Source organism: Sitophilus oryzae, unplaced genomic scaffold (genome assembly GCF_002938485.1).
Source record: "Sitophilus oryzae breed Bouriz unplaced genomic scaffold, Soryzae_2.0 scaffold_818_pilon_pilon, whole genome shotgun sequence".
Taxonomy (NCBI): domain Eukaryota; kingdom Metazoa; phylum Arthropoda; class Insecta; order Coleoptera; family Curculionidae; genus Sitophilus; species Sitophilus oryzae.
In genome coordinates, this window is record NW_022147437.1 from 45870 (window position 1) to 117958 (window position 72089).

General features: G+C 32.6%; 1 protein-coding gene and 1 non-coding gene across 2 annotated transcripts; one reads left to right on the forward strand and one right to left on the reverse strand.

The window, feature by feature from the left end:
• Window positions 1-6657: 6657 nt before the first annotated feature.
• On the reverse strand, window positions 6658-6730 carry Trnar-ucg. Its single transcript has one exon. It is a non-coding gene; the product is annotated as a tRNA-Arg (tRNA).
• Window positions 6731-39100: 32370 nt separating this feature from the next.
• LOC115889662 (SOX domain-containing protein dichaete-like) lies at window positions 39101-40260 on the forward strand. Its single transcript, XM_030909719.1, has one exon. It carries the CDS (start codon window positions 39233-39235, stop codon window positions 39848-39850), a length of 618 nt encoding a protein of 205 aa, XP_030765579.1. The 5' UTR covers window positions 39101-39232; the 3' UTR covers window positions 39851-40260.
• Window positions 40261-72089: the final 31829 nt, after the last annotated feature.

A 72089-nucleotide genomic window follows, 5' to 3' on the forward strand; every position in this document is an offset into this window, starting at 1 on the left:
TATTACTATTAGTCCAACCTACAGCAATATCAAATAAAAATATAATGGTATTTAAAATAATTACAAAAGGCCCAGTTCTTAAAAAGTTTTAACATCCTGTAACTCTGCACTCTGCAAAACTATGCACTTCCATATCCAAGCCTATAGGAATGGAGTACTTATTTAAAACTTTTATAAGTTAATAATTTTACTTTTTTTATGGTTGCTATTAAACTTGGATCAAGCCAAAATTATAAAAACTTGCGTTTATTTCATCAAGGAAACCGAAATAGACAAAATATCAACAAACAACTTTTAATCGCCATTAAACGGCTTACTACTTAAGAGAAAAAAAAATCAGTGGCGTACATGCTTTATTTAGAAAAATATTCCGATGATAATCCATGTGCACATCCCTGTAAATATGTCGACACTTTTTTATCTTTAAAATATGTCGCATTTATGGTAACCATTATCCTCAAAATTTCATGAGGAGTACATAAAACTATTTCTGAATGAAGTGATAAAATACTGATTTACGTTATTCGTTAATTCAGATTTTTCGTTAATCCCGAAACACGGTGGCTACATTTTTTTAAATAGTAAAAATTTTAAATAAAAATTTGTTTATACAAGACTGTAAATTTGAGTCTCCTGCCCTTCAGTAGAGAATTTTAACTAATTATTATGTACTCACATTGGGTCGCTGAACGCTGAGAAAGTATATTTTATTAAAAATATACTTTTTCAGATGCTTCTTCATAATAATTATTATTAATTTAATAAGCTAAATATCCTTAAAAAATTTTTTTCTTTCAAAAAGTATTTTGTTATAAAAGTATTTATAAAAAGCGTATTTTATATCGTCCTATTGCTGCCAAAAGTCACTAACTAACATTTTTCCGAACAACCAAATTCAATCACTATGTTTTAAAGCGGAGAATCGATTGCAAAAGTCATTAACTACGATTTCTGGCTATTTATGTTTTATTTTAATACCGAATAGTTACTAACTATAACATCTTTATGCAATGCAATTCATCTTTAGACGCATTTTTCTCGGAAGTAATAAAAAGTAAGTTAGTGACTTTTGGCAGCAATGGGACGATATCTACTATTTCAAATACCTATTCCAAAATTATCTTGTATCTGATATCATAAAAAACTTTGATTGTAGTATCTCTGATTTCTACTATTACCAACCATAAAAAAAATATCATCGCTTTCAGGGTTGAGACTACGCATCATCCCTCTTGTCTTTTCACATTGTTCCGTTTCACTGTGTACGTATTCGCCAATCGGTAAGACAGGCGATGAAACGGATCGTTAGTTTACATTCTCGGGTATCATTGTGGCCTACGCGAACCATTAAAGGCCATTGTCGTTGGAACGGGACAAAAATCTTGCAGCGTTTTGTTAAGGGTTAATGATTAATTATTTTTTTAAGTTTGTAATCCTTTTTTAATCAATTTAAATTTCCTCCGATAGAAACCCGATTATAGTACAGGGGTATGGGGCGAATTTCGTCTCGGATGGCATCGAGAAGAAGCTATTAATAATATTTTAGACACAATACAAATTCATGTCCTATCACATAGTGGTGTTATTTATCAAAATATATTTTTTTTAAATTTAACCCATGTAGCATTTTTAGACACAAAATCGTAACAAAATCTCTGCTGAGAAACATTGCGAACATTTCGTCACATTTTTGATACATATGTTTCGTAACATAAAACGCTTTTTGTTTCGAAACATTTTACCAAAATATGGTGTCGCTTCATAAGCTATAACAATAAAGATCTTAGTGTCACAAATTTTTCGAAACTTTTAAGAAACAAATGTAGCTCACATTTACAGATTTCGTACCTGTTTTGTGCCTGAAAAGTTTCTAAAATGTATTTGATATTCTATCAAATATGAGAACATAACCTTCCTTTATTGTTTGAATTTTGTTCTGCAGTTTTTGCATTTAAGCATTCTTCAAGTTTTTATAGTACTATAATTAAAAAAGCAGAAGGAAACACATATAGTGAGTACAAATACAGATATTTTTCTTATGCGATTTTATAATAATTTATTATACGCGTTACAGAGATTTATTATTTTTTGTTTTAATTGTGTTATAATAAGTAAATAAAAATGTTTTAATTATTTTGACCAGAAGTTTTGATTGGCGTTGTTGACACCTGTCATCGACACCTGTCAACCAAACCAAACTAGTCACCTGACTAGTTCGAAATTTCTACACAGATAGCGCTAAATCGAAATATTTTTGAAATAAGGTTTCCATTCGAAACACCAGTTTCTGTCTTTTTAGATACAAATATGATATAATGTAGATGGTTTCTGTCCGACTCCATGTCAATTTTATAAAATAATGAAGATATAAAAATGCTTTCAGAACTACTAAAATATCTGAGTTACTGACTGAAAAGCGAAGTTCCTTTTCATGAGCTTATTAAAATTCGTTTACCCCATGGTCACCTCAATTGCTATTCATAGCGAAAACCAAGCTGTTTTTATTTACCCCCAATGTGATATTATATATATATATATATATATATATATATATATATATATATATATATATATATATATATATATATATATATATATATATATATATATACATCACAAGTCGGTTCAGAACGTTCTACGGCGTTTTCCGACACCTAACCTCCACTCTTGTCTATTTAGCCAGAGATCATCAGGTATTTCTCTATTTTCTAGTTCTTTATCCACACCCTCCCTTCAGCTTCGTCGCGGCCTTCCTCTTTTATTTCTGCCTCGAGGTGTCCACAGTAAAATTTGTTTTGGTATTCTGTGGTCGGGCATTCGTTGCACATGACCAAACCATATGAGTTGTTTTGTTCTTATGTCGTCCACAATTGTGTGTTCTCCTCCCATAATCTCCCTTACTCTGTTGTTGGTTTTTTGTTCTCTTTTCGATTTTCTAAAACAATCCTAACTTCAACAAAAATTATCATGTTTTTTATGTATATTTTCACATACCAAGCTGAAAAGGAACCGCCATCCATAGGAAAACTTATAATTTTCTTTTATACCTTATCTAGATAATTTTTAAATAAAGTTTGCAAAAATCGTTTTCAGTTACCTCATATCATTGACCTTATAGCTTTCACTGTTTTGTCTTTGCTTATCAGGTTTGCCGTCAATTTTCTCGAACGTTCTACTCGTTTATCCAACAAGAGCCTACATGATAGTGATAGTTATATCTCTCAATTTAATTAACAAGTAAATTTTATTTTCTGTAATTTTTGGAATGTTGTCTGTCGAAATTTTTAGTTGATTTTATAATTATATTTGTACAACTTTATCTGCATTTTAAATAGTATTTTTCAACTTTTCTTTAAACTAGAAGTTAGCGGCACTCAAGTATTTACTAAAGAGAATATCAGTTCCATATTAAAAATAAATAGTTAATTCTTAAATATGGAATACTAAATTGTTTGATCTAGTTTTAGAAATCTAATAACTAAGCGTTTAAATTAAAATGTTTTCACAATTAATTTATTGTGTGTATTCATTAATCTCCCCTTTCTCTTTTTATGCTTACTTACTTTACTTGTTTAAAATCATTCTTAAAAAACGTTATCTAACAAAACTTATTGTGAGCTATTATAAACAAACAAACGCATATTGTTGCTATGAAAAAAAACCTCTCAGATATACAAAATTAACAATAGCATAAATTAACATACAGCTTTTGATATGAAACGAATGTGTGTGAATATCTTGAAAACGGCTTCGTAATTCGCTTTAATAAATGATGCCGAAAAAAATGGTCAGGTATTATTGTAATGGTTTGATTGACTATTGAACGAAGTCCGCGGTATAACAGATGTCTGAAATGACTGATGATTCTTATCAATTAGATTAATGTGTTGTAGGTATAAGCTTGCCAAGATGGCGTATTTGGGTGGAGTTTGTTTTATTGTTATTACTTTAATTTTAGATATATCTACACTCATATAAAAAAAAACAAAGGAAACATTTTTCATCCAATTTAAAGTGTTTTTTTTTTATTTCTAGCCTATTTTCATGATTTTTTTAGCAAACTGTATATAAATATACTAAGTGACATTGAAAATAGAACACCCACTAAATATTATATAATTTTAATGAATGTTTGTAAGCATGTTTATTATTGTATGGATAAGAAATGATTATAATTTGAACGCCGTCAACACACTAGTTTTTCTGCTATACATGTTTTTGTTAAAATTCCAGTCATCCAATATAGACTCGGCTTTCGCATAGTTTGTTACTTATTCTGCTACAGAGTAGTTTCAGGTGTTTTTCTGAGTTTATTATAATGCCTAGAATACGTAGACGTGCCAATTTTAGACAATTCAGTGATTTTGATAGCGGTCGGATTGTAGGTTTGCGGGAGGCAGGATTATCATTTCGAGAGATTGCTGATAGGGTTCATAGAAGTGTTTGCACTGTTGCCAATTGTTGTAGAGCTTACTTTCAACATCACCGTGAACATCGTGCCAGAGGTACAGGGCGTCTAAGATTAACCACTGAGGGTCAAGATCGCCGTTTAAGGCAATTAGCTGTCAGAGACCGTTCGATCACTTCCCGAGCAATTGCTAACCAATGGTTTACGGAACACGGAAGACTCATCACGATGCGAACTGTTTACCGACGAATACGGCCTTTTGGGCTGTTTTCTTTTCGGCCTCATTGGGTTTTACCATTGACCTCTGAACATCGACGACAACGTCTAGAGTGGTGGAGAGCCCGACAAGAATGGGGCGCAGAATGGAATACTATCGTTTTTAGTGATGAGTCGCGATTCTGTTTGGGAATGCACAACGGTTAGGCGCGAGTGAGAAGATACGGTGGAGAAAGGAGGAATCCAGAGTTTTTCATGGAGAGGCACGTACACCAAGTTGTAGGAGTTATGGTTTGGGGAGCAATCGCATATGGTAGCAGGTCACCTCTAGTATTTGTTCGAGGTAATATGACAGCCCAACGCTATATTGAGGAAATTGTGGAAGCTCATCTCTTACCATACTTACGAACACCCCACAATCCTATATTTCAACAAGATAATGCCCGTCCCCATGTTGCTAGATTAACTGTGAACCACTTACATAATGCGCAAGTTAATCTCCTACCCTGGCTACTAAAATCTCCAGATCTCTCACCAATTGAACATGTATGGGATATCATGGGTAGGAGACTGACAAACTTACCGCATCCTCCTCAGACACTAGAAGCTCTTCGGCATGAGATAGTTAGCATGGGATGAAATACCGCAAGAAGACATAAATGATCTGATTAGTTCCATGCCCAGACGGCTCAACGAATGTATAGAACATCGAGGTGGTCCAACACATTATTAACAAGGACAAGGTAACGAGCCAATATTTTCACTCCAAATTTTGATCATCTACGCCTTTTGTCAACCTACATTCATGTACAAAAGATTATTAAAATTAAACAATTTTTAGTGGGTGTTCTATTTTCAATGTCACTTAGTATATATCAATTTAACTCGTAAACTCAGTTAACCGAAGGGTTGTTTTTAACTTAACTTTGAAACATCCTGTGTAATAATTTCTTAGGCAAATTTTCCAAAAATATTATTTTTTGGTTTTTGACCATGTCTTGAAACCTTTTTGTTTTGACCTTTTTGAAACATATTTTGGTTAATTTTTAAAGCAAACTTGCCACCAATAATTTGCAAATTTTTCAATTACCATTATTTTTTGATATTATTTTTTAATACATATAACGAGGTGTATTTGGTTGGTGACTATTGTCGTAATATGATATTGACGCTACATTAGATACTCTAGCTGAACTAAATTTTAAAAAAATCGAAAGTATACTAAATTTCAAAAAGGATAAAGATACAGTCTTGGTTTTAATAAATATTAGTAACACTATCAAAACTAATGATATTAAAGAAATATAACTGTATAATAACCAAGTATACAAAAAAATTGATAAAAAATAATCTAATATTTTGAATTGCTTCTCTTAGCTGCTATAACTGCCCGTAGACGTCGCGTTTGTTCATACTGTCAATGAGACTGCAAATATCATATTGTGTTATATTTTCCCATTTCTCTTTAATGACCAAGCGAAGTTCATTTAATAAAGCTGGTGCCACTTCGCAACCTCTAAGCCCCTGCCAAGCATCCCAAACGGATTCTATAGGATTCAGATCTGTCGAACATGTTGGCCAGTTCATAGTAGCCACATCGTCATCGTTCTTAAAAATTAACCAATGCATCTGTTAATATGAGCCAAAAAACCAAATGCTCAGAAAGTATAATTCTGACTGAAAAATAATATTTTAGTAAAATTTGCAAGCGAAATCGTTGCACCGGTTGTTTTAAAGTTACGGTAAAAAACAACCCTTTGATTAACCCTATATAATATATTTATATACAGTTTGCTAAAAGAAATCATGAAAATAGCGCTAAGAATTAAAAACAAATAACACTTTAAATTCGACAAAAAATTTTTCCCTTATGTTTTTTTTTGCCTCTGAATATAGTTTCAAAATAATTATGCAATTTTTTTTATAGAAATTGGTATATTATTCCAAAAATATACTGCATAGGCATAGATAGATAAGAGATATAAATATAAAAGATAATATAAAAGAAAATAGAAATAATAAAAAAAGTTAAACGACCGTGACAGGACTCGAACCTGCAATCTTCGGATCCGAAGTCCGACGCCTTATCCATTAGGCCACACGGTCTCGCCCTTAAAACCCTCCCTTCAACCCTTTTACCGACGAGGAAAGCTGAAATCACATTTAAATTATATTCTTTTAGACACTCGTTCATCATTGGTTATTAAAATTACAATGGCAATCTCTCTACTAAATGGACAATTTTTTAAAATACTCTATGATTGAAGAAAATCCATTCTCCATATACGTACCTAATTACTACTGTTCTCCATACCACTATTCTCCACATATCTACACAATATAATAGCATTCTTCATCTCCAAGTCTTTTTAAGTAGAAATTAATAAAAAATACATGTCGAATGTTTTTCAAAAGTGAGCAAATGTGACAAATTATTGATGGCTAAAAAGACCTGTTTAGGACAAAATTTTAAATTTTGAATTACTTATTTGATGTAATGATAAAATTGAACTCGAAAACCTCGAGTTAAATCTCATAGTTTGAATTTTTCAATTTTGTAGTGATAAATAAAATTGTATACATATGTTTATTACTACATTGAAAAAAGCATACTTTTAGTGTGCTCTGTCAAGGAGATAATATAAAAAGACCATCCAACCCGTCAATTTTTCTTTTCTAAAAAAATGTTTTTAATTCAAAAATACTTTTTCATATTTTTTTCTAATTCTTTTCTTTTGTGCGTTTGACTACTGACAAACAGCATTATAACTGTTACTTGAATCAGTGTTAATTTCAGTACCTAGGAAGAGGGATGGTGTTTTGGAGAGATACAAAAATCATTCAGACAAAATGGTGAATGCGTTAAATTTTTTGAATTGCATGAAAACTACTGAAATTTTGCTGGATTCAACATATTGACAAAGTTTACAGAATTATTTTTAATTCAGACTCTGATTCAATATTAAATCTGGAAATTTTATTTTGGAAAACTTTACCGGGTGCGTCTCAAAAGTGGCTCACCCCTATAACTTTTTTATTTTTTCAGTTAAAAAAACGAGATTTGGTATGTTAGTATATGACATAAATTAGGATTGCTTGACATATTCAATTTTTTTCGGTCACTTCCTGTTTCACCGGAAATGACTACATCTTTTGATTTTTAAATGGCACTCTTGGTATTTTTTTACTTTATTCGAAAGAAAATAACACTCTGAATAGAATGACATATCATATGCCAACTTTTGACATTTTCGCATATGGTGTATTTGAAATTATAACTTGCGGTTCGTAACGAAAATTTGACTCGAAATACCAAGTGTGTACTATCAAATTATTCGTAAAAAATGCTTTTTTCAAATATGCTAATGAGCCACCATCGTTCAATTTGAAAAAATTGAGATATGATTAAAAATACGATTTGACCATTTTCTAACTGGCCAGGACCAGACACTAAAAACATTAGACGATCAAGTCTACTTTTCCAAGGCTCCTTGATTAAGAATTAATGTTTTTAACATAGCACTCTAGATTAAGTTTTAAAATACAATTTTTTATTAAGCGAAAATGTCAAAAGTTGACATATGATATGTCATTCTATTCAGAATGTCATTTTCTATCGAATAAAAAGTTTTACAAATCAAAAGTAGTAGTTTTAGTCACTTCCGGTGAAACAGGAAGTGATCAAAAACAATTTAATAGTCAGTCAATCGTAATATATGTCATATACTAACATACCAAATCTCGTTTTTTCTTATCTCAAGAAATAAGACAGTTATTGGGGTGAGTCACTTTTGAGACGCACCCGGTATATCTTTTAGAAACCTTGCCAAACCAAACCTTGCGCAACTTATATCAGTCGTTTTTTTTGTTGTTTGTTATTACCTAACTGAATAGTTAGCCTAGCATTTTTGCAATTCGCATAGCCCTACAAGTACCTTCTATCTAATAACCCTTTATGGTGGCACTGAGGATACTATTCCTCCTTTGATATGACGCTTAATTTACATCCCTTCGTTCTTATTCTTCGTTTTCCCTTTCCCACAGTTCTTTTCTATTCTTCTTTCGACCGGATATCAGAACCGAACGTCCGTTTTAATTTGTCATCGAACGATAACGGGCCAATAAAAGTATAATTCCCATTTCTGGAGAAATAAAGTGACCGGTGACGATAAATGGCCAAGGGTGCCGCCCTATCGTAGTGCCGCTAATACCGGCTCCGGAATGGGGAGGCGCTGTCGCTCGCCGGCCACTCTTTAGCGCACTTCCGGAACCGGCCGGAAACATTAGCCGGTCGCCGTTTTGAGGTTATGTTTGGCCATTAATCATATTTCTTTTGGAGATACTTTTTCCCATTCAGAGGCGTACAATTTCTTTCGTTTCCCTGGTAAACCACTAAAATGGTGTAACTGGAATGAAAATCATTTATGAAATGCTGTATATAGGAATAACCTAACCTAATGTACCTGAAACTATTTCTTCTTCTACTCTTTCGATATTAGTCGATCTGTTAGTTTTAAGATTGCCTTGGTATGAATTCTTGCAGGTGGACTGCCAAGTGCTTTTCCATTTTTTAAAGGCTTCCCAAGCTGTGTCTTACCCACCGGTTTTCCTTCCATATTTAATCTCTTTTCTTCCATGTGTTTTTACGTGTTCGAACCATTGTCTTTTTTTCCACCCCATTATTTCGTCTTTAATTCACATAATTGTGTGACATCTGTGTTCCTAATTTGGACTCTTCTAGTCTTTCAAAGAAACATGAAACTACGGTTGAATTTCAAAATATATGACAAAAGGCAGATTTATCAATATTTTCATAATTTGCCTGTGTATGATGGACCGAATTTAGTCAGGTTAGTTAAAAGTTCTAAATAAAGTACTAAAAAAAATTATCGCATATTTTCTAAAAAAAACATTAATTTGAAAAACAAGACACTTTAAATTCCCTGATTTACAGTTTGAAATAGTTTGGGCACTGTGAAGGGAAATTCCTAGGGAAATTCGAAAAAATAAGCCTACGCGTTGACTTTTAATTTTTAGACGGCCGACTATTTGATTGCATGTGAGCGCGGCTCCATAGGAGTATATTAGTTACAAATATGCAACTAAATAGTTAGCCGATTAAAAATTGCCTGTCGGCGTATAGCCTAAGGCTACGCAATGCAATAAAATATTGGGCCTATCGGCTCCATAAAAATGTATTGTTTTAACTTTTGCAACTAAATAGTCGGCCAACTAAAAATTACATATCAGTGCAAATAATTATCCTAAAAAACTCACAAGAGAAAGGTAGAAAACTGCTTGCTTCATTTAGAAATGCGTAATAATTACTTTTATTTTAAATATGCCATAATTGTTTTGAGTAGTGTATATATGTTACGGTTAAAGTCCGATGTCCGGTTAATGTCGACATTAACATGTTAATGTTTGGGTTAGGATATGTTTTTGGTTGCTTTGTTGTGTGTTATTCTCGAGATTAACCGGGTAATGTCGACATTAACCGGACATCGTACCTTAACCGTAACATATATACCATCTCTTAATATTTTAATAAATATTTTATTACGAGGATAAATTTTAACTAAATTAGACGTTATAAATATATACAATATGTCCCCGAATTTACTTTACAAGAGGAAACAGTTTTTTATTATTGACGTTTTGATAAAAATACATTCTTATGTAAAACTGCATGGAAATTTGGAAAGGTTTTCAATTCATAAAACACGAAAATACAGTTTGACACCGTTTGAATACAGTTGAAACGCGTTTCTATGGCAATATAGATTCGATTCACGTTTGATTTCGTTCTTTGATAGGTTGTTATTGATAGAATTTTAATTAGTCATATTTTTTGCTGTTAATGTTAAAGAACCACAAAATTTATTTAGCTCAATGCTACGGGAAGAGTGACAATAATTATTGGAAAATGTGATACTTTAATAACAGCAAAAATATGACGTTAATCAAAATTAATAATAACGATTTATCAAAGAATGAAATCATAATTATATTTCCATAGATACGCGTTTTATTTTCAAGAACTTTAAACAAATCAACCATATTTTCCTGCTTTTTTTTAATTTTCTCTAAAACGGTATGGAAATTTCGAAAAGTATAAATTGGATTAACCATTTAGAACAAGCCAAAATTTTTATGAAAAATTAATTTTTCTCAAAATGTTAATAATAAAAAAGTATTTCCTCTTGTAAAGACAATCCGGAGACATACTGTATAATTGATATAAGCAAAACCGTTAACGACAGTGTTAATTTAAAAACATGATATTAGTTCAGAAAAAAATTATGTGATAGCACCCCTAAACAACAATCATAAAACCTTTTCATCCACACGACACGCTACTGTCTTACAAAGACACAAATGGCCATTGTCGTCAAGACTATTATTGATATTCTCCGCGGCATTTTCAGTATTTTATGCGCCCCTCCCACCGGTCGTAATAAATGATATTTGTTGGCACGCTACGCGGGCACATGTTTCTTTCCGGCGTTTTGTGGATTCTTCGCCGGGCTAAACTTTCGCTCATAATGCGTCGCTTTGTCGTCCCGAATTGCGTTATTTATGGAATTGTTTGGTCGAGTCAAAGCCTTTTATGCAGAGACGTCGCATTACTTTGACGTAGTATTGTTGGAGAAGTAGGGAGAACTTGGAGTAGTGGCGGTATTCTTCTCTCGAGATTAACAACCTTTAAACATACGAATTTATATTTAAAGGCCTTACAAATAGCAGGAAAACAAATAAATATTCTATATGCGTCTCAAAAGTTTCCAAATCATGTTTGCTGAGCATATGGTCCATTTTCTGGTCTAGCAGATGTGGACTCGTGTTCGCCATGATTTTCGCAGAAGATTAGTGATATCATGGAATCTGCTCTGAAGAAGCTAACGGAATGGGCAAAAAGGAATGGTTTGGGCATCAACCCAGACAAAACCGAACTCATTCTGTTTACAAGAAAATAAAAGATACCCAAGTTCACGCTACCAAAGCTGGAAGAGAACACACTTGTACTTGCTATAGAAACAAAATATTTGGGTATCATTCTGAACTCGAAGCTTTCTTGGAAAAGGAACATGGAGGAAAAGATGTTAAAGGGACTAAATGCATTTTATGCATGTATAAGAAACTGTTTGGAACATGATGGGGTCTGCAACCGTACATTATACACTGGATGTATAAAACTATAGTTAGACCAATCGCCTATGGAGCGCTAGGATGGTGGGAAGCGGTACTTAAAGAGACTAGTAGAAAAAGCCCCACAAAAGTACAGCAATTAGCAGCTCTCGGTACAACTGCAGCAAGAAACAACACAGCGCAAGCTGCGCTAGAAATAATTCTAAACTTGCAATCAATCGACTGGCTCATGAAGGATCTGGCCGCTAAGGGTACCTTAAGATTTAGGGAATCCAATCTGTGAAACCAGACCAACTACGGTCATTCCAGGATATTGCCAGTGATAGGGAAAATCATGGTCACAAGGGTAACGAAGAGGAAGGTGAAATGACCAAGCAAGGCTCATCAATGCCATTCATAGACCCAGAACCCTTCTGCGGCGTTATTTAAGTTATCGGCTGAATCTTTCTTTAGTGGTTACAAGTACAGCTTCGGTTTTTTCTGGTGCCAACAGGAAATTTCAGTATTGTAACTAATTTGCTACCCGTTAAAGGCCAGTGTTTGCCATGTTTGTCAATGCTTCCTCGGTTTTAGCAATCACTACAATCGCAACATCATCAGCAAATCCAATTAACCTTATTGCCTTCTGGCAATTTCGTCTCTAGTAGGTCATCATATAGCACGTTCCATAACGTAGGCTCAAGTACCGATCCCTGCGGAACACCGCTGTTGATTTCAGTTGCTGTTTTTCTTGTTATTTTCTTCCAGGATTATTTTCCTTTCAAAGAAATACGATGCTACTATGTTTAGTACATCTGCTTTCACACCTCTTTTATTTAAAGTATTTAGAATAATTTGCCATGAGACACTATTAAATGTGTTCTGCACATCAAGTGTGATTACCGTGCATAACCTTCTGTTCTGAGGTGCATACTCATGAACTGTTTTAGCTATGTCGATTACTTTTGTTATAGGATCTACTGGCTATTTGCTCTGTGGAAAACCATATTGTCTACTAGATAGATTTCCTGTTTTTTCCAGCCCTTTATTTAGACTGTTCAAGATAAGGTGCTCGTATACTAATTTTTATATTATTGAATATAAACTGAAGGATTAAATTTTGATTGCATTAGATAACTAATCGTTTTGGTGTTAGGATGCGATGCATCCTAGTCAATACTCATTCATAATAGCATGTCCCTCACTGTCCACTGCTGGACATAGGCCACCTCTAAGTTTCTCCATGTCTGGTTCTGGGCCGTCATTATTTATTACAAAATAAAAATTATTTAATTTTTATATTATTTTTGTAACCGTAATAAAAGACGGAGAATAATTGGAAACGTTGTTAAAGGAAAGTAAACAGTTTAACTTAATTAACTTATTTCATGAAGTAAAATGTATGATGCTATTGAACGAAATGGAATCTTTCCCTGTGCCTATTTCATAATATGTATCCTATTTTCTACCACTTTCTTTTTTAAAGCTATTACACCTAATGACTCTCAAACACAACCCTAGCCCTTGAGGGCATTGCGTGTGAGAAACGCATACATCACACCAACAAACCAGTAATACAACCGCAGGAAACACCCCCGTTTTCGTTACAATTTATTAACAAACCCCCCAAACGTTACTTGCAAGTCAGGCCCGAAGGTGCGCTAACCCTGCCAAGACACCCTGATAGTCGGACCCGCTTTGTGTGGCCCTCCCACCGGACTAATTGCACTCCCCGCGGTCATAGCAGTACCGCCCATGTGTCAGCGGCAACACGTGTAATTTGGGTGTCAAAACGGAGGCTAAGGACGGGCGTGTCAGGTTTCGTGGTGGCGGTCCTGTGAGAGAACATTCGGTTTAATAGACAATTTATTCTACTTCCTTTCTAGCGTGGTGTTTGATGGGATAAAGAAGGAAAAATAGCGGATGAGATGAGTCATGATTAAACAATTCAAATAAGGTAACCGCATGAAATATACTCATTAGATTATATTACTAATTATACTTTGGTATTGTATTACTAGTTATACTTGTAATGATATATAAATCAACCTCAGAGTTTCCAAGTGGCAAAGGAGTACGACAGGGAAACGCGATATCCCCAAAGCGGTTTACACCAACACTAGAAGAAATCTTCCATCAACTGGACTGGAAGGATTAAAAATAGATGGAGAATATCCTAACCACCTGACATAGTCCTAATTGCCAATAGTCCTAAAGAACTACAACCGCAAATAAACTAACTCAATACAGCCAGCAATAAAGTAGGTCTCGAAGTGAATTTAGCAAAAACTAAAGTAACGTACATCGAACTAGTAGACAGAAAAGACATTTTAATAAATAACACACTGGAAATAGTAGAAGAGTATATATATTTCAGACAACTAATACACAGCTCGGGATCTCTACCTACTACCAGAAATCAGCAGAAGAATTAAGTTAGCATGGAGTACTTATGGAAGAAACTCAATCATATTCAAATCTAGAATGCCACTTTATCTAAAGAAGAAAACATTTGACCAATGTGTACTGCCAGTCATGACCCAACCTGGACAATTAAAGCCGACATTATAAGAAAACTGCAGATCGCACAACGCTCAATGGAACGAAATATACTGGGAATATCCAAAAAGCCGTAAAAGAATAGAATGGATACGACAAAAGACCCAGGTAATAAATGTAATCCAAAGAATCAAATCCCTCAAGTGGCAATGTCACCTGGCAAGAAGGACAGACAACAGATGGACCACACATTAATTAATTACAGCTTGGTACCCACGATGAATTAAGAGACCTAGAAGAAAACCAAACCTGAGATGGAACCATGATATTAGGAAATTAACAGAGATGGGGATAAGTTGGGCCCGCATAGCCAACAATAGACAACAAGGCGCCCAACTACAAAGAGAGTATCCAAATATGTGAGAGAGGCTACACCATAATTGGAAATGGTTGAATAAGCTGGAAATGATGATGGTGATGATGATGAAGAAGATATTTTGTATAATAAATCGTATTATTTACCATGGTATAAATAATACCAATCTACACATAGTATTTTTAGAGGCTGGCCAGGTTGTCATAGGAATTTTAATCTAAACTATATAAACCCACCGTGTCTGGGCGTATTTTGATTCGTCGCTGAACAAACTTATTTGCACTCAGACAAATAATCGAATTCTCAGACAATTAATCGACATTTTACCCCTAAATAGCGGTGACAGCATTTCAGACGAGAAAATTGTTATGAATAATTCAAAAGTAAAACACTTGCTTACAATTGTCAGAGGAAAATGGAGCTAAGTAGGCAACATTATCTACACTAAGAGCAACATCTACAAACGAGCAATACAGACATTTTTGATTAAATACATATTTCTTGTTTAATGTGCCTCAATATTCAAGAACGAGTTACATGCTATTTTCTTTTTGATAACATTTGTTCGTGTATATTTTTTATTTTTCTATAAATAATATATGATTGACGACTTAAATAGACTAATAATTTTTTATGTTTTTAACGCCAACTTAGTAATCTGGATTTTCCGATAATTTAGATCGGCCTTGTTTTAATTAATCTGGAATAGCGAATCTTCATTGTAAAACATTTATGAATAAGTTTGGTCCGTTCGCTACACATTCTTTGGGAATACTTACAAAATAAATTTTGAATGCTATTCGACTTCAATATTTTTCCACACCGAATAATTCACCCATCGTGACAAAGCCAGTCCATTTCCTGGACGATATAAGTACACAAAAGGAACGAGGCGTAGAAGAAGATACACACAACCAACCGCAAAGTAAACACGGAAAACTCGATAGCGATTGTGCGGACCGATTTGACAACAAATTTGCAAAAGGAATAGAAAAGATTTCAATATGGTTATATGTTGTGAATATTTGTGAATGTTGAATGAACTCCACCGATTTGCCATTATGATAAAAATTAACACAATTTAAATTTAATTCTGCGTTCTCGATGTTCGGCCAACTTTATCCCTCGAAAATGGACCTGGACTTCTCTCTGAGGACGAATGGATGATTGGCTTCTCGAAAATAATTTTTCTCAGTCTTTCACTAAAATTAGGACTTTTTTTAAATCAATGCATATGATATATCACTATAGGTATAGAAAGGTGTCGTTAGTGTATAATATGTTACGGCCAAAACCTGTATATTGGACAATACTAACGCATGATCGAAAAAACGGCATCAGTGATGGCTATGAAATGAAGATCGCTCTCATTTTATATGGGAAATGTCATCGATCGTCATTTCCCAGCCAACGGGACACCGTTATAATTATCCAATTAGACCGAATAGGGTTTGTAACTTGGAAAGCATATGTTGCATTTCGAAAATAAACCGATTAATACTAGAATTTTTCAACGAGGCGACGCTTGGATAAAACAATACAATGATCGTTCATTTGCCTTCAGAAGCTAGAGGTGCCAACATGAGTGATTTAGAAGAACGTTCTTGTTTTAAAAACGATTTAACCAAATGTTCTGCTATTTAGTGTCGCGTAAATTGTGCCTAGGGAGACACCTTGAAACGGCTTAGATATCAGATTATGAAATTAATGTCAAGGCGCATTTTAAGACGTTGTCACAAGTCTAAAAATATTAACGTAATCATTGTAAATCTTGATATATCTTATACTCTACATTTTCGAATTTGTCTCCTTTTGCACGCCCAAGAGCGAATTAAAGTATTATTGCCCATCCTTTAAAATAATATGCTCTGTTAAATTAGGTATTGATACCGTCGAAATAAACAAATTTACCAAAAATACAGTAACTGTATTTTTATAAGATTAATCCCAAATATATATATATATATATATATATATATATATATATATATATATATATACCGTCGAAATAAAATACAATATTTATATACCGGATGCGTCTCAAAAGTGGCTCACCCCTATAACTTTTTTATTTTTTTACATAAAAAAAACGAGATTTTGTGTGTTAGTAATGACATAAACTGGAATTGACTGACTCATTTGTTGTTTTGTTCACTTCCTGTTTCACCGGAAATGAACTTTTGATTTTAAATGGCACCCCCGGTATATTTTTAATTTATTCGATAGAAAATAAATGATATTCCGAATAGAATGACGTATCATATATCAACTTTTGACATAAAAAATCGTCTTTATTAAAAATTGTATTTTAAATTTCAATCGAGAGTGCCATGGCTATGTTAAAAACACTAATGCTTAATCAAGGAGCCTTGGAAAATAGTTTTGATCATCTAATGTTTTTAAGGTCTTGTCCTGGCCGGTTAAAAGATGCCAAAATCGTATTTTTAATCATATCTCAAAATTTTCAAATGGAACGAGGGTGGCTCATTAGCATATTTGGAAAAATCATTTTTTACGAATAATTTGATACCACACAATTGGCATTTCGAGTCAATTTTTTTGATACGAACCGCAAGTTATAATTTCATATAAACCATATGCGAAAATGTCAAAAGTTAACATATGACATGTCAATCTATTCAGATTGTTATTTTCTATCGAATAAAGTAAAAAAAAATATTGAGGGTGCCATTTAAAATCAATAGTTGTAGTCATTTCCGGTGAAACAGGAAGTGGCCGAAAACAATTGAATACGTCAATCAATCCTAATTTATGTCATATGCTAACACACCAAATCTCGTTTTTTTAACTGAAAAAATAAACGAGTTATATGGATGAGCCACTTTTGAGACGCATCCGGTACATGCCTAGGTGCTTATGTTTTGGAAATAGCTACAAAAAAAACCTTAAATGCCTTTTTTGGTTGTTCGACTTTCATTATGTCTGTATACCACCCAATTCCTTTGCAACAAAGTCAACCCATTTCCTGGATTCAGGAAAAAGAAGAGAGGACATGAATAATAAGAAAACGGTCTGCCGCAAAATAAACACCGAAAATTCGACAGTCATTGTGACCATCGATCGACAACGAATTTGCAAAAGCAATCGAAAAGATTTCAATATGGTCGTATGTTGCGGGTATTTGTGAATGTTGAATGGGCGCCGCGATTTGCCATTATGATGAAAATTTACACTTGTGCACTGGGCTCTTCCGTCCTCCGCTTTTCCATTCTTGACGCAGTTCGGATCTAATTCGTTTTTCTGGCTGCCCGCTCGAAAGGACCACTTTTGTCGTTCAAAAATGGATCGCAGACTTGTTTTGTACCAGGACTAAAGCAAGTTTGGGCCGGGCACGTGATTGATTTATAGTAGGTGGAAATGTTATTTTTTACTGCTCTTTGAATGGGGGATTTTAAAAGTTCTCAAGTCGAATATTGTTTATTTATTATAGTAGATATTTAGTTCATAAAATTAAGAATATATTGAACTATCAAATAAGATATAAATTAATTTAACATGCCTACTAGTATGAAATTATTTAGAAATGGATACAGAGCGTAACAATTTTGAGGGTGACTATACTTCGCAAATTTCCAACCAAGACTGTAAACTACTCAGAACTGTTTAATCTGCTTAATATTTGTCTGTTGTGTGTTATTGTTTGATGGGTTGAACATATTCATTTGCTAATAAAGATAAGGTGGATATTTACAGAATATGCATCTCAATGTACAACATTCATATACACCACGAAAATCAACTGAGAAACTGCTTTCCGACTCGATTCTAAACTACTGGCGTTTTATAAAATTAATTTGTTTGTATTTTAGATTATATTTTCATAGCAAAATACCCAACCTTTTTTTCTAAATCTTGCTTGACAGATGAATTTCGAAAGTTTTTTTTTTAGATAAAAAAAACGAGATTTGGTATGTTAGTATATGACATAAATTAGGGTTGATTCGCGTATTCATGTTCTTGGTTAGTTCCTGCTTCAACGGAAATGACTACATCTCTTGAATTTTAAATGGCTCCTTCAGTATATTTCTAATCTATTCGATAGAAAATGACACGGTCAACTTTTGACATTTTCGCATATTTGAAATTATAACATGCGGTTCATAACAAAAATTTGAATCGAAATATAAGTGTGTGGTATCAAACTATTCGTAAAAAATGATTTTTCCAAACATTGTAAAGAGCCACCTTGAATCGCATTAAAGAAAAGACACCGTAATGATTTGAACGTTCGAGAAAAATCGAGTTCCACTGGAATGGCGGCGTACATACGAGAACATTCTAAATTTTCTCTATGCACCTAATAATCTCATGAACTATTCGAGAACTGTTTAGCTGTGGGTATATAACCCAAAGCCTGTGCAAAGGAGAGACTCTAATAAATTCCTTTTAGATAAATAGTTAAATAATTGTAAATAAGTTATAAATACTTCTTTAAGTAGTTTTATCGTTATTGTTTTGTTACTTAGTGTAAAATAAATTGTGTTTAAATAAATTAGACTTTCTATCCACACGGAACCGACAAAAAACGTAACAATATGATTAAAAATAGCATTTGGGCATTTTTAACCGGCCACGATAATACACTAAAAACATTAGACCATCAAATATCAAATCTATTTCTCCAAGGCTGCTTGATTAAAAATTAGTGTTTTTCACATAGCCATGTCACTCTAGATTGAAACTCAAAATACAATTTTTTGTTAAGCAAGAATGATATATGATATGTCATTCTATTCAGAATTCCATTTTCTATCGAATAAAGTAAAAAAATATCGACAGTGTCATTTAAAAATCAACAGTTGTAGTCATTTCCGGTTAAACAGGAAGTGACAACAAAACAATTGAATACGTCAATCAGTCCTAATTTATATCATATACTAACATACCAAATCTCGTTTTTTTATCTGAAAAAATAAAAAAGTTATAGGGGGTGGGCTAATTTTGAGACGCACCCGGTATATAGTCCGTCCAACGACTCGACAGAACAAGATTTCGATAGATAATATCCAAAGAAATTAATGGCAAAAATACAATTTTCCTATGAATAAAAATAACAGAGACAATGCCACTATGAGGGATCCTCCCGTTAGACAGACTATAGATTACTTTATTAGCTTAATTCAACCTAGATACCTGTACTATTTTAAGAGTTCCAAGGAAAAGGTATCTCTGAAAACGATATCCGCACCTATACCGCGAATAATAGGTCGTAAAGGCCCTCTAATAAAGTTGATTAGGGCCCCATTAGGTCGAGCACGAGTGGCTCGGCCGTCAAAGAAAGCTGCTGCCCCTCGAGTGGCTGCGGGGTCTCGTCGGGGGGCCACTCCACTCAAGTGGACGGCGGTGGTGACGCTGTGGGAACCCCACGACTCTCACCGTGAGGTGTTCTTGATTGGCCTATAATAGAGATTTGAAAGGATAGACGCGATTTTGTTTTTCTGTCCCCTCTCCATATCTCCCTCTCTTTCTCTGTTTTCTCTCTGTGTGACTTGGGATGACAATATGGAAAGAATAAAAACATTAATGTAAAAAAAAATATTTCCTCTCTCTCCAAAAAAATCCTATATGAGTATTTTGCCACTGTCAGAAAATCTAAAAAATAAAATAGTTATTTTTTGTAAACCCTCCTGGCGTTAATCCAACGGAGACAATTGTCAGAAGTTAGGTTTACTGATAAATAAATTTGCCTAACGAACAAAAAAATACTTAACGTTTATCTCTTTCCGTCGTCGGAAGCAAAAAAATTCAAAAAATAAAGAAAAAACTTTTTAAAATATTTAAATGCAACTATTCGAGAACTTTTTAGTTTTTTTTTAAATAGTTACGTCTACAAATGTTCAGTGGTTGTGAGGCAGAGGTGCTAATCGCCGAAATACAGGCAAGATCTGCACTGTGGAATGGAAAATTGCCTCAATATCTTCTTCTTCTTCTTTTAGAAGGCGTATCGCCTGTTTAGTTCCAGTTTCCTCCTCGTCTAAGCAACTCTTGCGAGGTTGACTGCCAACTGTCTTGCCAGTGTTTAGGTGGTCGTCCAGTAGGTCTTCTGCCATGGGGTACGTTGTTGCTAATTATTATGGCCATTCTGTCGGGGCCCATTCTATTGACATGCTGGTTCCATTCTCTTCTTCTCTGCCTTATCCATCTGACAACGTCGTTTATTGGGCACTTTTCTCTTATGTCTACATTTCTCTGTCTGTCCCTCAATGTGTATCCAGTTATCATTCTTAAGGTCATCATTTCAGTAGTTCGTAGGATTCTCTTTGTTATTGATGTTTCAGCTCTGGTTTCCGCACCATATGTCATCACTGGTCGTATGCAGGTTTTGTATATTCTTGACTTACATTCTGTACTCAAATGTTTGTTTTTCCATATGGGATATTTAAGATGTCCTGATATTGCGGCAGCTTTATTGGCTTGTTTCCTTACCTCTTGTTCCAGGAATCCTGAGCTTGTAATTTTGCATCCGAGGTATTCGAATGACATTATCTGATCAATAGTTTTGTTTTTTATTACCAATTTGCACCGTAGAGGCTCCTTTGTAATGGTCATGCATTTGGTCTTATTTGTGGAAATTTGCATGTTAAGTTTTTCTGCCTGTCTGTTAAAAGCTTGTAGCATTCTTTGGAGGTCGTCCTCTGACTCTGCAATAAGTACTGCGTCATCGGCATAGCATAATATGTTTACTTTATGCATTCCCATTCGATATCCTAATCCAGTATTCTTGACGGTTTTTATTACTTAATCCATGATTGTGTTGAATAGCAGAGGGCTGAGGCTGTCGCCTTGGCGAATACCAGTTGTAGTTCGGAGATGCTGCGTTAAGGTAAAGTTTGTTCTTATTTGGGTTGTTGTGTTTGTGTTTAAGTCCTTGATAAGTTCTGTGAGTTCTTTCGAGACATTATTGCTTTCCAAGATGGTGATGGTGTCTTTTAGTTGGACTCTATCAAAGGTCTTTGTTAAATCAATAAAACATAGATAGGCCTCAATATAAAAATAGAAATCTACGTGATCGACTACTTGTAGGTATTTCTAGTAAGTGTTTTTTCACACTCAATATATGAGAGCTTTCGAAATTTCTTCGTATGGGTTTTGTATACTCGCTAAAAGTATTATAATAGAAAAGGATCAATTAGAGTCGTTTTTAATTAACTAATGGATTTGTTTTTACTTTGTAATATATTAGAATATTAATATGGATTAAATCTTAAAATAAAATAATATATGTATTAGTTTGTAAAATGTGAATGTTTTTTGTAGATTAAAGGAATTTGGTCTGGCTAGTTTTTATCTAAGGTTTTTATATCGACTATCTATTTTTATATATATTTATTAAACCAGAATAAAGGCCCTTCTCATTTGACCTTCGTTGTGTTAATGTCTATAAATATAAATTCTTAAATATATTAATTAGCTTAACGGAATAATAATAATCCAATAGTAATATTAGACAAACTGCTCTCCTTGAAGCCATTGAAGCCACACTACAAACCTAAAGAACAAGCACATATTATGACGCGACGCTCGACGCTCCTAGCCTAAATGTACCTTTGCATTTTTTGTTCATTAGGCAAATTTGTTTATCAGTAAATCTAACTACTGACAATTAGTCTCCGTTGGATTAACGCAGCAGTGCTTACAAAATATAACTATTTACGTAATAGTTAATAGCTGATAATTAAAAATAATAACGGAAATAAGGCGAAAACAGGATAGTAATATATTTTTAATAGGGGGGGATTAAAGAGGAAAATAAATTAGAAATTGACTTCTTTTTAGGTTTTAATTTTTATTCCAGTATAATAGGTAGTATGTTGCTATTAAAAAAAAACAGAAAATAGGTATATTTTAAAAATCATTTATGGTGGGTTTTATACAGCAAAGTAAAATAGAATAAGAAATAACTAATTCCTACTTCTGGGTTCTGGGTGTACAAACAACCAAATAAAATAAGAAATATACAGTATGTCCCCGGATTGTCTTTACAGAGGAAAAACTTTTTATTACTGATATTTTGAGAAAAATTAAATTTTTGCTAGTTCTAAATAATTTTCCACATTTCCATACCATTTTAGAGAAAATTAAAAAAAGCATGGAAAATATGGTTAGGTAATTTTTTTCTTAGTCCTAAAAATTAAAACGGGTGTCTATGGTAAGTAATATAGTTTCGATTTCATTCTTTGATAGATAGTTATTATTAATTTTGATTGGGTAACGTCATATTTTTTATTTTTGTTATTAAAATATCACCATTTTCCAATAAGTATTATCCCCCTTCCCGTAGCATTGAACTAAATAAATTTTGTGCTTGTTTAACACTTTAAAACAGCAAAAATATGACGTTAATTAAAATTCTATCAATAACAATCTACAAAAGAATGAAATCGAATCTTTATTACCACAGAAACGCGTTTGATTTTTAAGGCTTCAAAATTATTCAACTACATTTTCATGTTTTTTTTTTTAATTTTCTCTAAAACGGTATGAAAATTTTGAAAAGTATAAACGGGATTAACCATTTTAGAACAAGCAAATTTTTTTATGAAGGATGTATTTTTCTCAAAAAGTCAATAATAAAAAAATATTTTTCAAAATTTTCTAAAAACTCTATCTGAGAGTAATCTGGTTATTTGTTAAATATGAAAATGTTTAATCAAAAAACACCAAAACTGCATATTTTTTTTTTTTCACTTTTCAAAGCTTTCAAATATACGAATTATTGAATTGAAAAAATTACTCTCAAAGTTTTTAGGAAATGTTATGCTCTACAAGAATCCGCGATGTAAATTTTTTTTTCGTAAACCGTTTCAAAGTTATGGTAGTTTTAATGAAAAACGATTTGTTTACGTGTTATTTAAATGGAAAACTATGAATGGTTCACCCATACCTTTTAAAATTGAGCTAAAAATCCTGCCTTCCAGGGATATTTTTTCTCGGTTGTTAGGTTCATTTTAACTCATATATGTTAGTTTTTTTGGCTCACCGTAATGTACTTGCAAATCGTTCTGTGTTCCTCCAAAGCGTTCGGCTCGAAAAATACGGTACCATATCAAGGTTATTATATTAAATAGGTTGTGTTGTAACTTTGGACCAATCACAGTAATTGGCGCGATTACGTCAGCTAGTGGGACATTTAAAATAACTATTATCAAAATGTTTAATAATAACAACAATTACACAAGTTCAATTTGTAATATTGTTCTTGTAGAAAGTCTTTATTTATTTTTATCTAATTTTGCTGGCATTTAACATTTTTAAGCAATATTTGTATTCGAAAAAAAAACATAGTTTTAGCTTTTTACCATGTTAAATTATCGCAACCTATATGGTATGTATCACTCAGCAAAAACAAAACTCAACATTATAGGCTGTTATAGGTAGGAATGATTTCTTTTTCTAAGGAAAATTTGATAAATAATTTTAAAAAACTATCTAGTTCATCAATTATAATGCGTTAAGTACAGGGTGTCCTATTTTAGTTGAAATGATACGGTATTTCCGTTATTATTAAAGACATGAGGATGCGGTTTGCACAAACCTGTCTCACTTTTTTGTCAAACGGAAGATGCTTCAAACAAGATTTTCATTGCCCTCTTTGTTTTTGAGCTACAGGGTCTTTTCGAAAACTCTAAACGTTCTTTTCGAAAATTTTGCAATTTGGGCACCCCCTGTATCTCTGTTATTGTTAAAGGTATCGCGAAGGTGAAAACTGTTTATTGTAGAACTTTTTACGTAGAATACAGTGGCGTAGTCTGATTTTCTACAAAAATAATATTTTTGAAAATATGAACCAAAGTTGTGTTTTTTTTTCAAATGGAACACCCTGTATATTTATAAATAATATGATCTGTCTTGCAATGAGCTTCCCAGAAATATATATCACTCTATATTCATTTTCACTATTTACTGCAATATTTAAAATATCTTTCTTAAAAATCATTTTCTTATTAGTTTAGGCCGTGAAAAATAACAAAAAAAATAAAATGGTATTTACTAAAATAGTGATACACATATTCAAATTTTATTTGGGATTGATATATTTTATTTTTGAACTGTTACCACTGAATCTGTAAATATATTTTTCTTTTTTTATAACGAAATTTATTATAACGGGATGGGTTTGCAAATATCTAAAAGCGACATTGTTGTAGTTGCCAGGATATATTTCATATTTCAAAAGTCCCTAAAATCAGAAATCGAAAACGAATAAACCCGGGAACCGGGGAGGCCATCATATTGGTTTATTAGTTCCAATTCATTACTTTGAGAAATTATTATTTAGCAAAATGTTAATATTTTCAAAGAAAATTGTGAGCTGGAACCTCAACTTGCTGAAAGTATATTTCACGTAAATTATAGCTAAAGGAATATCTATAATTTGCGACAGATTCGAAAATTTTCGGTAAAACATAGCGGTAAAGAGTTAAGTTTTCCTCATATTTAAAGAATTTATTAGTGACTCCCAAAATAAAACAAAAGATAGCGGTATACTTTTAATAATTATTTAGTTTCTTTTATTATCAATATGGTCTACTAGTAAATATGATATTTTAATAAAAACTTTTAAATATTGCAATAAATAGTGAAAATAAATATCGAATGATATATATGTTTGAGAAGCTTATTGTAAGTCAAATCATATAATTTATAAATATACAGGGTGTTCCGTTTAAGAAAACATAGCCGTCCATATCTTTAAAAATATTCTTTTTGTAGAATAACAGACTACGCCACTGTATTCTACGTAAATAGTTCTACAATAAACAGTTTTCACCTTCTCGATAGCTTTAACAATAACAGAGATACAGGGGGTGTCCCAAATTGCAAAATTTTCAAAAGACCCTGTAGCTCAGAAACGAAGAGAGCTATGAACATTTTGTTTACGGCAACTTCCGTTTGACAAAAAAGCGGGACAGGTTTGTGAAAACAGATTTCAACCCTGGGATACCCTGTACGCTAAAACTAAAAAAAAATAGCACTTAATACATGGAAAACCTTAGGAAAACAATGTAAAATTATTTGTAAATAAGCTAAAAACAGCTGAGTACCACACGATGACGCGCAGTATTGCGGCTAATGTCAAGTTACGAGGCAATCTGTTTAATTTAATAACCTTGGGTGAGATATTGCCAGCAACTAAAAATTTTAAGGCACCAAATTTAAAGATACTTAGCAATAATATTCACCGTCAAAGAAACCGTACTACTTACTCGTTGGCAGAAAGGACCACTCTTTAACGACACTGTTTTGTAGGAAATCGAAGCTTTTACGGGCGGTGAACTGTAGCAATGGCTTAATTCCTTCCAACGTAGAGGCTTCTAGATCTGCTGCTGTCGAGCTGAAATCAGGTTGGAACAATTGGAGTGCCAGTGTGAAATCCCGGTGGTTACCATGACATTTTTTCAAAAATATCTATTAAAGTTGACGCATCAAAACACAATTTTGACGACTTCCATTAAACAAATTATCGACTTTGCACACAGATTAAATAAATAAACTTACACTGATTAAAGACTGCCGAACCATCAGCCATGAGACACGCACGATGTTGTCGCCTCAACAATCATAACAGAAATGTTGAACGCTTGTTGAACTTTCGCTCCGGTTTGCAGTAGGCGTGGGCTTGACGAATGCCTAGTACGCCACCCAATGGCGCAGCTTCTAGTACCAGCCCAGCGGCATGGTACTAACGTTGATTGAAGGTACCAAGCTGTAGGCATGGATGGTGTCTGGAACGGTTAATTAACGTTTAAGATAATTATTCGGATCGGTTGGTAAAGCAACTCAAAACGTAAAAATTCTTTTTGAAAAATGGAAAATAATAAAATTTGAATCATAATTTTCGGATGTATGGAACACTAGAAATGAAATAAGAAAACGCTTTAAAACTAAATCTTAAATAACTGAAAAACGATTTATTTTAGGAATATGAATAAGCAAAAAGTAACGAATTGAAAAACCTTTTTACTAGTGAAATAGAAAAGGTAGGTTTCTATTTGAGAAAAAATATTAATGATATTTTTTAATCGCTCAATTCCATGACAGCTATGGCGAATATTCTATGACATTAGACCAATTTAGTTTTTGAAACAGATAGCCACATGTCTTTATGTCCCAGTGGCCCATACCCATATATACCTAGTATTAAACATATTTTTCATCCAAATTTTTTTCTCTGAAAAAGTGTTAATGTTAGGTATAGAGTATTTAATATCCAAATTCAAATAAAGTTTTAAGCTTCGTTCAGAACCTCTCAATTAGTGGAATGAATTAGTGGTTTCAATTAACGTAGAAGTTTGTTCCCCTAATTTGAATGTAAGCATTCAGAACGTCAAAATTAGTTGTAGGAATTTTCAATTAGTGGAAAAAGTTAACAAGCTTTTGACTTTCCCACTAACTATACTTCAAAATTTGCGAGGAATGTAATTTTCGCCTTTGAGTATATCCGCCAAGAGAAATTGTTTCTTAGAAACCAAAAGTTTATTGTTTTATAAACTAAATTAGGCTTTCTCTATGGATACAACTGATTACTGCAAGCTGTTGCTAGGATATTCTATTAATTTTAGTTGTGTTTTTTTAGACATTATGAATGGTCGTAAAGTAAAAAGTATAAATTGTAGTTGAAACCACTAATTTATTCCACTAATTGCGAGGTTCTGAATGAAGCTTTAAGGAGAACTTAAGTATGTATTTAGATGGTGGTTACACATTTAAAATAAGAAACTTGTCAAATGTTTCATATCTCCGTTTTTGTTGATGATAAAGGATAGCGTTTTTCACATACGTTGGCTTCTTTTTTACTCCTTTTTACAGAGTTTGAAAGATTCTCCTCAAAAGATATTTGCTCATTCATTAATTAAATACCGACTTAACGGATATTGTTAAAATGGAATTTGCTGAATTAAAACAACTGCAGTTTTCCTATCGTGTGTAGTTGGGTCAGGATTCCAATATACGTTTTTTTATTAATATCAATTTCACAACGTAGATATTTGTCTGAGATTTAAAGAAATTATCTTCCCCCCCCCCTGCATGGATTATTGTTACACTCATTTAGATATTTATAAAAGAGTCATAAATAACATTTTTATAGTATGTAATATTATAAACACAGCATAAAGTTAAATATTATTATGGCTTCCGACCGTTAAGAAATAAATATAAATTTCAATTTATTCTATTTATTATTCTTTTATGTTACAGTAAAGATATTCTTCGAGCCTACCTCTAGTTCATAGTTCGGTGTTTCAAAGATCCCGTTTTCACAGAATGGTCTTATAATGGTTCAATTTTTTCAAACAAAACGTCAAATTTAGCAATATACGCAGGGTCGGACTGGGCCAGAGAAGCCCGCGTAGCATCGTCGCTTTAAGGGTGGTTTTCAAGAGTGGGGTAATAAGAAATGGGATACTATAGGTTGATAAGAATATAAATTAATCATTTTCAATTATTTATATTAGAAGGTAAATAAAATATACATTGACCGGCACGAAAAACGGACACCTTAAAATTTAGATGTATTTTAAAGTTTAATATATTTTGTTCTAGTGTGCCGATTTTGATAATTTTTTAAGAAATTTGAAGTTAAATGATCAGAATTTTTAGTATCTCATTCTAAATTAAAAATGAAAGTTTCCATCTGTCAATTATACGAGGGAAAACAAAATATTGCTATTTTGATGAAAGTTTGAAACACCCTGTAGACTATGTTAACAAAGCTAGGAATTTAAAAATTATGTTATCATCTAGGTACGTCTTTTCTCGATAGTTTTTTTTTTCATTCATGTCAATAGCTTTATTTTTGTTGGAGATATTGGCTTTTGAATAAGACAGTAATGATTTACAGCAATTTTAGCATTGATTTTGGGTCCTCATCAATGCAATAATAAAACTGTGTAGTATTTATTTTTTTGTCATTGAAACTGTCATAGAAAAGTCATACGTATTATTATTGTTTATTGACGTTTACTCTAGTAGGTAGAGTTTTAAATTCTGAAGTATCGGCTATTGCTGCTTTAATTGATCATGGTATGGGGTTACCAGACGTCCGGATTAATCCAGACATGTCAGGATTTCACTACATCCGGTTGGATCCGAGCGGATTTTTTATAAGCGCCCGGATTTTAATGTTCCCTTTTTAGAAATGTCGCAATAATGCAAAATAATATATTACTTTTAATAAATTTATTTAAAAAGTCGTCGATAAATTCAGCAGTGTAAATTCATGCTTTTACTTCCTAAGTATTAAGTTTTGAAAGTTATAAAATGTATTTTTTTTTTCAAACGTCAGAAAAATATCTGTTACTTTCTGCGACGCCGACGTGATGGACAACATAAAAAAGTAATTTTAACGCCTAGCCATAAAAGTAAAGCACTTTTACGCCTAAGCACAAAAGTACGAAAATCTATTATTAAACTGACATAAAGTGTCAAATACAACGAGCGTATAACCATAGTTTCTCGATACATAATTACTTAAACGATATTACTTTTAAATCTCTTTATTTATTTGGAACGTTTAAAATTGTTTAAAAAATTATTTGTGGCATTTCAAAACAAAATAACAATATCTATTCGAAGCAAAAATTAGTGTTTGTGCCTTGCCTTGTAGGTATCTCGTAAAGCCTCGGCAAAAAAAGTATCATTTTTACTCCTAATAAAACAATATACTATTCATTGCCTGAAAACTTATATGGAACTTATATGGAAACTTATATCTTTTGATCAATTTTGTTGAAAAAGGAAGGCAAGTCAAGAAAAAAATATATTTTCTTTAAAAAAGCAGTAGTGTACCATTTATGTTAAGCAAAATATCGATTTTTTTTTAATTTTTAACACCCTGTAGATCAGAAAGGAAGTACTTTAGACCTAATGGTTATATAAAAATTGTTTTAAGAACGCATGATGAATCACACCACAATTTTTTAGACTCATTAGAAAACACCCTGTATATTGTTTGTAACTTGACAATGATTGTTGATAAATCAAAAAATACCTTTTCTGTGAAAAAAAAACCGATTTTCGCAGGAAAAATTTTGGTTTTTATTGAATTTGGGCCTGCGTCTGCAAATACTGGTATGTTTTTTAATATTCTATCTATCTAAATTTTAAATATCATACTCACAAATAGTTTTATTATTTATTAACTGTAAAAATGGTATACTTATAAGTTTTATCAAATATTGTGATTTACCTTCTACCTTGTAGTCAACATTTATATTTAATAAACTAAATCCTTTGAAATCAAATATAAACATCTGGTAATCCTATCTTGGTAGAGATTTGGACTTAAAACCATGTCTGCTAGAGTTAACTGCCGAACAAACAATAATAACATGATTTTTCAAAGACAGTGACATTACATAAATCATAAGTACTATTTTAGGTAAGGGTTTGGGTTTAATGTAAAAAATACGAAAAAGTGTTAGTGGCTTCTTCAAAAGCGAATATCTTCAAAAAAATAAAGCTGTTGAGACGAACCAAAAAACAAACTATCGATAAAAGTAATAAATAATAAAATAAAATAAAATCTGGAGAATAAAATGATTTTAACATTTCTTATTATAGTGTTTTTAGGCACAACTTAATAGTGCATTACTGTATTACTGAATTACAAAAAAAGAGTAAATAAATGGAATGAGGGTACAGCTCGTACCATCTATTTACGCTTTTTTGTACTCTCAATAATTGTCTCGTATATTTGTATCTTTAGAATTGCCATTATACTTTGCTATATAACAATATAACTATATTTGTTCAATGAGGCGTCATTTATTCCTTTTCCAATAAAAGTTTCAGGGATACCCCAATTCCCAACAATATTACTGTCACTTTTTTCTGTTTTATTTCTATTTAAGTATAAAAATAAAATATATTACTTGTAAGTCAAAAGACAGGAGGGCCGGCGAAGACTGGGGCCCGTCTGCTAATCGCTACCCTCACTATACAGGGTGTCTCAGAAACAAGTGCAAATATTTTAACTGGTAGTATAGTTCAACCTCAGAAACACGCTTATAAGGTTTTTTTTTGCTAAAAAAAATTTTGAAAATTCGAAATTTTTTGAAAGATTTTTTGGATTTTTTTTGGTTTTTATTTAAAAAACTAAATTTCTTGATAATATGGCAACATAGGTATTAGATTAAATTTACAAGAAACAAAATCCAGAAAAGATCCAGTAGTTCTCAAAATTTAAGCAAAAAATCATTTTTTTGGAAATTTTCACTTATAATATCACAAGAGCTTAAATTATTTTCGGAAATTTTTTTGAGGGCACGAATATTTTGAAAATTATCCCGAGTCGAAGACGAGGGATAATTTTCCTAAAATATTCGTACCCGAAAGAAAATTTCCAGGAATAATTTAAGCTTGCGTGGTATTCGGTAAGAAAATTTCACACCTAAATTTGAAACAAAAAATATTAATCCAACATGACATTTTAAAATAATTTCAATTTGTTAAGTTGGCCAAGGTATTGATGTTTTTGACATATTATGTGTTTTGTCATTTTTGTTTGCAAGTCTGTCATTAAGCTATTACTAGTTTTAAAACGTCTGTACGTAGAGTAAGAAGTGTATAGCGAAATGTCGCGATTTGGAAAAGTAAACCAACAAGTCATTAAAGAAGAAATTGAAAATATAAAACCAGATAACACCCGAAAAATACCAGCTTTAGTTAAATAAAGGCGGCAGAACTATATTTTTCAGAACATGGCAATTTCGAAGAAATTCATATGCAGGTATATCTAACATATTTCCTTAAATAAAAAATATTACCAACCTTAGTTACATCAAATGCTAAAACTCAAATGGGTAATATTTCAATATATAGACATTGTAGTTCATTCACATTATGATTGTAGATCTTATGTTTACCTTTTCAACTGTCAAAAAATTTCCACTAAAGTTTCGTGGCGCCTCGAAAAAATTTCCGGAAATTTTTTCAGTTGCCATGGTAACTAGTCAACATTAAAGCATGTTATTGGTTGAAAAGTAGAGGTGTGAAATTTTCAAGGTAACATAACTCCGTTATTTTGGACTTATTTGAAAAACGATAAAGAGAAAATATGTTTCTTTTCATCTAAATATACGACAAAAATCCGACAAAAATATTTGAAATCGAGAATAAGTATGGTAACTGTCCCAGTTATCGTCACATTAAGGGAATATCTCAGATCAGTTAGCTATAAAATCCGAATTATTAGTATAAGGCTTACAAGACAATTAAATATGAGACTAAGGGATATTTTTAGTTGTGTTTTGCGCCCTGACGCAGCCAAGACAGTGCTTCTCGGCATTCCATCACAGTTTTCGACTGATTGCATGGCGATGCTTCTTAAAGCGGCCAACCTGTCAGAGTATATCACATATCATTTTCTCTCGTATACAACTAGCCGCTTCCTTTATGGCGTAAACCTCTTCTTGTAGTTCAAAAAATGTGTTAATATTTATTTTTTTAGAAAATTTGTAGGTATCTATTTAAGTATTCTACGAGAACACGGCTTGATAACCAAGTCTATAACATTTATTCATAGAGAAATTCATGTAAACGTTTTATTCAAAAAATGTTTTTTAAATTATTTTCATTTAAAAAAAAACAAATCCCTAGGCCCCCCCTAGGCCCACCCCAGGATAAATTGCTAGTTACGCTATTGCATAGTGTTGCATTTGAAATAACGAAGTTTTTATGTAAAATAAATATTAAAAATAGACCAGCAATTTTTGATACCCCTGTATACATTTTAGGAAGCAATCAAATTTTTTAGTAAAGTTTATTTCTATGGCTTGAAATTAAGCACAAAAATTAATTCTGAAAGTAAGGTACAAAGTGTTGACAAACTTTTTTATTATAGCATGCAAATTTAAATATCTTTAAATATCTCAAAAATCAAAGCTTTGAAACGTATTAAACCTTTATAATAAATGTCTTATTTCATGTCCAAGAATCCAAAAATGAAATAAAATACCGGGTGTTCCAAAAGAAAAGATATAACTTTGGTATGGATTTTAGTTCTGGCACACCCTGTGCATTTGAAAATAATTTTAAATTATGCACATTGCCTCCTCACATATACTCATAAAATATTTTGTTTCTACATCATTCAGTTTTCGTATAATCAACCGAGGCGAATCAGGTGCGCCACCCTGTATATTTCGACCCCAGAAACACAATTACGTTCCTTAATGACATGCTAATAATTAAGGGAGTGATTCTTGGAAACATCTTAATTTCTGAGATAGGGTAAATTTTTCTCTCAAAAAAAAACTTTCTTTCATAATAACTCTGATTTTATTACAGATATCTTTATGAAACTTGATACACGTCTTCTATGTATCAAAATACCTTTTTTGGTGTACAAAGGATTTTATTTATTTCAACCAGTGCCGTCCAGACGGGTTTTACATTGAATATTTTTGGAGAAAAAAGTGGTATACCTCCGACTTCTCTTAAATAAAAATTATTTTTAAAATCTCCATTCATTTCTAAAATTTTTTTGTCTCTTGATTTTTTTTGTTTGAAAATATGATCCGGTGACTGTTGTGTGGATATCATTTCTGCATCGGCTGGAAGGAAACTAAGAAATGAATGATTTTTTTTTGTATATCAAAGTAAGCATTTTGATGCATGGAAGACGTGTATGAAATACAGGGTGTCATTGAAATGGTTTATAAAAAATCGGGGGGTGATAGTACTCCTAAAAATAGTAAAAAAAGTTCCTATAAGTATAGGGCGGAAAATGCATATTAAGGGAGTTAGGGGCACTGAAAGGGTGAATTTAAAAAACGCTTGTTTTAAAATTGTAGGCCTAAAAAACGAGATAAAATTTCGAAAAAAAATCCTCTGCCATAATTTTTAACCCTAAATCAAATGGTGATACTGAAAAATTATTTGGAAAAGCGGAAAGGGTAGTTTTTGCAAGAATATGTTTTTTTTTCGTGAATAACTTTTTTGAGGTTATTTTTTTTTGCAACGTGGGTTCATTTTTTGAAAACTAACCTACAAAAAACTAACCTATAAACAAACCTACAAAAAAGATACTCTTATAAACAAACCTACAAAAAAGATACTCTTGTTGCACATCGCCCAGAGCGATGGTTTTCGAGAAAATTGAAGACGAAGAGTTTGCTCTGATGTGTTGCTAACTGGTTAATCAACATAAACTTATGAAAGTTATGGCGGCTGAAAAGTAACCAAGTAGTTATCAAATAATTAATTGAAAAATTAAAATTTCTTGATTTTTAAAACATCTTATTGCTTTAAAAAACGAAATAATCCAATTACCAAAATTCCTTATTAAAATAATGCATTCTTTAATTTATTCATAGTAAATGTTCTAAGTGACCACCATTCATTTCAATGTAGACATCTGATCTTCTTCTCCACGATCTGCGTAGATATCCTGTGGTAAAATCCTTGGTGTTGTCCGAATTTGATTGGAACAATCAATAATGCGTTGCCGTAGTTGCTTTTCAGTTCACCAAACCAAACCAAATTTTTTTAAAACCAAAAAAGTTTATTTCGTTTTTAAAGCAATAAGATGTTTAAAAATCATGAAATTTTGATTTTCCAATTAATTATTTAATAACTACTTGGTTACTTTTGAACCGCCATACGTTTCATAAGTTTAGGTTGATTAACCATCAGTTAGCAACCCATCAGAGCAATCTCTTTGCTTTCGATTTTCTCGAAAACCATCGCTCTGGGCGATGTGCAACAAGAGTACCTTTTTTGTAGGAAAAAGTATATAATTTTCAAAAAATGAACCCACGTTGCAAAAAAATAACCTCAAAAAAGTTATTCCCGAAATAACCCCCTACCCTTACAAAAACTACCCTTTCCGCTTATCCAAATAACTTTTCAGTATCACCATTTGATTTAGGGTCAAAATTTATGGCAGAGGATTTTTTTTCGAAGTCTTATCTCGTTTTTTAAGCCTACAATTTCAAAACAACCGTTTTTTAAATTTACCCTTTCAGTGCCCCTAACTCCCTTAATATGCATTTTGCGCCCTATACTTATAGGATTTTTTTTACTATTTGAAGGAGTACTATTACACCCCGATTTTTTTACACCATTAAAATGACACCCTGTATATACGTCAGAGATATTTTAAAAAAAAAATTAGAAAATTTTACCACCCTGTATGTAAAAAGTTAAGATGTTTGGGACATATATTCATATCAAGTTTTTTTCTTAGAATAGGTCCAGGAATCACCTCCTAAAAATTAGCATGTCATTAAAGAACATCTTGTAAGTTTTTTTTTCGAAAAAACTTTTTGGAAAATTTAGAATTTAAAAAAAAATATTTTTTTTTAGTTTTTAGCTAAAAAACATAATTTCTTCATAATATGGCAACAGAGATAGTAGATTAAATTTATAAGAAAGAAAACCCAGAAAAGATGCAGTGGTTCTCAAAATTTAAGCAAAAAATCATTTTTTTGAAAGTTTTTAAAGTAAAATTACAGGGTTATTTTCGACTTATTTGAAAAACGGTAAAGAGGAAATATTTTTTTATGTTTCTTCCAGGGCCGCTTTATCCATTAGGCAAGATAGGCAGCTGTCTAGGGCGGCAGTATAAAAGGGGGCGGCAATTTTTTGGAAAACTTGCAAAATAACTCGGAAATTAATATCTTAATAAATAAAATATACTGCCATGGTATCGTATTAATTTTGAATTATTATGATCAAATATTACATATCTCTCTTTTGCATCACTAATCTTTTAGTAAGACGATTCGAATTTATAATTACTTGCCTACGATTTTATCCAAAACATTACATCTTGAAAAGGATACATTTTTTAATTTTTAATTTAACGTTACTATTATTATTATTATTTGTATTTGTATGTTTTTATAGTCACTAATCAGTGTTAAAATGTTGTTTTCTAAGAGTACACTCTTGACGTGCATTTAAATAAAAATGTACAAAAAATGGGTTAAAAAATTGACAACAAATGGAAAAATATACAGGGCGAGTCTTAAATAAGTGCAAATATTTTTAGGAGTGGTATATTTCGACCCCAGAAGCACGACTATAAGGTTTTCTTGCGAAAAAAAATATTTGAAAATTTGGATTTTTTTTTAGATTTTAGTTAAAAATCATAATTGGTTGATAATATGGCAACATAGGTAGTAGATTAAATTTACAAGAAAGGAATTCCAGAAAAGATCCAGTGGTTCTCAAAATTTTAGCAAAAAATCTTTTTTTTTTTTTAATTTTCAAAGTAAAGTAACTCGGTTATTTTGGATTTATTTGAAAAAGGGTAAAGAGAAAATATGTTTCTTTTATCGAGATGTACCAGCCCTGAAAATTTTTGCACTTATTTAAGACCCACCTTATGTGAAGCAATAACTTTTTTAAAACTCAATAAGAAAAATCAAGTTGCTGCCTGTAAATAGGTAGAAAAAAATTACTGGAATTATTATTAGTGGGAGGGGGCGGCCAATTTACCTTAATGCCGTCCTGGTTTCTTTTATGTCAATTTATGTCATTTAAGTTTCTCATATTGTATCCTCTATTTTTCCCGATTGATTCAAACGGAAGTAGTTCAGCAATACACAATTTAGGACTATTCACTTAACAATTTAGAACTATTCACATTTAATAAATTGACATTGTTATTATATTAGCCATAAAAAGCGCGATTTAGGTTAATTTAAGTTTAATTTAACCAAACTAAATGAGAATAACTGATAGGTTTTATTGTAAGTTTCTTTTATTGTTAAAATTATAATAGGTATACGAAATAGTTTTATTAGATTTAATGGCTAATTTGTACCTACTTAAAATCTTAAATTTAAAATACCGGGTGCGTCTCAAAAAGTGGCTCACCCCTATAACTTTTTTATTTTTTCAGATAAAAAAACGAGATTTGGTATGTTAGTATATGACATAAATTAGGATTGATTGACGTATTCAATTATTTTTGGTCACTATTGGTTGATTTTTAAATTGTACCCTCTGCATTTTTTACTTTATTTGATAGAAAATGACACTCTAGATAGAATAGCTAGTCAACTTTTTACATTTTTGCTTTAAAAAAATCGTATTCTAAATTTAAATCTAGAGTGCCATGAGCTGTGTTAAAAATACTAATTTTTAATCAAGGAGCCTTGGAAAAATAGATTTGATCATCTAATGTTTTTCGCGTCTTATCCTGGCCGGTTAAAAGATGCCCAAATCGTATTTGTAATCATATCTTAATTTTTTCAAATGGAACAAAGGTGGCTCATTAGCATATTTGGAAAAAGCATTTTTTTACGAATAGATTGGTACCACACACTTGGTATTTCGAGTCACATTGGCGTTACGAACCGCATCAATTTCAAATAAACCATATGAGAAAATGTCAAAAGTTGACATAGGATATGTCATTCTATTCAGAGTGTCATTTTTTATCGAATAAAGTAGAAAAAAAGAGGCGAGGGTACACTTCAAAAATCAAAAGTTGTAGTCATTTCCAGTTAAATAGGAAGTGATAAAAAACAATTGAATACCGTCAATCAATCCTAATTGATATCATATACTAACATACAAAATCTCGCTTTTTATATGAAAAAATAAAAAAGTACGCCATTGAGATTAGGTTTTTGGTTACGTATATGTTGGTATATGCTATGGTTACAAATACTTCAGGGCTCGTAGATCTCGCTAAGAGAAACATATTTTCTCTTTACAGTTTTTCAAATAAGTCCAAAATAATCGAATTATTTTACATTGAATTAAAAAAACACTTTTTGTTTAAATTTGGAGAACCACTCTTTTTGAGCTTTTCTGGATTTTCATTTAGATGATTCAGAATTTCTTTTCTAAATTTAATCTACTGCCTGTGTTGCATACGTATGTAATAGGTAATGAAAAAAAGGATTTACATAAAGAGTGAAGGATTATTAAAACAAGCTGGGGCTGTAACATATCTACAGGGAGAGCTGCGACCTCACAGAAAACATAAGTCTTTTTTTGACTTAAATCATTTTTTTAAGACATTTTCAAAATTGATGATGATGATGAATTGGTAATTTAAGTCTTTATTCCGAAATAGAGAAGGATTTAAGTCATTAAAAAAAGATTAAAGTCTTTTAGAAGATTTAAATCTTCTACAAAAGAGTTAAATCTTTTATGAGATTTAAGTCTTTTTAGAAAATTCTTTTGATTACTTTTTTAAGTTTTTTTTGATAAATTTTTTTCTTAAATTTTTAACAGCGGCATCAAATATGTGTCTACCCTCTTTAGTTTCATAAAAAGTAGTAATTGTGAAAACCGTATCTTTGTACCGCTGCTCATTAACGAGAAATCCTGTAAAACAAACAAAAATGGGACAACCTGTACAAATTACCACGCAATTTAATTTTATTTAATGTTGTGTTGTTAATGTTTTTAATATGTGTGTTACTATGTCCTTGATGCGTTTATTTTTTTATTGTTTATTATAGTTGTTTATATAATATTTTATTCTAATCTGTATCTACAATAAATCAATAAAGACAATAAAAAAATCAGTAGTAAGTACAAGAAAATTAATAAACATTTAAAAAATAGGTATTTAAATTGATTTCTAGTTGTCTTGACTTTAGGGAAATTATATTGATTTAATTAATTTTACTGACTTAACTTGCAGAATATCATGATTTAAGTAACACAAAAACACTTAAGTAAAAAAAGACTTAACTAACGTTATATTTTATATTGAATTAAGTCTTAACAAAAATGGCTTGCCTTGAATGAAAATGACTTAAGTCATTTGAACTTTTTATTGAAATTGACTTAAGACTTAAATCATGTTTATTTTAGAATTAATTTAGACTTAAGTCTTTTAAAACTGACTTGTTACAGCTCTGCCTACAGGTAGCAAAAATTAAATTGCATTATAAGTTGGCATTGTAAACTTTTTAAAATACCTATTCATTTTATAAAGGAAAAGTTTTTTTTAATAGAAAAGTTGAACTTGTTTTGGTATTCGATAAGTAGCTATTTATTATTGCATACGATTTATTTCAGCATAGATAGACAATCGTTAAAAAAAGACGTTCAGCTAACGAGACCAAATTCGCCATCGGCAGCGTCAAAACGAATGAACTTCCGATTGTCCCCACAATGGACAAATTTATTGCAGCTCGCCGTACTCGAAAATGAACTCGAATAATGGAACATTCACTAAACACATTAATTCAAAGATTATAACGCGCAACAATGACCATATTTTACGTCCGCGTATACAAGAAATCACGAACAGGTAGGTATTTTGTAAGAATATTATTACATACGACAGCACAACAGAGAGGAGAACAAAAAACGAGATAATAAAAAGGACCAGGAGAAAGGGAAACGGTGAACCAATCACAAAAAAGGGTGGGTCGATCCCAAAGCCCGTCACAAAAGCTCCTCCCCCTCTCATTCGGCCTACATTTATACCCGGTTTTGACGCAGAGTTAGGTTTAGTCAGCTGGTTTAGTTGTGTTCAGACAGTCTACCAGTAGTGTCAACAATCTTTGTCTCTGTCTCAGTGTATCAAGTCAGTGTGCACGTGTTTCTGTCTTTGTGCGCGGTTATTAATTAACCGCTTCGGTTAATCGAAGCCCAGTTTAAACATGTACGCGTTTCCACAAACGTCCTTAGAGGAAAGTCAACAGGTTCCAAATCCTGTTGCCGATGGACATATTAAAAGACCCATGAACGCGTTTATGGTGTGGTCGAGAATCCAGCGTCGCAAAATCGCGGGAGAAAACCCCAAAATGCATAATTCCGAAATTTCGAAACGGCTCGGAGCCGAATGGAAACTGTTAACTGAGGCGGATAAGAAGCCGTTTATCGATGAGGCCAAGCGACTACGCGCTCTTCACATGAAGGAGCATCCAGACTACAAGTACCGACCAAGAAGGAAGCCGAAAGGACCCGTGCCAGCTGGATACACTCCAGGAACCGGTTTTCCCAGTATCCCAATGCAATATTATCATCCCATTGACACTTTACAGCCACAATACGGTTATTTTAAGCCGGCACAGCCGCCAATAGTAACTTCTCTTCATTCATCAATGTATCCTCCGATGTATCAACAGTCTGCGACAAAAACATTCGCGTCTTCTCATCCGATGAGTATATATTCGACATTACCAACACCTCCAGTCCTGTATGCAGACCCATCAAATCGCCCAGTACCCACGACGAACAATTATGATATAAGAAGACCAGTTCCTGTTATATATTAGTGTTGAAGACGAATATCGCTGTCATGGTGCGTTCATTAGGTACAGTTCGATCAAAAAGTTTAGTAATCAAGCGGGTTTTCAGTTTGACAGGTAAAAAAATCTATATTTATTTTCGATAAGAGTTGTTTTTATGTTGGTATTAGGGGCCTGCTTCATTACGAATCTTTTTGGTCATATTATTTATGACCTAACTCAAAATCATCTAATTTTACCTACACAAGGTAACGCCAATATTTTATAATATTTCAAATAAACCGCTGGTCGGTTTTTTAGTTTAATTTATTACAAAATAGCTTGTAAGATTTGTTTATATACCGAGTATTCTGTGATTACACAATGACTGAAGTTTCCTTAGAAACTTATGTAGTATGTATATATTATTATGTTATGTGTGTTTTTATTTATTCATAAATTATAGTTAGATTGATATGAAATTTGTTTATATTTTTTAATTTGTTGGGAGAAAAAATCACATTGCGCTGTAATAAATAATAAAAATATTGTTTATTCAGGAACTTGTGGTTTTATTTCGAATAGGTAAGTTAATATTTAGTTCATTGAAGTGTTACCTGACATTCAAATACCTACTGATCTCAGAAATAAAATTTAATATTTATAATACTTGCATTTATGCAAACCTTTTTTTTCTTTTCTTTTTCTTGCTTTTATTAGTTTACTTAATAGAAAAACATTTTTTCATGCTGTTTTTAAAACCAATTTAGTAGAAATTATAGTTAATTATGTTAAAAATAGAGTAATAACTGAAATCATTGAGCTATTACTCTATTTCTAAAATAATTAACTATTGTTATATTCTGTTAATATTTTATTTATATTATTTACAAATGTATTTTTATTTGCTGTTAATAAGAGTTTAATAGTTTAAATTATTTAAATTCTCTAAATAATAGAAAATACTTTTACCCATATTATAGTAAGCATATTTGTGGGCAATACTTAAATAATATGAGATTCTATTAAGGCCATTTTATTGTTGTAGTATAATTACTATATAAGAGTCTAAAGACTCTTAAAAAATCTTAATTTATACTTAGTATATTAAATCAACTTTATTTAAAACTGATTATGACTCAATAGTGTTTTCTGTATATCTATGAATCTTAAATAACTATTTTCCAGATATGCAAAGATCTGTAAGATATCACGTAAGTACCTATAAAAAAATCTACAAAATTAAATAGTTATTTTTTTGGAAACACAGTTGCGTTGATGTAATAGAGACCAACTTGTCAACGGTAATTTACTAATAAAACAAAATTGCCTAACGGACAAAAAATGCTTAACGTTTCAGGTGATATATCTTCTTCTGTCATTTTTTGTCCATTAGGCAAATTTGTCTTATTAGTAAAATACCACTGACAAATTGGTTTTCGTTGGATTAACGCAGGGGTGTTTACAAGAAATGACTATTTTATTTTGTAGATTTTCTTCTTCTAATGGCAATATACCCAGAAGTATTTTTTGAAGAAATGAATCTACGTATAAAAACTAGGAAGTTGAAAAAAAAAATTACATTGCTTTGAATGTGGTAGAAAGCATTAATAAAATATTTGGAAAACTGAAAGTACAATTATAAACGGTCGGTGATACATGTATTGTGACCGAAAGACTGTGTACGTGTAAGCTAAAAAAAATCACAATGTTTTAAAAAAATTCTACGTTTGACAGGCTTAGAGTAATCGCCTGAACTTATTGAATTCCGGATCTTTCTATAATGTTATTTCTGTTATTCAGAAATATAATAATAAAGGCAGAGAAATCGTAATAATTTAAGGGGATACAAAATACTTGAGGGTGCCTAATTTAAGGGGATACATACTTTGATCAATTGTTCGAGGTGTCTCGAACAATTGATGCAAAGTACCTACCGAATCATTTAAACACCTAATTATTTAACTGTATTATATTAATCGTTTTTACAGGGTGTTTCAAAAAACATGTGGCATCTCTCGTGGAAAAATTCAGCGATTCAATTTGTTCGATTTATTGTAATTTTCTTCCAAGTGCTTTTAGTGATTTGAATGAAATTTTGAGGGTTGGGTTGAGGGTTCGTTTGGTTTGTTTTAGTTTACACGTAAAAATAAGATTTATGCTTTCTTTCATAGCTAGAGGGTGTTAACATCTTATTTTGTTATAGATTTATTATAATTTTCGTCCAAGTGCTTTCAGCGATTCGAATGAAATTTTGAGGGTAAAAATTAATAAGTGTGACATATTCTAATGCTAAAAAGTGTCGAGATATTTACCAGGGATGTACATAATATGGGTTATCACTGGAATATTATTCCAAAAAATATGTGCGTCACTGACTTTCTTTTCATTTGTTAGCAAAACTGTCGTATAAACTGTCTAATGCCGATTAAAAGTTGTATCTGGATATTTTTGCGCTTTCGACCTCCTGGACGAGATAAACGGAATTTTATTAATCACAATTCAGAAAATTAAAATAAAAATAAAATTAATATAATGTTTATTTAACCTAATTTATTATAAAATTTTATTAATTTTTTTTATTATAATACCAATGTTCAGTGCTACCTGCAGCAACGCCATTCCGATTTAAAACTCGATGGGTTGGATTCAAATAAAAATGTCTTAAATATTTTCCACAGGGCCGTATTGAGTTTTAAGAATATTGAAAGCAAATGTTTACTTGCATTCTGTTAGTGACATTTTTGTACTTATTTGTTTTGTAAAAAAAAGTACATATGCCTATGATGTATAAAAAAATAAAACAAAGCCAAACAAATATTTATTTATTTACAAGTTTCAGACATCATACTTGAATAAGTTACATAGCCGGGGCTCATATACGGGAGGGGTAATGGGGGTAATTACCCCTCCCAGACAGAAATTAATTAATAAGATAAAATTTGGTATAGAATAAAATTGTTACAAAAAAGTTAATAATACAAATTAAAACAGAATATCCAAACCAATCCAAGTAGATTTTTTCCACAGTTACAATACCTTACATCAAAAATTTAATTCAAATTTAGTACTTTTTTGAATATTCACACTACCTCTCCCAGACTCAATCTCTAGATGCGCCACTGTTACATAGTGACGTAAAAAATACTCATAGTTTTTAGACAAAGTTTTTGTTTTTATAAATAAATTTATAAATAAGATAATATATTATAAATAGATAAAAAAATATACATAACACATAAATTTAATATAATATAAATTTTTGTCATTATTACAGAATGTCAAAATGTTATCACTGATGACAACTTTTAGCCAAAACGTTTGTTTTTTCAAGATAAAAGATAACAAAAAAAGCTTTTCTCGTTATTTCTATGACTTAATTTAGAAAAAAGAAGGAACCAGAACCTAATATCCAAGAAAACTAAATAAAGAATATGATATAAATATATATAAAAAAATAATATATACAAATATATCGCAAAAAAGACATAAAAATGTAGATATAAATACTACTACTTGTGAGGAAATACATTCTTTAAAAAAATAGTTCGTAAAATAAATACAGTAGAACTTCAATAATTAGGACATGCACGCGCCAAATCGGACACTGCATTAGTTCGGCGTCTCTTATCAACGGGACAATTTTACTATTTTAACCTCTCTATTCCGGATTACAACAAAATTCAAAGACAAATAAATGAAAGTCGTACTTCTAAGTTCCTACTCAATAAGATATTTTGCTTTTGAAAGAAGTAAAAGAGAAGGCTGTCGAGGCAGCAAAATCGATAAGTACCTATGTATGCAGATAAAAATCATATTAGATTCATAAACAGAATACCCTGTATATTATTGCATTTTTGGCTTTCTTTCCGATCACTTTACATGATCCTAAAATATAAGTAAATATATTTCGATAGTTTCAGAGATATTAATAAATAAATAAATAAAAAATATCTATTTTTCAACGTTCATTAAAAAAATCATTAAGAATACAAGAGCTGTCCTGGAATCAAAACAGTATTAGGTATTTACTTTGAATGGTCTATACTTACTTTGCTATAAATATAGTAGTCTTGAATCATACAGGATGTTCAAAATTCTACGACAAACTTTCTAAAATATCAAATAATTTTCCATTGTATTATTTTAAATGAGACACCCTGTATATTATATTTTTATTAGATGGAGAATTCAAAAATAAATATTTTTTGTATTTAAAGTATTTCAAAATTTTTAATGGTTTTGCAGATACACGCAGTATTATTTTATGACTCTATCAACGGTAAAATACGAGAGAAATATCATTGGGTGGTTTTGATAAAAATTTACTGTGGAAAATGCCATAGCAAATATAAAACCCCGCATATCTCCAAAACCGTTAAAATTTTTGAAATACTCTAAGTATAAAAAATGTTCATTTTGTAATTTTCCATCTATTGAAAAAATAATATATAGGGTTTTCATTTAAAAAAAAAACGAAAAAAAATTATTTTATATTTTAGAAAGTTTGGCGTAGAATTTTGAACATCCTGTACGATTTACGATTACCATATTTACAGCAAAGTTAGTACAGACCATCTAAAGTAAATACCGAATATAGTTTTTATTTCAGGACAGTTCTTGTATTTTTAATAATTTTTTTTAAGAAAGGCTGAAAAATACATATTTCTAATTCATAAACTATAACCCTGTATGTTATAGTTTATGAATATTATCGCTAGTCAGAAAAGTAATTTTCAAGTACTCTACTTTTGTAGTAAAATATTAAAATTTACTAGAAGTGAACCCGTCTCATAACAGCCGAAACTCAATTATAGCACCATTGATAGTGTCTCTCTATTGGTGTAAATACAGGGGTGCCCGGGAGTGCCGGGCCCCCCCTAGGTACTGTTGGGCACCCCCAGAGAAATTTCGAATTATGACTCTATATACGTATTAATTTTTATTTGCTTGTGATGTAGTAAAAATGACGTTTTCTAGTTTTGTTTAGTTAATATTCGAGTTAATATTATTTTGTTGTGTTCAAAAAATGTGTTATTTTTTTTTAAATTTGTAGGTATTTAAGTAATCTTCGGCAACACGGTTCGATAACCTGGGATGGAATTTATTGATAGTGAAATTCATGTAAACGTTTTATTCAAAAAATGTGTTTTTTTTTAAATTATTATTCATTTTTTAAAAAACAAAAGCCCTGGGCCCCCCCTGCGGTGAATCCCAAGCCCCCCGAGGATGAATTGCTAGTTACGCTAATGTGTCTCTCTTACCACAAAATCGCTGAGGACGAATGATGCGGACCACAAAAGCAGGATGTCCTTTGGAAATGCCACCTTAAGGAAGTGTTGATAATTTTCTTTTCATTCGGAATCTTTTGGTTTCATAAGTAAGTACCTAACTCAGGTTGGTATCTGCAAGGTTCGATCTTCACTAATAAGCGCAACAATTCTCATTTACAATCAAAATACGTTACTGTGTACAAACTTAAGTAATTGGTAATTTAATTACGAATAAGTCACTCTATATCCGACCGAATCGAGTCCGTATAACACGACGTTATCACTACAACTGTGATCCGTTAACTGATTGGCATATTTTAGAAGACCGCTTCAGTTCAGTTTTATAGTTTTGGAATAATAATAACTGTAAGAATGTCATTGGTTCCCAAATTAACCTTTTTTTTATCATTTCAAAGGCATATAATAAAAAAGGTATAAACCTATTATGAATATTAATTATAGTACGGTGTTATAAAATCACTTAAACTGGATTAGATTTTATGAGGGTGCTTTTGCCTCCTCCGTTACGACCTTTTTATTCAGATCTATTGTGGTGATTTCACCTTTATATTACATTCTGCAATTTTTTTTACAAGGCCTAATAACTTGTTCATCCTTTACATATCTGTTTCTTAAAGGATCATCTTATCGTTCCACGAACTTTACATCATCACATTGCCAAAGAATGAGTTCAAAGACTTTTCTTATATGAGTAACAGAATCGGTACATGACTTCGTCTGTTAGATGTTTGTGAGAGAAAATTAATATTAAACGTTGGTCGCCTATAAAAGCAAATTACTCTTTTATTTTAAATGGAACACCCAGTATAGTATTCCGATATTCAATCGGAAATTCAGGTTTCCTACCCATCCAACATAAATTTTTCTAGACATTTTCATTTTTGTGATTCAGTGTGAGTAGATTTTTATTATTTGATAAAATCTAGATGTCTATCGTTACTTCAACATAGCTGACACATTAGTTCAACTTTAACAACTAGTTATCATTTGTGTCAGTTAAAACAAAAAAAAATCTCAGAAATTGATTTTGCCAAAAATTGCAAAAAAAATCGACGAACTATTGCCAACAACATGAGAGACATTATTGTGGCTGTTTTTGGAAATAAAACTCTACATATGCCTTCTAACATGAAAAGATCTATTAAAAAGAGAATGCTTTTATGCAGTAAACAGGAAAATAAGCATTTTGAGCATTTGATTTCATTTAGATAATTTGTTTCACATAATTATACGTTTATATCTAGTTTTAATTCTGTAATAATTAAAAAAAATGTTTTAAACGTTTATTTTTTTATTACCGATGAATATATTTTACTGTACATCCTTTAATTTTTGTTCTATTAACAAAAGGTATATCCACAGCCACCTAGATTATATTAAATAATAAAGATCTACTGACGCAAAATCATAAAAATGAAAATATCTAGGAAAATCTTTGTCTAAGGGGTAGGCAACCTTAATAGTTTTTTGAAGATATGTCAATGCTCTATTGATTATTGGAATAATATACGGGGTTCTATTTAAAATAAAGGAGTAACTTGTTCTTATATGTGACCAATGTTCAATATTAATTTTGTCTCACCCTGTATAGCTTTTAGGGTCAAATTTTAATTTAACTTAACATACAACGGTTATTATAATTAAATATCAAACTATACAAGGTAAATTAGGTAGCTGTTATTGAAATTTAAAATTTATTGTTCATTTTTATGAAATGTGAAATATGTCAAAATCAATCAATTTTAGGCATGTGCTTCTTTAATGAAACTCAACTTTATTTATTTTTTAAACTCCGAAAATCAATTAATAGTTATATAGGGCGTTCCATTACAAAAAAATCAACTTTGATGCGTAACTTTATTTGGGGACACTAACTAACTAACCTACATATCCTACCAAAATTTCATTTCGTTATAAAGTACTGTTTTTCGTTATAAAGTACCGTTCTCTATGGAGCCTCCGCGTCGTATGAGAGACGCCACCCCATGCGCCCCCCTGTACTTTTCCAAATTGCCATATAGTTTTAAATAAATTTAAACAGAAAACATGAAAATTACGTCCTGAAGATCAAACCGCGTTTTTCTGGTAATATAATTTCATTTTCATTCTTTGAGAGATTGTTATTGATAGCATTTTAATTAATGTCATATTTTTTGCTGTTTTAAGATATTAAAGAAGCACTAAATTTATTTAGTTCAATGCTATGGAAAGGGTGATAATAGTTACTGGAATATGTGATACTTTAACAAGAACAAAAAATATGACGTTAATCAAAATTAATAAAAATTATTTACCAAATAATGAAATCGAAATTATATTACACAGATATTCTAATTGAAAAAATTTATTTTTAAAACTTTTTTTTAATTTTTTCTAAAACGGTATGGAAATTTGGAAAAGTATAAACGGGATTTAATAAATATAATATAATATATAAATATAAATATATAATATAGTAAACCATTTTAAATAAAGCAATATATTCTAGGTTTTCTCAAAATGTCAATAATAAAAAAGTCTTTCTTTTATAACTAAATCACTTGGTAAGTTCGTTTGATCTTATGATTTTTTGTGATCAAGAGGCCATTATTATAACTCTGGCTATATTATCAATAGATAATATTTAACAATTATACCGGGTGCGTCTCAAAAGTGGCTCACCCCTATAACTTTTTTATTTTGTTTAGATAAAAAAGCGGGATTTGGTATGTTAGTATATGACATAAATTAGGATTGATTGACGTATTCAATTGTTTTTGGTCACTTCCTGTTTCATCGAAAATGACTACAACTTTTGATTTTTAAATGGTATCCTCAGTATTTTTTTACTTTATTCGATAGAAAATGACATTCTGAATAGAATGACATATCATATGTCAACTTTTGAAATTCTCGCTTAATAAAAAATCGTATTTTAGAATTCAAACTAGAGTGTCAAGGCTATGTTAAAAAGACTAATTCTTAATCAAGGAGCCTTGGAAAAATAGATTTAATCGTCTAATGTTCTTATTGCCTTGTCCTGGCCAGTTAGAAAATGCTCAAATCGTATTTTTAATCATATCTCAATTTTTTCAAATGGAACGAGGTCATATAGCATATTTCGAAAAGCATTTTTTTACGAATAATTTGATACCACACACGTGGTATTTCGAGTCAAATTTTCGTTACGAAGCGCAAGTTATAATTTCAAATAAACCACATGCGAAAATGTCAAAACTTGACATATGACATGTCATTCTATTCAGAATGGTATTTTCTATCGAATAAAGTAAGAACATCCCGAGAGTGCCATTTAAAAATCAAAAGTTTCATTTCCGGTGAAACAGGAAGTGACCCAAAACAATAATTGAATACGTCAATCAATCCTAATTTATGTCATATACTAACATACCAAATCTCGTTTTTCTAAGTGAAAAAATAAAAAAGTTATAGGGGTGAGGGGTGAGCTACTTTTGAGACGCACCCGGTATATGGGGTGGGATATTTATACAGGGTGTCCCAGAAATAAGTGCAAGTATTTTAAGGAGTGGTAGATCTCGATAAAAGAAACATATTTTCTCTTTATCGTTTTTCAAATCAAGCAAGTCCAAAATAACGGAGTTATTTTACTTTGAAATTTAAAAAATAATGATTTTTTGCTAAAATTTTGAGAACCACTGGATCTTTTCTGGATTTTTTTTCTTGTAAATTTAATCTACTACCTATTTTGCCATATTATCAAGAAATTATTCTTTTTAAATAAAAACTTTTATTTAAACTATTCATTAACTCATAGGCGTGTTTCTGGGGTTGAACTATACTACCAGTTAAAATACTTGCACTTATTTCTGGGACACCCTGTATATATCGCCAGTCAAATTACTTTAATTTGAACAGTGGCTCACTTCATCGATCATCAAAACTCTAAGATACTTCTAAAGGTCTCACAAACTTTAAATCTTGAATGTTATTTTGCGTTGACCCTTGATTGGGTTAAAAAAAGGTATAAAAAAGTCTCGGTATCGGTTTTTATACTTCTTATTTAAAATTAACAATTACTCCCACGCCACTGAAAATATGAAGTTTGAATGTGACGTTAGGGCGATATACAATGTCATCAAGTTGAAGCGGGATTCAGGCTTATGCGGATTTTAGAATGGAGGCACGTTGTTTTCGTTGCCGTTTTGTAACAGAGACAAAATTATTTATCTTTCGCAGAAAGATGACAGAATCAGAGACAGACTTGGAAGCTGAAGGATGATACTAGGTCTTAGTTTTTGAATAGACAATGACTCTAGCTTAAATTTTAGCGGTTAGTTGTGTGTTGATAAATGTAGTTGTTACACATTGAATCTGACGGTTCTGTTGAGAATTACGTATATTTAGCTGTATATTTCAGCTTAATAGGATTCTCCCGCTATTCATCTATATTAATTACAACAAGACAGTATACAGTGCCAGTCATAATGTCTTTATCAAATAAGAGCTCAAAGTAGTGGCGTGCGGTGACATTTTTAGAAGAGGAAGCCATTCGATAAAGATAATAAAATCTCGAAAAATATTTTTGTACAGAGTGGGTCAAATTCGACGCTTTTAAAGGGAAACACTCTTTTCTGTAGAAGATAGACGAAAACTAATATCGGTGTCTGGAGCTCAATTTTTACCAGAAATATGATGGTGAAAACCGCACATCGATATCTGTTACCGTTGATGAGTTATGGGGTGTTTTTCAAAAATGTACTCGCTGTAACTTTTTTGCTATGGAAAATTTTGTACTTTTATGAAAACATTTCCAAAGCACGTTTTTGCGTACTTAGAATTTAATGGTTTAAGTATAATTTTTTTAAAACTTATAATTTAAGAGTTATCAACAGAAAAATTGATTTTTTATTTGGGACACCCTGTATATTTTTAATTAAATAAAAAATACTTAAAATTACAGTTCCAAAGATATAGCACACTTGATATTTTGTTATAATTCCCTTCGGAATACAGAATTTTTAAAAGTTTACCACTTTTAGCTAGTAGGCTTTGGACCCCTTATTGGTGATCTGCCCCTAATAGAACTCGAAAACATATTTTTCCAGTAAGACGAAGCACCCCTTCAGAACACTGAAGTTATCATCAAATTTTTGCAACCAATTTCGAGAATAATTAAATAGCTAACCAAGATCCCAGCCGTTGGCCATCGAGGCCACCGGTCTTAGTGCCTATGGATTTTTATCTTTGCGGAAGAATGAAGGTTCTTATTTTTAAATTGTCTGTATAATTAGATTATGCGAGGGTATCTTTCACTCCCACTGAGTGAATTAATTCCGCGAGAAATGTTCATAAACGGTCCCGTCTGTCCATAATAGAAGACGGTCCACATGTCGAACTCTTGTAGAAAAATCTCTTGTTTTGGTTTACTATTAATTTTTATTGTTATTAGATATAGTTTAAATGTGTCGATGTTGTTAAATATAGTTTAAATTGTTATAAAATTCTGCATTTCTCATTGCAAATATTGTTTTCGTTTCAGTTGCTGCTCGCAGCTAGAATTTTTTTGCCTTACAACCAGTGCCGTTCAAAGCCTACCTATTCAAAGTATAAGCGAATTTTTAAAAACTCTATACGTCGAAGAGGAATCGAGCAAAATATCAAGTATGCTATATTTTTGGAAAGGTAATTTTAAATTATTTTCAATGAATTAAAAATATACAGGTTGTCCCATATAAAAAATTAAATTTTCTGTTGATAATTCTTAAATTATTAATTTAAAAAAAATTATACTTAAACCATTAAATTCTACGCAAAAAGGTTCTTTGGAGATGTTTCCATAAAAATACAAAATTTTCCATAGCAAAAAATGTACAGCGATTCGTTAAAAATACACACATATTACACATTATACAGATACACACACAACGGTAACAGATATCGATATGCGGTTTTCACCATCATGTTTTTGACAAAAATTGAGCTCCAGACACCGATATTAGTTTTCGTCTATCTCCTATAGAAAAGGGTGTTTCCCTTTAAAAGCGTCCAATTTGGCCCATCCTGTACACCTATATATCATTCGAGATCATGTACCATTTTGGCAAGCAAAGCCTTATGTCGGTGTTTACATGTATAAGTATGAATCGCTATGGCGATCTAGAAAGTCAAAGAGAGAAAAATTCGCAAGATTTATTTAGTGATGGGATAACTCGAAAATTCGCTCGACAACTCGATTATTGAAATAACCGACATTGTTCGATGATGAATGAGCGATGCAAGCGACGAGTTACGAGCGACGGACGCAAGCGATCCTAGTATGAAATAAATTGAAATCCGATTTTAATGTGACATACTCGACAAAGCCGAGCGAATTTTCTACATACATTGCAGGTAACAAATTCAATGTTCAGGTAATGCAGGTAACAACATTCGACAATGCTGCAAAACTAAATCAAGCGAACTACTCGTCGCTCGTCGCATGCTACTTGCCATTCATCAGCGAAAGAATATGTGCTCTGCGCATGCAACTTACTGCTTGGCGTTACGAGTACAACAAGCGACAGGCGAAAACCCGTACTTTTAAATACGAGCGATCGCTCGATTATTGAAATCGCTTGAAACTCGAGTACTCGATTATTGAAATTAATCGGTTTTTCTCATCACTAGATTTATTACATAACGACTTAATGCGACGCTAGATTTCATGCGTTTGAGAAAATACTTGGCTATTCTTTCTTATTCAGTACATCTTATTGTACTGTGCGTAAATACTTCTAACATTTATTTTCAATGTTTTTTTTTTCATTATTCTGAACGATGTTTTCACGGTAACTAAATCTTTTTTTTTGTGCACTCTACTATTCATAAACGAGAAACCCCATAAAACACACGAAAATGGACATCTTGTACAATAAGTTAAAATTATAAAACACAGAGAAGTATAACGCATAAACTAAACCGTTCGAATAATTCGTCGTTCCGCATTGGTTTCGTCTATTGTGCCATTTCAGGTGACTGTACAAGAAAAACGGTCAATGGTACAAACAAAAGGGCGATTTTCAACGCGTGTTAAATATGGGGTGTACGGCTTTGGACCACCGCGGTCCAGGTGGCCGACACAGAATACCCAGAACCTGAAGAATAACGTAGACAATGGTTATTGTTCATGGGAGCTGGCGAAATTGGAAATTACAATGGTCCAAGTTTGATTGAGACGATGAATGGCGAAATGTAATAGTGTTTTTGTGCTTTGTGTGTGCATATTGAAGGAGAGATTTTGTTATATTCAAATCGTGATATTAAAGAATTTGATAGTTATTAGGCTAGTTATTAGGTAACTGTAATACTTATCAAAAAAGGCAGCAATAATAGAGTACGACAGGCGATCATTTTTTAAGTTCTTGTCTTTTAAGAAATTATGTAAAATAAATCGAATAATTCGACATTTCTACACAGTAGATTTACTGTATAGAAAACAAGTATAATGGTTTCAAGATAAAAAATATAATTAATATAATTATAAACTATTTAAATTTTATATTCCGCAGTTTTACCTTGAATAAGGCAAGAAATCTTTGTCGCCAAAAAATTCAGTAATAAATGAGTAAATAAACGACACTTGTAATAAAGCACAAAAAAATCTCAACATTATTGGTGCTTTTTGAGGAATTTGGTATGGAACAGACCTTGTTTTCTTTGCCTAATTTATTTAGCTTCTCTATGCATTCTTTGACCAACATCGAATTGATTAATACTGAGTTGATCGCTTTTAACGCTGCTTGATAAATCAGATAAGATAAATTTCTCAATAAGTAATTGCTAATTTACGACTTGGAAGCTGTAAATATTTTGATCAAAACATTGAAAATGCTGAGAAGGGTCTTCAATATTTCCCTCGTATATATTAATAATAATGACATATCCATAGAAAAATAGGTTGACATAAACATAACTCACATAACTAATAGGTTATGAAATTCACGTAACATTGACATTTTTTATCGTTTTATCCATATTTGACTATTAGATACCTGAAAAATTGCGATGCTGCCAATATGTGCTCAACGCGTATCCAGAAAACGATTTGCACGGCAACGAGAATAACAAAATCGACTGCTTGGCGTTCCGCTAGTCGAATACTTTGGCTTACCGCTGTGAAAGCGTAACGTTTTTATGTCGAAGTTCCAGAATTCGGGGTCAGTAGCAATCAAGAATACTGTCGCTTGGTCGTTTGGCAATCTGTAAAACAATTCGGGTGATTACGGACATAATTCTAACGAACCGATCGTTTTTTACCGATGTTATACGATCATCTTATAGATCTCTTTCTCTTGCTTATCTCTTTCGCTTTGGAATAAACGTCGAGATATAGACTGCCACTCCTGTCATCTTTCCACGTTAAGTCCTGATCACCAATTTAGTATAACCAGTGTCGCCAGATTATGCAGACATAGCTTGATACAAACAACTTGGAACACCCCGTATAATGAACAAGCACCTATAGACTACTATAGAACTCAAGGACACGCACGCCATCTGGAAGCTCGCACCTGAAATGCAGCCGTCTCGGGACTTTCGAAATAATTTTAATTGCGCGCCGGTGACTTGCGCATCTTTTGTCCGTCCGTTCATCCCGCGGCGATAATTATTTTAATAAAGCTAAATATTGTTGTTTCGCGATTGAGGCGATCGACCCGCGGTTGCTTCTCTTTCTTCTTATTTTTCGTTTATATCGCGAATGCATTCTTCTCTCCTTTTAAATTATCATTGTTGCTATTTTTTTATTTTGCAAAGTGAAGGAGATTGGTTATTTCACAATTAAAGCTGAGAAGACTGTATACAGTCTTCATGGATTTCCAACCAAATTGCATATGGAAAATTGAAATTGAGAAAAATCAAAGATTTTCCTTGATTTAAGATTTTCCTCTATTTTAAGAACCATCTTCGGATTGTCACGAAGTTTCCTCAATGAATACCTCAGTCGCTTGAAGCTAAGAAACAACGGCAAATGTAGATTTTGTTTGGAAAATGGGGAAACACCGGAAGACCTCATCACTGAGTTTACCGAGATGACAATCATTCATACCATAAACTTTGGTACTGATATCAGATATAAAGAACTCACCTCTGCAAAACCGTCTCAGATACTGGCTTTTGTCAAAGCCCTGAGACTGTATGATGAGTTATTATTAGAAAAATCGGTAACACAATAGATCTATAAGATCGCGGTGATTAACGTAACCCCCCTCTCATAAAATTTACTTTCACATTTGGCAAATTTGGAAAAAAATGCTCTTTTACTAGTAAAGGCCAGTATGCCATCTATACGCGCTTATCTATATCTGCACCCATAAATTGTATATTTGCTGAATATCTCTTCGTCTGTCACTAACGATTCATCAGTCAAAGTACAAATAATTTCAAAATTAAACTTTAAAAAAATTTGAAAAAATTAACATAATCATAATATAATCAATCACAATCAATTGATTATATATAGGGCGATTCTTAAATAAGTGCAAATATTTTCAGGACTGGTAGATCTCGATAAAATCTATGTTCTAATCTCGAGTTATTTTACTAAATTTGAAAAACTTTGATTTTTCCTTAAATTTTGAGAACCACTCGATCTCTTCTGGATTTTCTTTTTTGTAAATTTAATCTACTACCTGTATTACCATATTATCAAGAAGTTGTGTTTTATAACAGAAAATAAAAACATTTTCATAAAATTCCAAATTTTATTTTTTTCTCGCGTGTTTCTGGAGTCGAAATATACCTCGAAATATACTACCCCTAAAAATATTTGCACATATTTAAGACTCACCCTGTATAGACAAGAAAATACCTAATAACATCCTTAACCAATTGTATATAGTATAACCACAGTTTAAAGAATATAAATATAAATATATGTATATATTCTTTAAACTGTGGTATAACCAATAGACAAATGATAAGCGAACCAAACTATGTTCAAGGATTTTAGAAAGAAAAATGCAAAAGAAAATGCCCTTAAGACTAGTAACTACTTTTTTTTTCTTGTATATAAACATATTTATCGTTTTAATAGCTGATACTACATAATTACTGTTGTGTAAACGTCTGTTAGTAATTGCTATAGAAAAGAAAAGGAAGTTTAAATAGTTAAATTGATATGATATTAATGACGATTTAAACAAAAACAGTTGATCGAATTATAGTGATGGTGAAATCCCCAGATACGATAGTAAAAAGAATTGTATTTAGAGGTTTGAAGTAAGCTATATAAATGTTATTTATTTAAGATAATATGAGTCTCCACCCCAAAAATTGCTTCATTGAGCGAAAAGAACTATATAGTTTTTTTTAAATACATTTATTTAGTTTTGAACTAATATAACTATTATTATGCTATAATACATTTATTGCAGCTAAATACCATTATATATCATAGGTGGACAAAATCAGTAATGCCAGAATTTTGGAGATGCTGAATAAGAATTTTTTTTAGAATTTAGAATGAGTGGGAGGGGGGTTAATCACTGCGACCTTACAGATCTATTGTGTCCCCCTTTCTTGAGTTATAACCCACCATACAGTCCCAGGGCTTTGACAAAAGCCAGTATCTGGGACGGTTTTATAGAGGGTAGTTCTCCATCTCCAATATCAGTCGTACCAAAGTTCATGGCACGAATGGTTGTAGTCTCGGTGCACTCAGTGATGAGGTGTATTGGTGTTTCCCCATTTTCCTCACAGAATCTGCATTCGCCGTTTCTTCTTAGTTTCAATCTACTGAGGTGTTCATTGGGGAGACAGTGTCCTGTTAAAAACCCCTGACAATACGAAGATTGTTCTTACATAAATCCAGGAAGATCTTTGATTTTTCTTGATCGTAAGCCCTCAGAAACTTCTTCCACTGTCTTAGATCGTTGCAAGATTCCCATTCCAGGTTGCGGATGGAATCTTCCAAGTTCTTGAGTTCCGCTTTGAGTTGGTTACCACTTGGAAAGCAGAATGGTTCTGGTCCAGTTAGTAGAGTGTTCGCTCCTTTTCTAGCTAGATCATTTGCTTTTTCATTGCCTTCTATCCCTTGGTGAGCAGGCACCCAGAGTAGGAGGACTTTGTTTTCTTTGCCTAATTTATTGAGCTTCTCTATGCATTCTTTGACCAATTTCAAATTGATTGAAACTGAATTGATCGCTTTTAACACTGCTTGACTATCAGATAAGATGGCTATTTCTTGTTTCCGATAGTTCCTATCTAAGATAAGTTGTACGCATCTTTCGATAGCGTAGATTTCGGCCCGTAGGATGCTAGTGTAGGTGCCCATTGGTTCGGAGTATTTAGTTCTCGGCCCAAATACTCCAATCCCTGTTCCCGCATTGGTTTTTGAAGCATCCGTATACCAAGTTATGGTATGGTCTTTTAACTGCTGGGCATACGTTTCCCTCTTCCAATCCTTTTTATTGCTTAATACTACATTGAGATATTTCTCAAAGTTGTACGTTCTTGGCATATCATCCACTGGGAGTTGCAGGAGTAAATTAATAAAAGTATCGTGGTTATAAAAAGCATAAAAAACGGAAAACTGGAATGTTTTGGACATCTTATGAGACAGGAGAAATACCAACTGCAAGGAAAAATAGAAGAGAGACGCTCAGCTGGTAGAAGAAGGCTACGTCCTAGCTCAAGAACTAGCGGTAGTGGTATGGAGTAAATACCAACACGATGTTTCGAATAGCCGTGAATAAAATACAAGTGTCATTAATAGTAGCCAACGTTCTTCGCGAACAAGGCATATAAAAAAGAAGAAATACCATTGCAGAACTTTTCTTAATTTAGATTAGATTTAGAGAACATTCTAATAGTTTATGCAGTTCATAAGCCTTCTTTCTGCGCCAAATCCATTCCATTGAACTAATCGTCGCACACAAGTCATAAAAATCCCATAAAACTGTCACGCGTCCCTCTCAAAATAAAAAGCGTCGTATCGTCATCTTGGCCACGCCGACAATTAACGATCCTCGTCCGAAACGACAAAATCCCTGATTGAACCCTTCGCGCGCTCGCCCCGGTCCTTCGAGCTTAATCAATTCCCATTCACGTTTTAATCACATTAAAGCGAAATGAACGGGCTTTGGCGAGCTTTGGGGAAACGTGCCTGGGTGCGGGGGAGGGAGGTGATGGAGAGAAAGTGAAGGTGGATGAGGGTGTCGAGAGACCACTTCCGATTTTAATTGCACATGAAAACCTGAACGCGCGTGGACGGAATAACGATTGCGGGATATTTAAATCTCGTAGCAAAATTGTGCAATGTTTTACTTTATTTTTTTGAAGCATATTGAATATAGTATCCAAAATTTAGCCAAGCAAGTTCAGATATAAATAGTTCATCCCAGTAATAATAATCTTGTTTACTACACTTAAAAAAAATCTTAACATTTATTTTAACGGCATTATCAAAAAAGAAACTGAGAAGAATTGTGATCAGCTTGGCTTTATATTTACAACTTCGATCTTACAGTATGTCCCCGGATTGTCTTTACTAGAGGAAAAACTTTTTTATTATTGATATTTTGAAAAAAATACATACTTTACAAAAAATTTTGCTTGTTCTAAAACGGTTAACCTCGTTTTTATTTTCCAAATTTCCATACCGTTTTAGAGAAAATTTAAAAAAACACGAAAATATAGTTGATTTTTTCCTAGAAGTCCTCTTTTTCCTTAAGTCCCAAAAATAAAAGGGCGTTTCTATGGTAATATCATTCCTATTTCATTCTTTGATAGATTGTTATTGATAGAATTTTAATAAACGTCATATTTTTGGCTGTTTTAAAATATTAAAGAGGCAAAAAATTTATTTAGTTCAATGCTACGGAAAAGATGAAAATAGTTATCGGAAAATGTGTTTTAACAACAGCAAAACATTTTTCGTTAATAAAAATTAATAAGAACCATCATCTATCAAAGAATGAAATCGAAATGATATTACCATAGAAACGCAATTTTTAGGACTTCTTTTATGTTTTTTTTTTAATTTTCACTTATAATATCACAAGAGCTTAAATTATTTTCGGAAATTTTTTTGAGGTCACGAATATTTTGAAAATTATCCCGAGTCGAAGACGAGGGATAATTTTCCTAAAATATTCGTGCCCGAAAGAAAATTTCCAGGAATAATTTAAGCTTGCGTGGTATTCGGTAAGAAAATTTCACACCTAAATTTGAAAAAAAAATATTAATCCAACATGACATTTTAAAATAATTTCAATTTGTTAAGTTGGCCAAGGTATTGATGTTTTTGACATATTATGTGTTTTGTGATTTTTGTTTGCGATTCTGTCATTAAGCTATTACTAGTTTTAAAACGTCTGTACGTAGAGTAAGAAGTGTATAGCGAAATGTCGCGATTTGGAAAAGTAAACCAACAAGTCATTAAAGAAGAAATTGAAAATATAAAACCAGATAACACCCGAAAATCAAAATCAAGTGTATGGAAACAGTTTGTAGTTCATTCACATTATGATTGTAGATCTTATGTTTACCTTTTCAACTGTCAAAAAATTTCCACTAAAGTTTCGTGGCGCCTCGAAAAAATTTCCGGAAATTTTTTCAGTTGCCATGGTAACTAGTCAACATTAAAGCATGTTATTGGTTGAAAAGTAGAGGTGTGAAATTTTCTCTAAAACAGTATGGAGATTTGGAAAAGTATAAACGGGATTAACCATTTTTGTACAAGCAAAAATATTTATGAAGAATGCATTTTTCTTTAAATGTCAATAATAAAAAAAAAATTCCTTCACACTGGGATAGGGAACGTTTATTAATAGAAGTATCATCTAGAGTTCATATCAAATAAACTTTTAGTCACGTGATTAAGCTTGACCGGCAAAGCGTGCCCACTTTTACATATTTTTTTTAATCAAAATATTTTAGGAAACAAAAATAAATTAATTATTAATACATAAACAGTTATTATTTACATCATGAAAACTCACCTACTTAACAGCACTCATGGGACATATAAAGGGCAGTTACTACCGCTTTTCCGTTCAAAATATTTTAATAAAGTTGCGATGATTTTTTTACGGCTATTAAGTTATATTGTACAGTTGTACAAATATAGGAAGAGACTTGGGGATAGCACCGGTCGCGTGTTATTTTATATTTCTCACGTCTCTAGCTGTACACTTTGCACTAAAAGGGGTTCTAAAAAGAACAATGTTCGATTGCAAGGTCTATTAGTAAACATTTTTAAGCTTAAAGTATCACAACACTATTTATTTACAACCACAAACACGTAATACAATAATATACCACCTGAATCCCCGGCGCGAAATTTAAATTCTAGTTAGTCAGCCCGACGCCGAATATGTCCTCGATTAAGTAACTAAAAGTTTAATTGATACCAAATATAATGATATTTTCCTGTCATTATACAAAGTACGCTTAATAAATATTTTTAATCATATTATATTAGAATTTTTTAAATGAGCATGCATAATCTTTACATTTCAAAACATAAAAATCACACAGCACAATATAAAAATTGACTCCATCGACAACACGGGGACCAACAAGTTCCAAAAGTAATTTATGAATACGGTCCTGGCCATTCTCCTCGCGACACAATAGAGCGCATAGGTACGTCGCGATGCGAAGTCGCGATAGAACCGGCAAAGAAAACAAGCTATTTTCATTTCCCTCAGCCCCGGTTACAATCCGGACAATGGCCCGAATCTCCTAGATTTGGCCGGTCACAATGGCCAACAATCGATTCGACGTCTCGATAAACATGAGTTCATTACTTGATAACGTCGCTTTTCCGATCGGATGATCAATTTTCCGGGGGGAAAGTTTCGGCCCGCTCGCTGCCGTTTTGGTTTTTGGCTTTCCTCTTCCTCGTCCACTACTACTTTCCCCCGGCGATGGCGAATGCCCCTTTGGCAACAATAGCGGGTACATAGATACCTGTTTTGGAGCAATTACGAAATGATTCGACTCGGAATTGCCATTTTCGACGAGATTGCATCTTCCGTGTCTTTTCAATTGAACAATCATTTCTAAAGAGAAAATAAAAAAGATAATAATATTTGCTCTTGGACGCAAAAATGTAATAAAGAGACTAAGAATACGAGAATAAATTAAAGATAAAACCTAGGATAAATCCAATTTGATATAATGTATGCACGAGCTGTGTGAGGTCTTTGTGGCACATCTTTACAATAAGTAAATTACAAAATATAATAAGACCATAGATTTTTTGACTAAAGTTCGATAATCAATCTCTGATATACAGGGTGGCCCATTTGTGCGAGGAAGTCGAACATCGTCGTCTTTGTCGAAGATATCAAGAAAGGTCGTATACAGATATTATATGGTTTATAAAGGAGCATATCCTAAAAATATTTTGTTCAATACAGTGTCCCACTGGCGAGAAGCACGAAGCACTGTCCTGGCTGCATCAAGGCGGAGCCACTCTGTATTGGGTGCCAGAGAAAGGTTTGGTACAATAATACAGAGGTATCGCGATGGACCCAAGGTCTCCGATTGAGGGATCAAACATGGTCCCAAACTCCAGCAAACTAACCTAACTAGAGTGTCCCAAAAAGAAAATTTATTATATAAGTTTCTTTGTAAAACGTACCCTCCATTCAGCATAACATTTTGCATATAATATGCTGTTTTATTTTATTATTTCATATTTACTGAAACTTTCGTTAAAAACACTATATATGAAAAGTGGTTAAAAATTAAAATGAATTCCAACTTTATTAATACTTACCTATATTCTCGTAAATACGAAGGTTGTAGAGAGAATGTAGAATGAATAAGAGAAGGGGGGGGGGTTAGTCACTGCGACCTTAAAGATCTATTGCGCCCCCCTTCCTTGATTCATCACACAGTCTACAACCCATTATACCCCTGTTGTAGAGGGGACAGGGTATTTCCCATCCTCCTCTGACAACAGTTCTTCCTCTGAGGGTACACACCCTTCCAGAGTTGGAGTTTGGCCCTCCGTGTCGCCCTTCACAGTGGAGGAGCTTGCCTCCGGCTGAGGAACCCGTGAGATGGAGGCTGGAGGATCTGTCTCCATTTTCTCCACCTCTTAAACTTGATCTCTCCTTAGACTTGATACCGGTGTTGTCCTGTATCTATAATAGAGAATATGTCTCTTTTTCTCTATTGTCTCCTTGGATTTGAGGTCAATTCCTATTGTGAGGACCTGACCATGACCCTCCTCCCTCGAGTTGATGACTTGTCAATTCGATGTCCTTACATTGATCCCAAGCCGCCCCTCTTGTCAGCCGCCCCTCTTGTAGTTTCCTTTGGATTTGGTCCCTTGGAACTTTCATTTGTAATGTTCCCAGTATCGCTAGGGGGCTTCCCCACAGCTTCACCGGTGGTGTTTTTAATGCAAGATCTCATAGTGTTCCCATGAGTCGCTAGGGATAGTCGATCCACTTTTACAGAGCCCCGCACGTAGAAGTAAGGTGTAAATACAATGGGGTGCCCCGTGATGACCCTAGGTTGAGGCCAGTAATGGCTATTCCTCTATCTAGCCACGCAACCTTTGACCTGGTCCCGCCATCGTAGGATTTAGGTTTTTGGTGAGGTTGTCTCCTCTTGCTCCAGGCGGTTAAGCTAAGACCCCCCCACAGGGACAAGACGATGAGCGAGATGCTTGTTAGACCAAGACAGGCGTTAGGGGGATACCCCCCAGCACCTGATAAGGAGCTTCCCCACCAATGACGAGGTCTTGCATCTCCTAGGGGAAGAAACACGAAGATTACAGAATAAGATCGCGAAGGAAGATTTACATTAAAACTAAAAGAATGTTGGACTTCAATTTTATTATTTATTTTGCTTACACAACGCTTCGGTCAGAAATCACTGGCCGTTATCAAGTGTGAGCTTTTCAAAGGTCACATTGGTTCAGACTTACTGATAGAGAATCTTCCTGAGAATGATCGAAATGACTGTTTTGGAACAGGTTCATGGACGGTTACACGTCGGTTACAGTTGGCAGTTTGAACCTTTGGTATTCAGCTCAGCAAAATTAACCACTAATCCACCACAATACACCAAAACACTTTAGTTTTGCACTGGATACGCGTTTCGTTAACCAAGTTAGCACCATCACTAGATGATTAAAACACAACTCGCCATAAAAAGATTCACCTCAAAAAATCTAATACAATATTGGCTAAGAGAACCGACAATTTTTCGAATTAAGCATGAAAATTGATATGAACTTAACGATTTTTTCACGAAGTGAAACAAACCTAACAAAAATAAAATTCTTCGTATTTGGAAGAATCTCCGCATTAATGGAACATCATGACATATAGGGGAAAACCGCTATGAAACGGACGGGTGTTGAAACGGACATTTGTCTTAAGTCCTATTTAATTAAATAGCCGAAACTTTTACGGTTACATTTGGCAACCCCGCGCGCCGCTTCCATTACCACCAAAATTGCGGGCTGAACTGGCTGATCGTGTCTCGGCGGCAAGAATTTTAATATTAGGTGTTAAAAAACTAATTTTCTTTGTGAAAATATCGAATTATGTCACAGGTAAGCTATTGAAATTTTGTCAAATTCAGATTAATAAGTTTAAAACTAAGTTATTATAGTACACAAATGAAGGTTTAGACCGTATAAAATATTTCTCTATTTACACTTTATATTGTCATTTAGTGGTTAAGTGGGTGTTGTCTTGAAATGGACACAAGACGCCGTATTGAAATGGACGTGTCCCTTTCCATACTACATGTCCTTTTCAAGGCTTTGTGACAAGTTTGTTAAGGAATAGTAGATAATTTTTAAACTTTTCATTAAAATTAGTTGTTTATTTTTCAGATCAATATTTCTACACGAAAGAAAAGGTTACGACCAACCAGTGATGTAATCGAAACCGCGAAGAGAAGTTTTTGATAAAAATCAATCTATCCGGTCGGTAGCGGCAGCCCATAACTTTTCCAAACCTTACTTAGCTTCAATTTGTAAAAGAGCTAGAACTCAGAAGGAAGATTATCGTCATCGACCTAACATAGTTAATAAACGTATTTTCTCCCTTGAACAGGAAAAATTATTGGTTGATTATCTGAAAACATCATCAAAGATGTGTTACGGTCTCACAACCGTGCAAGTCAAGGAACTTGCCTACCAGTATGCAAAGGCTCAGGGAATTTTACCGAAATCTTGCAAAGAAAAGAAGATGACATCAAAAGACTGGCTACTTGGTTTTATGAAAAGAAATTCAACATTAAATTTAAGAAAACCCAGAAAACACTTCTCTCTCTAGAGCGACTTCATTCAATCCAACGAATGTCAGTAATTTTTATAGCAATTTGGAGCGAGCTCTGGAAAAAACATAAATTTAAGCCCCATATGATTTGGAATTTAGACGAAACTGGCTGTCTCACGGTTACAAATCCTCCAAAAGTTTTAGCAACTAGAGATTCTAAACAGGTCGGGCAAGTGACTTCAGTCGAAAGAGGTAATTTAGTTACGATGCTTGGATTTATTAATGCTTCTGGAGGAACAATTCCTCCCGTTTTTATATTTCCCAGAGTGCACTTTAAGGAAATTATGCTGAAAAAAGGGCCTAGTGTCGCAAAAGGAATTTCCAATTCAAGTGGTTGAATGACGGAAGAAGGATTTTTGGATGTGAATTACTTCCACCGGAAGAAACTTAATGATAGTGAACAGTCAAGTAAGAAAGTTCCTCTATGCCAATTTATACCAAGAGAAAACAGAGAACCCAACACTCAACCTAACGAAAACAATAACGTAACAAATCAAGATAATCGTGTCTGTTGCAAGGAAGCGTATCAATGTAGCAAGACAGACTGGTTAAAGTGTTTCTTATGTTCTTCTTGGGCACATGAAACATGTGGTATTCAGGGTATTCGAAATTTTTATTGTAATAACTGCTCTTAAGATATAGTTTGTTTAAATTAAAGTTATTTTTGAAGCAATTAATGTCTTTTAACATAAATGTCCTTTTCATAACCACTACTGTCCATTCCAATACATCGATGTTTTGAAATGGACAAAAGCAACTTTTTTCAAACTTAGATATTACTCCCAATTACAATATTTCCAAAATAAATTTAGTAATATATTTTAAAAGCATATTGATGAAACTTTCAACCTATGTAGTGTTTAATTCATTTCATTATCGATTAATAATTAATATAACTCCTTTTAATAATATGTCCACTTCATAGCGGTTTTCCCCTAGAGAAAAATGATGCAATTAACTAAGATACATCCAGGATTGCAATAAAACTAAAATATAATTATGACAATTTAATAGAAATCTAGACATTACAGGTCTATTTTTTAGTCAGATTATATGAATTGTCTTTACTCTAAGTATATTTCTTTTTAAAAATACATTGTATATCCTCTACCAGAAAACAAAGCCCCATAAACAAAAACAAAAATTAAATTAAGGTATTACCAACAGGTAATAATACGCCGCTCTAACAGCAGACCTTTTGTTTCGTTTTGACAGCGTTCATTATTTGGCTGAAGATGAAATCTTTAGGTGTACGACACTCTAAACGGCAAGATATAAAGTCTGATATTTTACGATGTTGGTGATCGTTTCAAAAACATATTTAAAGGGCGCTGTTTGGGATTAACTGGATGGTCAACGTAGAGTAGAAATATTACCTACTTAAAAGTTAATGAACCAGACTTTTGTAAAGTAAGTTTAATTATATTTTTAATTATTGTTATGCTTATGTTGGATACTGGATCATAGATATTCACTATTTTACCAATTTATATACCGGGTTGTGCATCGTCGGTGGAAACATAAGAAATCGCATGGAAATTTTGAATTATCCATATATTGGATCCCCTGTAAATTCCACAGCGAAGTTGTAAATAGATTTTTTAACGGTCTGCGTATGCTGAATGCACTTGCCAAATTTGAACAATTTTGGACAAGTCGATTTTAAGTAATTTAAGAAAAACTGCATCTATTTTTAAAAAAATGCCAACGTGCTTTAAGTTGTCATCCTGTAATTTTGCCAATGTCAAATTGTATTTTCTAAACGTTAGACTTTTGCCTAATTCGAGCCCGCTTTAAATTACTATATCAACAAATTAACTACTTACAATAAATTACATTTGACAATAATAAAATCATATAAACAACTCAGGTATGTTGACATTTGACTGGTTTTGCATTGTTACCTGTTCAGTTTTAATTTAAAAATAGATGCAGTTTTTCTTAGATTACTTAAAATTCGCTTGTCCAAAATTGTTCAAACTTGGCATGTTTATTCAGTATAGGCAGACCTTTAAAAAACCTATTTACGGATTAGCTGCAAAATTAATAGGGGAGCTAATATTTTCATAGTTCAAAATTTGCATTGGATTCATTTCGAAATTTTGCACAGAGGTTTCTTAAGCGGCGTAATTGAACACTAAGAAGCAATTTTCGGAAATGTATTGCTTGAGGTGAAGTTTTCTCTGAAAGCTTTTTAAAATCTAACCTAGGAGTATGAAAGTTTGCACTGATGTCCATTTTAAGTGATGAAAGTGAATTTTGGACATTCATCCTTAAGAGAACCTTTTTCAGTGAAGTTCCTTCAGCTCATCATCGAGGGTAAAATTGAGGGAAAGCGCGGACCCGGACGACGGCAATGCTCCTGGCTGAAGAACATCAGAGATTGGACAGGCCTGGACTCACATATTTTGCTGAGAAGAGCGAAAAATAGAGAGGAATTTGCCATGGTTGTTGCCGATCTTCACTGAATGGAGAAGGCACTTTAAGAAGAAGATCCTTAAGAGGGTACAATTAGGGGTGAAAGTACAACAATTTATAAAAACGGTTCTAGGAGTATGAAACTTTGCACAGAGGTCTTTTAAGTAAGTGCTAAGAATATCGATTTTTGGAATTGCATCTCTTAAGAGGGTTAAATTAAGGGTGAATGTGTACAATTTGTTTAAATCTGTTCTAGGAGTAGTTAATTTTATAAAATAAAATACGTTAAATTTGAATCGTCTCTAAAACATTAATTGTAAGAATGTAGAATGTAGAATGTTTAGGAGGGGAGTTAATCACCGCGACCTTATAGATCTATTGTGTGTTCCCCTTTCTTGAGTTATAACGAGTTATAACTCATCATACAGTCTCAGGGCTTTAACAAAAGCCAGTATCTGAGACTGCTCCACAGAGTCCAGCTCTACATCCTCAACATCAGACGTATCAAGGTTCATGGCACGAATGGTCGTCGTCTCGGCGCACTCAGTGATAAGGTGTTCTGATGTTTCCCCATTTTCCCCACAAAATCTGCATTCGCCGTTGTTTTTCAGTTTCAGCCTACTCAGGTGTTCGTTGAGGAGACAGTGTCCTGTTAGAAACCCCGCGACAATCCGAAGATTGTTTTTACTTAAATCAAGGAAAACCTTTGATTTTTCTCGGTCGTAAGTTCTGAGGAACTTTTGCGAGTGTCTTAGACCGTTGGAGGACACCCATTCCAACTTACGGATGGAGTCTTCCAAATTCTTCAGTTCGGCTTTCAGTTAGTTCCCGTTTGGAAAACAGAACGGTTCTGGTCCAGTTAGTGGAGTGTTCGCTCCTTTTCTATCTAGATCATTTGCTTTTCATCCCTTAGTGAGCAGGTATTATTGTAAGAAAAATAGTGTGCAACATAGTACAACAAAATTTAAAATCTGTTCTAGGGCGGCATAATTGCATAATCAGCTGCACGATATATTCTATACTAATTAAAAAAAGCTTTATTCTTAATGGCACTGTTTAGATTTAATTAGTAATCGAAATGGTAGATTTTTTTTTATAATTATGGTGCCGGTGCAATTGCCAAGTCATTATAATTATTACAAAAATAAAGTTGTCTAATATTGATATTAACAATTTATAACAAAATTGTTGAATAGGTGCTTAAAGAGAAACTAAATAAAATAGACTGACTTAGTTTTACATAAGATCTCACAACTTTTTATAGCGGAAGAATTGTGTTGCGAGACTTTTGCGCATTTTTTACATTTTATGTTTTTGATGGGATGAAGAAGTTAAGTTCTACGTCTATTGTGGTAAGTTGAGCATTGGCTTTTAGTTTATACGTAGTAACTATCGAATTAGTGTACTATTATATAAATGGCATTGTGTAACATGTTCAGAATTTGATGAATGTAACGTTGTCGAGTTACTAAAATACGTTTTTCTTATTCTTTATTTGAGTGGAAAATTACGACACAATAGTACATTGTACAGGGAAAAAGGCTCGCGTGCTTTTTCGACGATAGAGCCTCGTCTCCAGACATTCAGAAACGAACTCCAGCTTTTCCAGCGAATAAAAAAACCTCTCACAAATCGCAGAGAATAACGAATGCCGTCATTACAAATTACAACAATATCAATAACGGGAGCATTTTCCATTTAAGAAATAATGGGCCTGGAGGAAAAGGGTCCCCCAAATGTGACATATTGTGTTCGGCAACGTTCTTTACATTTTCTCTCTGTATCGTGTTTTCTTTTGGAAGGAAGTGGATTCGAAAAATCCTATTTTCCATGGGTCTGTGCTGGAATGAATCGGGAATAAAATTAGAATTGCCTACTTGCCATTTTCCTGTCTGTTAAGAAATATTTATTGTTGTTTTATGGATGTAATTTACAATAGAATTAAAGAAATATTTTTTAGTATGCTTTTTTATAATCTGCTTACTCTAATTGTGCATACATAAAAATTGGGCGTTATAGCTCGCTTTGTTCCAACTACCAAATTTGGAAGGTTTTGTTTCGATCTCAACTTCTAAAATTAATTATAAGCGCAGGCGTCGACTTTATACACAATTTCATGACTCTCAGAAAATAGCGTAAGGTTGGAACGCTTCTTTGATAGTTTTGTAAGATAATACCTATACACTCAGGGCACGAAAAAACGGGCACTTTAAAATTTTCATGCAATTTAAAGTTTAATATATTTTGTTCTAATGGACCGATTTTGATGATTTTTTAAACAATTTGTAGCTAAATAATTTAACTTTCCATTATCCTTTTCTAAATTAAAAATGAAAGTTTCCATCTGTCAATTATACAAGGTAAAACAAAACGATATAAATGATATTTTGATGAAAGTTTGAAACACTCTGTGGATTATATTAACAAAACAAGAAATTTAAAAATCACTTTATCATCTAGATACGTCTTTTTTCGATAGTTTGCTTTTTGATTCATCTCAATAGCTTCATTTTTGTTGGAGATATTCGCGATAAACGATTTTAACTTAATTTTAGCATTGATTTTGGGTCCTCGTCAAGACACTTATAAGATAATGTTTATTGTTTTTGTAATATCAATTTGTAATATTATTATTGCTTATTGACGTTTACTCTGGTAGAGATGGTTTTAAGTTCTGAAGTATCGGCTATTGTTGCTTTAATTGATCATGGTAGAGGTAGAGATTAACTTTTGGACTTAAAACCATTTCTACTAGAGTAACTGCCCCTAACAGACAACAATATATCATTTTTTAAAGACAGTAACATTACATAAATTATAACCACTATTTCATAGATCTGTTAACTAGGACCAAAAGCAAAGGCATGGTTTTAATGTAAAAAAAACGAAAACACGTTAGTGTCTTCTTCAAAAGCGAATATTTTCAAAAAATAAAGCTATTGAGATGAATCAAAAAAACAAACTATCGAGAAAAGAAACACCTAGATGAAAAATTGATTTGTAAATTTCTTGCTTCTTAACGTACTCCACAGGGTGTTTTCAACTTTCACCAAAATATCAATATTTTGTTTTCTCTCGTATAATTGACAGATGGTAACTTTTAGTTTTAATTTAGAAAAAAACACTAGAAAGTCAAATAATTTAACTCCGCTCTCTTCAAGCATATTCCTCTTCCTCGTGGTCATCGCCGGTTACGTCGTCAAATAGTTTACAACATAATTCCACTCACCCGGCAATAACCGTGAGGAAATCGAACTTCGTTGACCTGCGTTTGATTGTCGACCAGAGATTGTTAAATTTTAATTGTTTAATTATAAATGTTATTTAAAAAGATATCTGGGTCGACGTCCTGTAGGTAACTGATCTCTTGGGCCTACATCAAATTGTTTTACCGGAATTATATTTTACATGATTTTTTCACAATTTTCTTCCCAATGTGATATAAACCCAAGTTGCTCTAAATTGAAGTCTTGACAATATCTTAAACATAGAGAAATAAATATTCTCATTATAAAGCATTTTTAAGTGAATCAACCATATATATTATATATACAGAATCGGGTTACAATGTTTTCCGTCTTCTGATTCCTAATCACCACCTCTCTCCATCTCCCCATCTATCTTCCAAACTTCTAAACAAAAAACTTCTTTATCAATACCCCCTCTCCAGCTCTTGCATGGTCTACCTTATTTTCTTCTACCTTGAGGGTTCCAATTTAGTTTTTTTTTGGATTTGATGTTCTTCCATTCATGCACATGTATTCTGTTTTTTTAATATTCAGTTCTAATCCCCATTTTTCATACTCCTTGATAAGTTTTCGGGTCATGTATTCCAAGTTGTCTATATCTTGTGCTTCAACAGCCTGGTCATCTGCGAACGACAAGATGTACACTGTAGTATCATCATCTGGTAATCCCATATTACTACATTCTCAGTGAATCAACCATACGATCCCTAATGCACTTTAATAGTCGACATAAAAAAAGTGTATAACACTCTGGGGCATCTGACTCCCACACTTTAATACTTAATATCCTATTAATTTTCGAAACTATTGTATTCGATCCCGATCAAAAAGAAAAGGAGGCAGCCGAAAAGGGCGGCGATTTTTCTCATATCACGCCGCCCACCCGCCATAAAAATCAACCCCCCGCAGCCTCCGCGTGCTGCACACGGTAGCAATCATCGAAACGGTACGGGGCCCCCATTGTATCTCAGCTTCTTCGAACGGATACTATCTAGCAGACCGCTAATTACCGCTCTTTTCGACTTTCAATTAATCGACGATGACACTCGTTTTTTCGCACAATGGCCCCAAAGATGCGGCCGCTTCCAATCGGCTATCTTCGAAAGAGGTTTCTATTATTTCGATGTTACCTTTAAGGTTTCATTTAATCTAACGTCCCAGTTGTTCGTATCGGCGTCCGTACAATGAGAAAAGGAGATCGTTTCATTAGAAGGCTAGATAATTTTTATTTGATCGAATCTAGAGCATATTGCTTAATTATATTGAACTAAGAGTTTGTGTTCTGTAAAAGAATTACATTATTCAGAATACGTTTACTAATCATTATAAAAATGAAACCGTTTCAAGACTTACAAGCACTTTGATTAATGTAAGATTGTACTTACAAGATAATACTAAATAAACTTTTAGTCACGTGATTAAGCTTGACCGGCACAGCGTTGCCGAATTTTACATCATCATTATCATCACTTTCGGCTTATTCGACCATTTCGAATTATGGTGTAGCCTCCCTCACATATTTAGATACTCTATTTGTAGTTAGTTGGGCCGATTGTTGTCTATTGTTGGCTATGCGGGCCCAAGTTATCCCTGCTAATTTCCTAATATCATGGTCCCATCTCAGGTTCGGTCTTCTTCTAGGTCTCTTAATTCCTTGTGGGTACAATGCTGTAATTTTTGTGGTCCATCTGTTGTCGGTTCTTCTTACCAGGTGTCCTGCGCATTGCCACTTGAGGAACTTGATTCTGTGGATGACATCTATTATTTGGGTTATTTATCGTATCCACTCTATTCTTTTACGATCTCTTTTGGTTATTCCCAGCATATTTCGTCCATTGAGCGTTGTGCGACCTGCAGTTTCCTTCTGATGTCCGATTTAAATGTCCAGGTCTCGAACGCATAGTGGTAGTACAGATTGGTCGAATGTTTTCTTCTTTAGATAGAATGGCATTCTAGATTTAAATATGATTGAGCGTCTTCCAAAGTACTCTATGCTAACTTAATTCTTGTGTTGATTTCTGGTAGTAGAGATCCCGAGCTGTGTATTAGTATAGTATATTAGTATTAGTATATAGTATTTTGCTAAATTCATGTTGAGACCCCCTTTTTCTGCTGGCTTTATTTAGTTCATTAATTTGAACTTGTAGTTCTTCAGGACTATTGGAAATTAGGACTATGTCATCATCCTTTGTTGGTCGAGTCCAGTTGACGGAAGATTTCTTCTAGTGTTGCTGTAAACAGCTTTGGGGATATCGCCTCTCCCTGTCGTACTCCTTTGCCACTTGGGAACTTTGGGGTTGTTTTATATATGATTACTCTTGCTTTGGCTTCATTGTATATATTTTTAGAGAGTTTCTATATAAGGCGAGAATTTCTATATAAGGCCTTTCAATACCTTGTTTCGCTAGAGCTTCTATTATTGCCTTTATATCGAGTCGAAAGCCTTCTGAAAATCTTCTCAAATCCTTCTCAAAGTCGACTTCTTCACATATTTTCTTTTAATCAAAATATTTTCGAAAACAAAAATGAGTTAATTATAAACATAGTATTCTTAAGAATAAATGTATGTTCACATGAATATCGACAGATACAAAAGCCTCAGGTAACTAACTTACATAATTTACAGAAACGAAACTAGAAAGCATGATTTGTCGAAATCCTATTTGCAAGCATTAATGTTGTACGATAACGACAGATGCATAAATTTGTATAATATAAAATGTATTTATTTGGATTTCATTTTGATTGACCTACAAATTGCAAACTATTTAACTATTTTTAAAAATTGAAAGTTGAATACGCCGTCTTTTTTTATATATTTTTACATCTCAAAGTCGTGTCAGAAGGCGTTAGTTTTTAAACTAACCCTTATTTCTACATTTAGCAATATTTTCGTAATTTTGTTGTTGACATGTAAACATTATTAGATATCTTTTTAACGGACTCGATTGATTTTGAGTAAACTTTATTTTTCAATAATATAATACTTAAGAGTTCATTTAACTAGTCTGAAAAAGTAGCAAAATAAGTGTTCTGCATTTAACGTTTTATGTAAAACTGGCCAGGTATTTTT

Excerpts from the sequence above, each read along its gene's own strand:
- LOC115889662 (XM_030909719.1), top strand. The coding sequence starts at position 39,233 with ATGTACGCGTTTCCACAAACGTCCTTAGAGGAAAGTCAACAGGTTCCA.